The following is a 72,089-nucleotide window of genomic DNA, read 5'->3' as shown; positions in this document are numbered from 1 at the left end:
GCACTTCCAGATCTCCCATTTGCTTAACCAACGTTTTTCATGTTCCAAACATTACCAAAAATCTTATTTCTGTTGCTCAACTCACTAGAGACCTCGACTGTGTATTTGTTTTTGACAAATTTGGTTTTCTGATACAGGACAGGCAAACGGGGAGGCTGCTGCTTCAAGGGCCGAGTAAGGGTGGACTCTATCCGATCCAGCCACTTCCAAAATCAAACATCAAGCCAAGACATGTAGCTCATCTTTCTGCTCGTATTAATATAGATCTTTGGCATATGCGCCTAGGTCATCCTAATCCTAAAATAGTTAGAATGATTAATAAAATTAATTGGAATGACTTTGGTTGCACAAATAAGATTAGACTGAAGATGTCAACTAAAAAAATGAAAGAGATTAAAGAGCCTGCATATATAATAAACAAAACTAAAATTGTCCTCAGGCTATCGAAAGAACCGAGCAACTAATCCGCTAATGATCAATGATCAAGATTTTTAGCATACGCCACAATCTCCAAAACAACATCAACATTAAGTAAAAACCGCAAGCATTGAACCATTTAGCATAACTAAGCCACCTGTAAAGCTAAAATTTCCCAAGCTTGGCTTCATATGTTACATGCACTCTGTAAAAGTCTTGCAGGCTTGAAAGTTACCTCGTCATCAAAGTACAATGACTTAACTTTGGTGGTCTCAAATTTTACTGTCGGATTCTTTTAAGGAAAATGTAATACATCTATGTCGTAATCAGCATTAAATGCCTCTTCAACAGGTTAATCAAGGTGCGCCCAAATCACCGAAAAAATTGAAGAGAGTTACTAAAAAATGTAAAGCAATCCTATGTGATTTTATGGAGTAAAACTGAATTGCTGGCATGATACACTTATTTGGGCTAGCATCTATCAAATTCACAATCTTAACATGGGATGCACGAATGTGCATGTATTCTGACATTTCCAAACCTAGTCCTAACACACAGTAGCAAATTTACTGGTTAACCGTGAAACTTACAGTTAATTAATATCCAATGTGCATAAAGTAATTTTCTACTTCATTTTTTCTTACGCCTATCTTTTTTTTCGAAACACAACTATTCTTCTAGACTCCAGGTGTATTCAATATCATAATTCAAAGAAAAATCAACTAAATACAACCAACTGTAATTTGATATAGATCATAAGGATTATATGTATCTCGAATTTTACTCAATAAAAATTTAGACAGTGATGGTAATTACAATTCTTTCAAATGATCCCCTATAACCTACCAAAAAAAAATGAAAATTAAGTTAGCATACCGCTTATAGACTTACTGTAGTATACCCCAAAGTACGACAAAGAAAACCAAAGTTAAGCACCAAAAAAGATATTAAGAAAAAGCGAAACAAACATCATTAAATCAAACAATAATATACTTGGAAGTTCTATTTTCCCTAGATATAATTAGAGGAATTTGAAGACAACAATAACAAAAAAAAAATGCGTGAGAAAAAACTATGCCCTCCAACAGCATATTTTTCTATGCTATTTTTTGTTTCAGTAAACTCTAGCAATGGATTGGATATAAGACTATCATTTTCTGTTTGTTTCCAGATGCTTTCGAAAGGAAGAGTATGAGTATATTTACGCCAGAATTGATACAAAAGTTTACAACTTTAAACCGTGATAGAAATACAATAGAGTAGTTTCTTATAATCTTAATCCAATAAGGAGCGTGTTTGCTAATCGAACTTCACCGGTGTATCAATTTGATCGATTTTTTTCATCCAGAACATAAAAAACAAACTATTAAGTATGTAGCGATGTTACCGGTGACCCTTTTTATTGGGGTAATTTTGTTTTTGGTACTTACATTTTGTCCAGCTTTTGAGTTTGGTCTAACATTTGTCCAGCTTGGTGTTTGGTATTTGGAAAAGACGTTGACCTGCTTTGACTTAATTAAATCTTGACTTCCGTTTATAAATTATTAAAAGATTTATATAAACAAAACTAGTAGTGAAACACCAAGGTGACCAAACTTGAAGTACCAAAACTTCATTCAAATGTTGGGATCCATTAAAACTCCATATTAAACAAAATTGATACAAAAATCCCAAATTTTTAAATATTGACACAAAAATCCCAAACAAAATTTGGTTTCATCTTGTTTTTGCCTCTCTTTTTTTATCATGAAACCAAAGATTTTAATGATGAAACAGTAAGTTTATGACGAAACCAAATTTTGGTGGTACTGTTTCCAGTTAGTGGTGGTGTTGGTTGGTGGTGGTGCTTTTTATGGTGATGGTAGTGCTAGTATTTGGATTTGGTAGTGCAAGTTGTGCAAGGCTTGGACAGGCCGGCATAAAACCTATGTTCGACTCTTGGGAGATATTCTCTAGTCGACCAGGTACTTGCTACTGGAAAAGGTTTTGGATTTGGATTTGGTAGTGCTAGTATTTGTTGGTGGATGTGGTGTTGGTTGCTAGTAGTGGTAGTTGATGGTAGATATGGTGGTGGTGATTGGTTATCGCAGTGGTTGGTGATGATAGTGCTGGTATATATTGATGGTGGACATGGTGGTGGTGGTTGGTGATGGTAGTAGTGGTGGTTGGTGATGACAGTGGTGGATATTGATATAAAAACCCTAAATATTCATATTATTTAGGGCTTTTGTGTTACTTTTGTTTTGATGGGTTTTTTGTGGATGAACAATGACACATTTAGGCTTATAACTCACGGCCTGTAATATAAAATAAAATTAATGAATGGTTTTACAATTGTACCCTTGAGTACGTTTAGTATTTACATCACAAATTGCTAAACGAGTTTAGAAACACGTTATCCTTCTTATCTTTCATCTCCAAACCCATTTTCCATCCCAAAACCCATTATCGCACCCCGTCAGGGCCGTCACCATTACTTTCTGTTCTCTATCACCGTGACAATCATCACCATCAACTTTCTTCACCGAACTCAACACCTACAGGAGGACCTTCTACTAAAAAAAAATCATTCAAATTAAATTGTTGATGTATTTCTCTAAGTGGACATTTGTCAGGTGATTTCATCACCATCAAATTTTATCTTCGCTTCTGTATATACACCAAAAATGGGGGAAAATAGTAGTAATATTTACCTTGTTTGATTCACCTAAAATCACAAAATCAGAAGAGCCCTAATTTCAGGTATACATTTAATTATAATAATTTAAATCCCAAAATCATTGAATGTTTTAGGTATTGAGCCCTAATTTATAATAATTCAGAAGAGCCCTAATTTATAATAATAGTAGTAATATTTACCTTGTTTGAATTCGTATTGCATATAGGTATCTTAGAGAATTCATAGTCCTGTTGAGAAATCAAATTAAGTATAATTTGTGGTGGGTTGGAATTAATCCTACTAACCATGAACCTCACGTGGAGATACGTGTATATTAGTCTTACCATCAACTTCAAAGCAATCAATATTTCTTCTCTATCTGTTCTGATGTTGCTTTTTCAATCTCTGCTAAACAGCTACGGCGCAGATGGTAGAGGCCGAACAACTATCATTCAAACATCTAATTGATGTTGTAGTGTACTCAAACGAGTATGGATGCCGATTTACTATGAGTTAGAGAAAAGTGCATCCAAAATGGAGACGGGGGAAGAAGCTGAAGGTTGAGTTTGGTATATGATTCGTATGAGCTATGGAGGAGGAGGAAGAACAGTAGAAAATTAGGTTATATCACTGTCGCTGGATCCTGGATCTTTTGGTACAACCGTTGGATCCTAGATCCGTACAAGGGTATACTTGTAAAATCAGTATTTTTAAAGTATTTTTATTTTACTGAATTAATAAAAATTTGGTCATGAACAGTAACGCTGGTCAACGTCTTTTTTAAGTACCAAACGCCAAGCTGGACAAATGTTAGACCAAATTCAAAAACTGGACAAAACCTAGTACCAAAAACAAAATATTCCTTTTTATTATCCGCATGTTTTGTGTTTTTACCAGTTATCGTTTTTTAGTATCTGCTTTGTGTTTCCCTATCGTGTTTCCAACCCTATCTAGCCGATCATGCTTTCTCCCTAAATGCATAACTTGTTTAAAATGCTCGATCTAACCAGCAAAGCTTAACCTCCTAAATTCTGCAGTAACCAAACTAAAGATGAAATTAAAGAATTATATAACCAAAAATTATAAATTGACGTGCAATGGAGTACTATTAAAATAAAATTCAAACTCTTACCTGCTTATTGCCGGTCTTGCCAGTCTTCATAGAAATCAACTCGGGCTGAAAATTCCCATAACTCATATCAGCTATATTTATTTTTAGTAAGATGAGAGCTGGTCTGCACAACTCATATCAACTACTTCTGGACAACCACGGCGGTTGATTTAATGTTTGGATGTTATCAATAAAAAGGTTTTTAATACTGCACACTGCAAGTCTTATGGTGGAATCCAAACTATTTCACGTGTGGAAAAACCATGGAATGTCAAGTCTAGTGGCTTCCAAGTTGGGGTCTTCCACAGAAACTCCAAGCAAGGTTCCACGGTTTCGTGGAAGGGTTCGTGGAATCCATCTGAACGTCAATAAGATTAGCGTTACACGCAATTAAGAATGGAGCTAAAAAAATGCAATTAAGAATTGCGTTTTTTTTTATCCGTAGATTTATAATGAGTTGCTGGAAATCTAATGGCTGAAAAAAAAAACTCCATTCTTAATTGCGTTTTTTTAGCTTCATTAAGAATTGCGTTTTTTTTTATCCGTAGATCTAAAATGAGTTGTTGAAATCTAACGGCTAAAAAGAAAAAGCTTCATTCTTAATTGCGTTTTTTTAACTCCATTCTTAATTGCGTTTTTTTAGCTCCATTAAGAATAGCGTTTCTACTATTCCACCATTACACTTGCGCTTCCATCCACAGTTCCAAGTGTTGAGGTGGCGTGGAAGATGGAAGATGGATAGATTCCACCATAAGACTTGCTCTTAAACATCAAACCCTTAATCAGTACTGTGAATTTTAGAAATCATACATGAAGCAAAGCAGAAAAGAAGAAACCTATTATAGGGGCTCCAAGCTTTTGGTTTTGAGGGCTCCTATAGATTCAAATGCTCCAAATATGGATAAGGCGATATTTAACCTATAATAGAAAAATATATTAAAACATGAATTACACTCTGTTTACACCATGTATTTAACTGGCCGTTTGTAACACCGTTAGCCAAAACATGGGTATACAATACTTATGTGTGAATTTACACCTACATTTACACCAACTACTTAACTGGACGTTACTCACGTCCGTTAGGTATATAATACATCCGTTTCTGATCACTAATACTAACTGGATCGGTCCTAATAGCGTCCGTTTGGTGGTCATCACCGATACTTAGGGTCTGTTTGGGAGCTTGGAAACGAGATAACATATCCCTGAAAAGTTTATCTTAATTTAATTTATGATAACCTTGTTAATGGTTAGTTTTAATGGTGGTTGTCTAAAATTCTATCATATCTTGGGCTAGGTTAACTTGTATTTGTTTGACTACATAAATAGGTTAATATAAATAATTATTTCTTAGCAGAATACTTATTTTAAAGGAAAATAACTGTCTAACCCAGGTGAGGATACATGTATCCCAGGTGTTTGGAAGAATACCTTAACCTCACTTTTTTAGCTTCGTAAAATCAAGGAAGGTTTAGTAATCCTTATCCAGGATTGGAATTGCAGTGAGACAAACATATTTTAACAGTTTTTTACTAGATAACCCAACCTAGGACGGATATCCAGGATACCAAACACGACATTAAGTTTTCTTCTCCATCCCCACTTTCAACTCCTCCTCTTATGTTTCCATCTTCAACACCACGAACCATGGCTAAGTACCAAGATTCAAATCTATTGACTGGTGATGGTGCTAAGATATGGTATTTCTTCTTTTTTATTATCGTTTTTTCTCTCAAGTTGAATATAGAGTTGTTGCAAAGGGATTTGAGACAGGTATGTTAGGGTTTGAGATTTGAGATTTATTGATCTATTACCAAAAAAATAATCAATTTGTTTGGTTTCGAATTGTGGTCCCTATTTGCGATCTTCCGTTCAATCTATTCATATGAAGTTCTAATTTATATCAGTTAGGATTTTTGAAATTTCGATTATGAAATAAAATTTCCAATAGTTTTTATTCAGCAGTTTGATTATGGAGAATTGAATGGAAACCCTAATTTTATATTCGCCATCAGAAACTGCACAGCAGGTGCAGAACAAAAACTCCAATTTCGGCTCAGAAAAGCTAGACTTGGTCAACTTTTTCTCTGTAAGTTCAATATTTTTCCTCTGATTTATTATGTTCCTGTGTAAGTATTAAGCTGGATAAGATTGTTTCCCCCTCTTATTTTCCCCCATTTTTTGTTGTTGTAGTTAGGAATAAATTGGAGATTTATGTGATGATTTTTATGATATTGTTTGATGTGGGTTCTGTGATTTTGGTAAAAACCCAATAGTCAGTTTAAGGTTTGGAAGTGTTTTGTGGGGTTTCACTTAGTTGTTGTGGTGGTGTAGGTATTGTTACCAAGGCTTAAATATATAATTTTACTGGAACTGGTCATGCATGGATGACTGTGATGCTTCAATGTATGTGGTTTCAATTCGCACATTGCTTCAATAGTTAGGCTTGTGTAAATGGCTTAATCTAATAAATTGTGCTTGGTAATGGCATAAAGAAATTGGTGCATGCCCAGGCTAGGTAATGCTCTAACAGTCTAACGACTCTAACCTGACTATCCAAAAATTAGTTGGTGTAAAACTTCTGATTCTCCCTTTGATCTTGCTTCTGCCTTACTCATGATGTTGTCTCTACTTGAGAAATGAATCACAGTGACCAAAACAACAGTGGCTTTTGTGTCATTGAAAACCAATATATACTGACCCAATATCATAACATGAAGGATTGGGTTTTTTTTCTCACCGTTCTCCTTAAATATGAGTTGCATGAGACCGAAGATGCTATAAACAAAGGTTCATTGCACCAAGGACACACATTTAGCATTTAAAATGATCAATTGTTGTGCAATCAACATAGATAATTACTCATGTTGAGATGGTGTCAAGATACATAGTCAGAGTAGGGTGTGGGTGGGTGGATACACTAGATTGAATTGGGTTCTCAATTTAGGGTTGCTGTGTATTTACTTTTTGGATGTTTGTTCTTCAAATCTTTATGTTCCCACCCTTGGTGGCTTAAAGCGTCCACAATGGACGACTAAACCCAAATATTTGGTCCAAATACATGACGTAGTGGAAGAGAGTAAAGATCAAAAACCAGACTAAACCCAAATTCCAGACTATATTTGGTCTGGGACCAAGACCAAAACCAAATTTGGTCGAGCGGAGATTAAAAATCCGTGGGGCGTTGGTATAATAACCGTTTGGAGTGGGGCGTAAGTATAAAGTGCGCCTGATGGTTTCAAAATGGGGGCGGACATTATATGTGAGCCTGATGGTGGGGATCACATTATATGTGATCCTGATGGTGGGAATCACATTATATGTGATCCTGAATAAAATGGGGCGGACATTATATGTGAGCCTGATGGTGGGGCGGATATTATATGTGTGTCTGGATCAGGCGGGGGTATAATGTACGCTCGACTAAATTTTACTCGTACACCGTAGCTTACCAATACGGACTATACCCAAAATTTGGTCCTTTTTTGGTATTTGATCTTTGGTTTTGATCGTACCACTACAGTTGCTCTTAGCATTGCAGAAGTATGAGTACCTTAGATAGGATCGTGCAGGGTTGTTTGAATAGGAAATCTATTATTTAAATTTTGAATTAGGACTCAGGTCTATTATTTATTTTTTATTCAGCAACCAGATTTACACAATTCAAGTTCAATTCTCCAGTAGTTGACTCAACCAACTTTACTGTGACAATGGATCTGGTGTTTGTTAAAGACCTGAACCTGTGTAGCAAAAGTCGCAAGACGGGTGCGAGGCGGCTGAGTGGGGCTTGGGGCCTGGAAGGACTATTCGGGGACTAGCCGGATATATATAAATATACACAAAATATATATATTATTTATGTCTAGCAGTTAGATTCATGTAAAAAACCCTATTTTATAAGGGTGTAGCTGTCTTTCACAACATATTTATCCTTTTCTAAAATTGAACCCTAGAAACATAAGGATTCTCTTCTCTTAAACATAAAGGGTGTAGTTGTCTTTTCACAACATACCTCTGTCAATTCAACGGACGGCATTAGAAATCAAACCGAAATCATCTATATTATACTCCCTCTGTCCCTGTATAAAAGGCGGAGAAGTGTAAATCTCGTCAAATAAGAAAAAATTTAGTTTTCCTAAATTTTCCTAATACTACCTGATTTGCCCATATTTATTGTTATGGTAATTAATGAATATCTCTTCAAATAAGAAAACTGTGTGTTCATTGGAAGGTTACACATATTAAATATTCTCTAATATTCTGTTACTTAAAAGAGCCTATATACTCCGTGAAGAAAAAAAAAAAAACTCGAACCATTCTCTTCGTCTTCCACCTCCTCCCCTAGTTTTTTGTTCAATCCCATTGATGATCAACAATTCTTCTGTTCTCTCTTCATAAACCAAAATTTTACCCATAAACCAAGATATATTGGAGGCAAAACGTTGGAGCCAAAATTTTAAACCAAAATTTTGAAATTTCAAGTTTCCAAATGTTAATCACAACCAACAGGAGCTCAAAATCAATCAAATTTTTCTGAGTAAATTTCAAAATTTGAAATTTTCAGAATTGCTTAATTGGTTTGAAATTTCTTTTTTGGAGCCAAAATTATCTCCAAATTTAAAGCTAAAGATATGTACTGTTTCTTTAAATATGGTGTTAGAAATCTTTTGTTACCAAATAAAAAAAGACTAATCATACAAATGCTTTTTAATGAAACTATTCACGATAAGTTACCAAGAGGTGTGTTATTAAAGGTTGCTAATCATTTTTTTTTGTAGGGAAAAGATCCGTTGAAAGACTTTGGCGTGCTGCAAAAAACAGTATTCAAAATGGAAGTCCTGCTAATGTTTCCTCAAGAATGCCCAAAAAGATTGGTCGCAAAAAAATACAGATTGATCTGGAGATGATGAGCTTGATTCCTTTCCGTCGGAGAACAAATATAAGATCAACAACAAAGGCTTTGGGGATGTCAAAGACCACTGTTTGGAGAAGAATCAAAGATGGAAGTATTAAAGCACACTCAAATGCTATTAAACCAGGCTTCTCACTCAAAACAAGAATAGCAAGACTTAAGCATTGTCTTGAGATGCTAGATGAGAGTGTATCCCCAGCAGTATTTTCTGGTATGTACGACCGTATTCACATTGATGAAAAGTGGTTCTATATGTCTAAGACGACTCAAAAGTATTATCTTCATCCAATGGAAGCGTCGCCGGTACGTAGATGTACCAGTAAGAATTTTATTCCAAAAGTTATGTTTTTGTCGGCATTAGCTCGTCCCCGATATGATGAATACGTAAATACTCCATTCGACGGGAAAATTGGAATGTGGGTGTTCGTTTTTATGGAGGCCGCAAAGAGGAAAAGCAAAAATCGAGTTGCAGGTACTCTTGAGATGAAACCGATTAAGTCAATCACACAAAAGGTTACTCGCGAGTTTTTGATCAACAAACTACTCCCTGCTATCATACAAAAATGGCCACATGACGGTCGTACAATCTTCATTTAACAAGATAATGCAAGGCCACACATTGCTATTGGTGATGAACAATTTTGTGAAGTTGTTCGACAATTTGGATTGGATGCGCGCATATGTTTTCAACCTCCAAATAGTCCAGATTTAAATGTCAATGATCTTGGATATTTTAGATCTATAGATGAACATCAACACTCCGAGGCTCCAAATACCGTGCCTGAATTGGTTGCGGGCGTGGAAAATTCTTTTCGAGAGTATCCAAGTTACCTGATAAACAACGTATTTCTAACGTTACAAACGTGCATGAATGAAATATTAAAGAAGAAAGGAGATAATGATTATTATATCCCACATATGAAGAAAGATCATTTGATTAGAATTGGTGAATTGCCAACTTGCATTCAGTGTGACAGTGAAGTCATAACCGCAACAAAAGAAGCGCTTGAGGCTCTACAACATCAACTATATCAACAAGAAAATAAAACACCACATGAATGATCTTCACATTTGTCTTTATAGTATTGGATTATTTAGATTTTTTTTCATTTTAGTTCGTCAGTATTGGCGTTTTTAGATTAGTTTTCATTTCAGTTTATCAGTATTGGAGTCTTTAGGTTAGTTTTCTTTTTAGTTTTCAGTATTGGAGTGTATGGATTAGTTTTCTTTTCAGTTTGTCAGTATTGGAGTTTTTAGATTTGGTTAACTTTCGTTTCTACTGTATGTTAGTTTTCGTTTTTTTATTCCTTTCTTGTGAAGGATTTAGTTTTCTGCAAGTCCTAAAATATCAATAGACATATATACACAACCAATGCAAACAATAATGGTTTAAAGACTATAGATCAAAAAGAAAAAAGATAGCACGCGAAAATGTTTTATGCCAGCCCATGTTACTGTAACTTTTTGAAGGTAATATTGCCTACAAATCCAACATATAGTTGCAGTTGTGCATGATACAGAGCATAAGTTCTTCCCTAAGAACCTGCTACATTTCTAAAAACAATATTAACCTAGTTGGTGTTTTTTTTTTTGGCTGCTGGTATGCCTACTTATGTTTTACACGGCCGTACAGCTATAGCCTATCTATCTAAACACAGTGAATTATCAACCATGGACCACATTTTGGATCCATACAATTGACCTTGTACAAATCGATAAGGATGAGATCATTTTTCATTTTATCATCACTGTTTACAAAAGATGGAAGAACAAATAAGCACACATAAAACATGAAAAAATATGTAATATATAATCTCATCTGGCATACAACACATATACCAGTACACAAGAATATGTAATCAAAAAGAAAAAATAAAGAATTTGTTAAGACAATTTTTTTTCATTGATAGAGATGATTAAACTTACAGTAGATAAGTTTTCCAAAGAAAACCTTTTTAATTGACTCCATCGAACAAAAACTAATGAAACCAAAATAAACTAGCCATGAAACCCTAGATAAATCTTAACATAGAGCATACCCGGTGATGGTTTTTAATCAAAAAACTTTGGTAAATATATCTTCACCATATCATAAATGACCGATTGACGTTCCATCATCTCAGTTTTGTTACGTTCCATCATCTCAGCAAACTCACGATCCATCATCTCAGCAAACTCACGTTCTATCTTCTCAAGTTCCATCATCTCAGAAAACTCACTATCCATTATCTCAGCAAACTCACGATCCATCATCTCAGCAATCTCACGATCTATCATCTCATCAATCTCACTATCCATCTTCTCAATTTTCTCACTCATTGTGTTTGAAGAGAAGTTAAGAAATTCCACATAATAAAAAGAAAAAAGAAAGATGAAGAGATTCATGGAAGAAACCATATTGATGGGAATGTTTTGTATCAGTAATGCTCCTAGGGAATCACTGTTAGCATTGAATGGGAATGTTTTGATTATTCTAGGGAATCACCGTTAGAAATAACTAGCTTTGCTGATACTCGTAAGCATAAATAAGGGTAAACAGGGAAGAATTCACATCGGGAGTAGATTTCTGCATATATATAGGTACTACATATTTACATTTCTCCGCCTTTTATACAGGGACGGAGGGAGTATAAGGAAGAAGGTTGTCTGTCTATGGATCAATTAAGGCCATTGATTTCGGTCATCCTACGGTCTCGATTGACTGTTGGGTATTTGATTTTGTGTCAAAGATGACCACTGATTGTTAGCATCTTATTATTTTCGACGTTAGAGATGAGGTGCGTCCCGGCAAAAGCAGATCCTAAACTAACTACTTAACCTATGAACGGTTTATAGGTCAGGGGTACTTAGAATTGTTGGCCACCACCGAAGTCCTCTTAATTATATTGCGCTCGATCAATGCCATTGGCATTCACCTTCTGAATACACCGTCAACGGCAAGAGGTGACCATCAATTATATTAATCCCTATTTCTTAATATATCCAAACATGACTAGCCACGGCTTAATCCTTTGTTGCGTTTGCTGTAGAACTACATATGATTCATCGAAATCTAGAACAAAACAAGACTGCCGTCATAGGTGTGCTCTATAAAATTTGAGGACCTGATTCGTTCCTTACAAAAGTATTTATTCTTTGATAATTAGCTCAAGTTATCGAGCAGAAGCTGCGGAACTAATGCATTTTGCATATCGATTCATTTCCTTAGAAAAGGTAGTTAGGCTGTTTCTGCTCGGAACTAATACGTTATGCATATCGATTCATTTCCTTAGAAAAGGTAGTTAGGCTGTTTCTGAAAACAAATCCAACCCAATCTATAATGATCATTCAAGAACCCTTATCAGCTCCCAGCAGCAAGAACTTCTCAAACAAATTCTCCAAGAATCGTTTGGGGCGTGATAAAATTTGGATTAGATAGACAATTGGGCTTAATAAAATTTGGAAAATGCGTTCTTATTTAGGAAATGTAAAGAAATTTTGGCATAAGAATTGGAATAGGTCCAGCTTATGTAGCTAAGAAAATTGGTGCCAGATAATTGTTACAATTTATTCTTCATTTATTTGTATTTTGGTTTTCTAAACAGGGCAACAATCTGTGAACGTGTCTGGTCAATCTACTAAACAGGAAAACCACCGATCACCTACTACGAAAATTGTCGGCATTCACAAAGATATAGTCACCTTCACAAAGGTAAAAATTGTCGGCACTCACAAAGATATGGTCACCTTCACAAAGGTATAGTTTTTCCATATTCCAATCTTTGATGGCTATATAGGTAAGCGTTGTGTGATTTTAAGAAACCATTGATTGTTTACTTAAGATTTTTGCTTTGCTTATTAGAGGGAATTGATTTATTAAAGGGAATTAATTTAGGTACTAGAATTGAACTATAAAAGCCCATTTTATTTTTGTTTCAATCTGTTAATCAACGTAGTTTAGTCCTCAAGTTTTGTTTTCACTTCTTATGGAAGGTTCCCAACTTCCTAATACTTTTTACCGTACGTTCTTCTTAAGTTGTGCCGCATAAATTACTTTGTTTTAATGCTATAAAGTAGATTTTATTTATGCCTGGAAAAAAAAATTGGATAAAAAGGAGTTCTGATCTCTTTCACACAGGGTCGTAGAAACTTTTGAAATGCCCCTGCTTTCAAGACTCTCGATATGCATTAGGCAAGACCAAATAATTCATCCAAGGTTGCATATTGTCTAGCCACGTATCTGCAAAGACAATTCCGGGGAGTCCTCCTACGTTAAGAATCCTGCGGACGTAACTAAAACATATACCATGATTTTCCATGTATAAATTGGTTTTAGTTTAAGATGTATTACGAAACAATGTCCTATGTTTCAGCTAAGAAAATTCTAAAAAAAAGTTGAGCCCGGCCTACAGCCGGGGTGATACCTAATTATTTATAATAATGCCCATAGTATTTGAATATCTATTCTCAACTTCAGAGTTCGGAGCACATGAAAGTCCGAAAAAAAAGTTGGCATCCCTAGTCCCTACTGGTTGTCTCCCTCTTTGATTTGCATTTGACAAAAAAAGGAGCAAGTGTATAACTGTTATACTCACCTACACAATTTTTTAGAGAAGTTTCCGGTAAGCCATATTGACACCTCACGCGACTGTTCACGGGACGGTAGTCCATTTTATACGTATTTGACCCAACATCCCCTGGTCCACCATACCGTCTCCCAACCTTCTCATGTCGTGTGTTTTTAGGTAATGTCAAAAAGAGCAGAGAGGATGGCGAGTTTCAAAAAAAAATCCCTTTCCGATTTGCACTCTCAACAGTGGCATTTTCGCTCCTCTTTAAAATATTCATCCACCACAACAGGCTTTTGTAATGTATTGTTGGCATTTGAAAATATGACTGATCACGAGAATGTTCGGGAGATAAGTATTGGTTAATAGTGATAAGATTCACTTGGTTAAGTTAATCTAAACTTAACCTTGCAGTGACACGTCAACATGCAGGTGGCATGTTCATATTCATTTGTAAAGCCTATATATAGGCGTGATGTACATACAGAGAAGAAATTAAGTTTAAGAAATGAAAATGGAACTCAGTTCCATGTTCTCCCTTTTTACAACTTTTCATCTTCTTGAATTATTTCTTTTGGAGCATCACAGTAATAATGTTTGGCTTATACACTTTCGTATAAAGAACTGGTTGCATCTTTACTGATTGGCTTTAATGCGGGTTGATAAAACACAACACGTTATCAGCACGAGTAGTTCGATGCCGCCAATTGATAAACCAGTGTTCGACGATGTTTATGCCAAGCTGTCGGGGATGATACCCACAAAGCCATATAATCAACTTCATAATTTATATTTGTGTTTTGAGTTGAATTTATGTTTTTGATTATATATGTGGATAGTAGTACTGACTCTGTTGCTTCTATTGATCAGGGTAGTAACACTATTAATGGAGGCAAGTTGTTCTACAAGTATTGCAAACTTGTACGAATGTTTTTGGATAAGTGCGGGAAGGTGAGAACCGCGACTCCGTAAACTTTAATAATTTTCCGCTATATTATTTTTGTTATGGTACTTGCGGTTTTTAATACCGGCGAAGCGAGAAATTGTTGTATCCCTAGAGGATAACATAAATTTAATTTCTCTTGCTCTAAATAATCTCCAGAGATTTTGAAACAATTCCACCAGAAGCTGGAATTTCGTCTAGCATAGTATGGATGCAAAAGGCACGGTCCGCTAGCCGTTCGGTCCCAGAAGTGACCCGTTATAAAAGTGCTAGTCGTTCCTATTTGCGGTCCCTGAAGTGACCAAGTAGGAAACTTTTCCATAAAAGAGTGTATCCATTTGTACGCTTGTAAATTAATATTTCGTTGGCTATGAAGGTGACAAAATTGGAGATTTGTTGATATTGTATTAGTGTCATATTTGTTTGGATGTTTATCCTTTGTTTTAAGTTTTGTTTATTTTCTTTGCTTATTTTTGTCAGTAATGGATTCCAGAAGCAATCCATGAGATGTTTTCGACTCCATAAGCAGTCCAACATATATTTTGTGCCTTCCTATAATAATCCAAAATTTATGGGTTCCAGCAGTAATCCATAAAGTAGACTCCAGAAGTGGTCTACCGAAATAGTTGGATTCCAGAAATTAACCACGAATTCTTGGGTTCCCGAAGTAGCCCATGGTTACGTAATGATATTCTTAATGACTTATTAATGTATGTCTCTCGTCCAACTGTGACATCGGATATGGATTCCTGAAGTAATTTATCCATTTTAAATAGACGATAGAGATATTTGTCTCTAAACAAGGGAACAACAAACACAAATTTTTCGAACCATTTCTGTAATCTTGTAGAGGTTTTGGGAAATGTGAAATGACATTTCGGGTTCGAATAATATGATAGACGGCTCCGGAAGAGCGTGTATCATTTTGGTGGTATAACAGTCATCTTTATTAACGCCTTATAGTATTCCGGATTCCTGAAGAATCTGTTGAGTTTTTGAGAATATTTGGCGTTACCACCTTGAAACGACAAACGAGCATTTTTATGGAGTATTTTGTTACTTCATTTGTTTTTGTGCCAGAAGCACATCGTAAATAAACGTAAGGCTTTCTTTTATGGGGTGTGCCATAGGAGAATTCGAACAGTCGAATTCCACGTTGTCATTAGCCAGAAGTTTAATGACCCTTGAATTATTAATGCTTGGGCATGTGTGATTTGGACACCCAAGTTCTACCAAAATGAGTAGAACGATACGAAATGCTCATAGACATCCTCTATAGAACCAAAAGCTAAGGATGTAAATTGTGTTGTTTGTTCCCTGAGACATTTGGGTATTTAAGTGGCATTAACAGAAGTATTATGGTAATTCGTTGAATCACCAACAATCCTGTATAGGATTTATGGTGGCATTTGTAGGACTTATTCACCCTACACTATGGACAAGTTTCAATACTTTGTGGTATTGAAAGACACATCTGTTGGATGGTATCTTTTTATATTAACACGTAATGTTAGATTTTGCCAAACTGTTTGTCCAAACCTTGTGGTTGCATATCCATTTTTGGACTTTCCAGTTAAGTCCATTTATTTTGGTGGTAAATTTATAGGTTTTTGATGCTTTGCCTTCAGTTGGTATTATATCGAGCATATAGTTAGCACATGTGCGCACTCGACATGGTCTAGTTGAGTTCTTTGCTTAAGCATCTTTAGTTTATTGCTCGACCAACTATTTACCATCAATTATGTCTTGCGAAGCAACCTTACAATTTACGTGTTTGGTCCATAGCGTCACCTAGCTATATATGTTGGTTTCGATTCATAAGACATTTAAAACCATGTGTTGGTAATGTATTATTGAAGATGAGACTGTATTCCCGCCGTTAGGGGGAGGAAGTAAGTCGCTAAAAAGGAACGGCGTGAAATGTCTCATCTCTTGTCGAGCCTGCAGCTGTTTTTTTGGATACTTATTGTGTGGTTTAATTAACACCCAAAAACTATCATGAGCAAAATTGCCTTTGAAAATAGAAAATTATGGAACCAGAATTTTCCAGAAATGAGATAGTAATGTTTCCGCCATGATCAGGAAGACTAAGATGCCACCAGAAGTTGGCATGACAACCCGCCACCAGAAGTTGGCGTGACCAAGGTTGATAACCTTCAAGGTTCTTCCACATTAATCAGGGGGAGAAAAGTCACCACAAGAGGATGGTGCGAATTATGTTGATAACCTAAAAAGGTTCTCCCGCCTCAATGAGGGGGAGAAAGACTGTCGTTTGAAGGTGGCACGTATTATGTCAAAAAAAATAATTTAAAGGCTTTCTTTTGAAGCCATGGATATGACATGCATCACCTAAGGGTTGCAGTAAGAGATGTCGACAATCAAATAGGTTATCTGATTAAGCCTTATCCTGATCAAAGATAGTTCGGCTGGCACAAAAATTGGCGTGAAACATCTCATTTGTTTTTCTCACACCAAGATTTTGGATGTAATTGAGGTGTTGGAGATTACTCGTGATTAAAATAAATAACTGCAGTAGCTCTGGGAAAATATTGTTTGTCACTTGCTTGAGAATGCAGACACGAGAAGTTGTCACAGCATGTTAAATCATGCATCTCGCAATGAACGAGTCGTGTGTTAAAACACGCTTGAGGCCTGAATAACTGCCTCATATATGCCTCTTAAAGAAGAGCCCAATCACTTTTCCAATATGTAGTGCTCTTGAAGAGAGACTACAGATAGTACACGTGGAGACTATCAGAATATGATCCACATTATCTAAGCTTATACCTCATTAAAATGAGGATATCATAATGCCCCTGAAGTGGCGCTGGTACCGGTCTATGAAACTTTCATGAATGTGCATGCACTAGAGAATGTGTTAGATTGTATATAATTGTCGATTACTGTTTACAATAGTGATTGTGTACCCCTCTGCAGAGGAACATCGACATTGTGATTGGTAGGCACATGACTTGTTCCCTTCAAACTAAGGTAGAGGATGGAATCTCTCGAAAAGGCGCAATATTCGGATCCGACTCACACCGTAAAATCATTAGGCCTGAATATTACAGGTTGGTGTTTGAGATAAAGCGCAGAGAGAGTAATATAATCGCTCAAGGAGCGATTTAAGGATTTCCTGCTGAATCCCATGATTGGTTCTAAGGTATTCTCCTAATATTGATGCACTTTAGCGTGGTAGTCTCTGGAAGACTCTAATTGCATCTAGCTATGACTTATGATTGGTGATTGTATTTGAATCCCTGAAGGATTCTAGTTTTAACTCTGGCAGCCTCTTGACCTTGTGAATTGTGTCAGGCTTGAAATTTTAGTCATAATCACCATTTTGAAGAGGAGAAATTTATGAACAATTCTTTGTGTTCTTGGTATAAGGTTAAAATCCGGATGAAATGATGATATCATTTTTGTGTTCTGAAAGAACCCTTAGTAGCGCTAAAATCCACGCTTGAACTAGATTTTTGATATCTCGCTGAAATCGAAATATTTGCTCGACCTGAAGTTCGAGGACATGCTAGCATAATAAAACTTGCCTGTATATACCAGAGTATCTAGTTTTGATGCTCGTAATACTTATCGTGCTTCTAAATTAGCACAATTACTGGGAAGTGATCGATCTATCTGATACGTACGTTAAATTTATGGTCCAGAAGTACCATACATGGATATAATGCATGCATTATCTTGTGTTTTCTAACTATTGTTTTGCAGGTTACACTTTTAGAGGCTTAAATTGATTCTACGGTATTTATGAGTTTACAAAAGGCTTTTCATTGTTATGCCTGGAGTTAAAGCGGAAAACTGAATTTGGTGTGCAATGGGCGGAGGATTTAAATGCAAGGTGTACAATGGCGATTGTGCACCCGGCACAAGACCAGCAGTCAATCCTCCATAAACTGCAAATGGTAAAGCGGTTTTCTGAAGACTATATAATGTTTGCACCACCAGCCGCTTTAAGAAGTCATGCTTCAGGGGGAGTAAACTCGTAGAATCTTTGGTTGGACTAAAATGCGTTGTACTCTTTTTCCTTCGCCAAGGTTTTGTCTCGTTGGGTTTTCCTTGTCAAGGTTTTAACGAGGCAGCATATGCGTGTTCAGCACCATTATCAGGCGACGTCCGTTGTACTCTTTTCCTCTGGTCTGATTTTTCCCACGTGGTTTTCCAGGCGAGGTTTTTAACGAGGCAACATTAGCATCGACGTCAGCATTATTATGAACTTTCGGCAATCATGTTTTGTCCCAAGTGGTGTTCCTGGTGCGGGCACTCAGGCTTTGTCCCAAGTGGTTTTCCTGGTGCCGGTGTTCAGGTTTTGTCCTAAATGGTTTTCCTGACACAACTTTGACAGAGGAAGCATTTCATGACGACCATCATCACTCTAAATCTACCAGTTTTACCAGCAAAGCTTGACAAGTACACATTTTATCAAGAATGATCATCCAAGGGGAAGTGTTGTGTGAACGTGCCTTGTGGGCGGCCCACCATTTTTTTTCGTCTTAAGAAGAATCCGGAGAACTTTACTATTGCAACTGTGGTCATCCAAGGGGGGTGTAATGTATTGTTGGCATTTGAAAATATGGCTGACCACGAGAATGTTCGGGAGATAAGTATTAGTTAATAGTGATAAGATTCACTTGGTTAAGTTAATCTAAACTTAACCTTGCAGTGACACGTCAACATGCAGGTGGCATGTTCATATTCATTTGTAAAGCCTATATATGGGCGTGATGTACATACAGAGAAGAAATTAAGTTTAAGAAATGAAAATGGAACTCAGTTCCATGTTCTCCCTTTTTACAACTTTTCATCTTCTTGAATTATTTCTTTTGGAGCATCACAGTAATAATGTTTGGCTTATACATTTTCGTATAAAGAACTGGTTGCATCTTTACTGATTGGCTTTAATGCGAGTTGATAAAACACAACAGCTTTAAGTTTTTCTTTTCTTTTTCATTTACTTGTCCATAGACCTGCCGATGACGATGGTAAACAAAGAGGAGTATCACACGAAAAAGCTTGTGATCCGCTTACACACCCTTGCAATCCGTTTAATCCCTCGAACACCTAATGTGGGTATTCATGTCCAAAACTTACTTTCATCCCCACTTTGTAGATAACTCACCACAATTTTTACACACAACACCTGTGCAGCTATGTGAACAGCTGAACCAACAACATAAAAGATTATCTTTTTTAATCTATGGGATAGCAGTGGGACAACACTACAACCAACTATCACAAAAAACCATGCGGGTTAGTGGCTTCAGTGCATTGACCTCACCCCGCTCATCTATCTTACTTTCAATTAAGTGTGCAATGGGAGATGAAGGCGGATTCATAGAGATAGAGCCACATTGACAATTTAAAATTTTAAATACACATTTTCATTTTTTTTATTCGAGACTATACATTGACGTAATTTAAGTCTTACATCGTTATGCCGACTGCAAAGAGCATCGGCAGCTGGTGAAGCTCAAAACAACATGAGATCGTGATCGTGGGTGATTATCTAGTTATTTCTTCCGTTTAAAACAGCTGGGCATTTCACTTTCCATCTTGTCATCTTAGAAGATGAGGTCGTGGGTGAGTAACTGCACCACGACCTTAACTTAAAAATGCACTACGACCTCTTACTGGTCTAGTCATCTTAGAATCGCTCAACAAAGCTCCCCTTCGGGACAGTAAAATTGAATTGAATTAAGAAGATCAACGTTTAGTAAGTCGGATCGAACTTGCAAAAATCATTCCATGATATCATATACAGTGGCGGAACTAGACATTGGATATAGGGATGGCTGGAGCTTTTTTCAGGACTTGCTTAAGAATAAAACTCATAGACCAATTGTGGCCCAACTTAAAAAAGGCTTTGAAAAAAATGACTTTTTCTCTTGTTAGGGCTGGCTTAAGCTAGCCCTAGTCACAAGGTAGTTCCGCCCCTGATCATATATCATCAATCATAGTTGAGTTACATAGATGGTACCAAAAGTGCAGCACTTATGAGCTTCATTAGCTGCCGATGCTCTTTGGCACAACTGATCATTCGACGAGCATTGGGCGCCGGCTAAGTTTCTTTTTTTGGTTCCTAGATGAGTGGTAGTGGAGGAAACACCAATCTTCTTAGCAAAATTAAAATAGTATAATGAGGAAACACCAATCTTCTTAGCAAAATTAAAATAGTATAATGAGGAAACCATGTTGGCCTTTCTTTCCGCATGGACGCAACTAGAGGTGTAAATTGGGCCGGGCTAGCACGTTTACGGCACAACACAACACGTTTATATTTGAGCACAGCACGTGACCGGCACAGCACGGGCACAACACGTTTGTTTAATGTGCTGTGATGTGCCCGACAAATAGGCACATCAGCACGGTACAGCACGCGGCACAGCACAACACGGTTAAAAGCACAGCACAACACGGTTAAAAACACAGCACAGCACGACACAACACGGGTAAAAACACAACACGTGTAAAGCACGCGAAAAGCACGTGAAGCACGGCCTACTAGCCAAACCCCTTATTATTTAACGGTCCATTACCTATAAGTCTATAATCAAACCACGTGCATAGCTAGAAGTACTAACACGTTATCATGCCGTTACCTAGACATGACCTATGTTTGACTAGTATTATAAGCGAAAAGAAAATTTTGAGTTCTCATTTCTCTTTCTCGCAAACCCTTGGGAAGAAAAAAAACCAGACAACCGTCGCAGCCGCTGGTAAATCTTCTAACAAAACCCCTAATGTCTTTATCTTTACTCTCTGATAGCACTCTTTCTCTCTATTTTCATTCCGTCTAATCAATCTGTTTATATTTTCTTGACAAGATTTGGTTTCAGTGGGATTTTTTCAGCAATTTGAAGCTCAAGGTACGTTTTGTTTTTCTTAAGTTAGTTTTTTTGAGTTCTGGTTTGACTATGAACTGGACATGATTGACTTTGACAATTGTAAGGTGTTCACCAAGTTTTTAGGTGTATTTTATACAACTACTAAGAAGTTATCTGGAGTTTACTATTCCACCACTTGCATTGCTTTGAATCAATTGTATAACATTGCAGTATCATTTAAACAATGTAGGGATAATAGGCTTTATGGCAGAGTTATTAAGTTGATGGAAGAAAAATATCTGAAATATTGGGAGGCTATTCCACCTCTATTTATCCTGGCGTCTGTTATGGATCCAAGGAAGAAAATTATTGGAACAGTTATACTCATAGAAGGAATTGCTAGTGCCTTTGATAGAGAACCTCTTGATAGTTTTGCATATGTGCATCAAATGCTTTTGAAACTGTTTAATCATTATTCCAGTACTCATGGTAGTAATGTGCAAACTATTGTGGCCCAATCTCAATCCGATTTTGGTGAACTAGATCCATCAGAAAGATTGTTATCAACTTGTTCTACCACTGTTTCAAGTGGCACATCTAATACCAATTCAATTTCTGAACTTGTTAGGTATTTAGAGTTGGATGTCACTGTTTTCCTTGGAAGTAAGGAATTGGGGAGTAATTTTGATATTTTGCAATTTTGGAATACTCATGGAAATAGTTTTCCAATTTTGCAGATTATGGCTCGTGATTTACTGACTCCGCCTGCATCAACAGTGGCTTCGGAGTCTTGTTTTAGTTTGAGTGGGAGAATTTTGAGCAAAAAAAGGAGCCGACTTTCCCCTGATATTTTGGATGCTCTAGTGTGCTCAAAGGATTGGAATGATGCTCGGAAGAGAAGACAGGAGTTTAATGATGAATATGAGGAAGTCTTCTCAAGGTTCGATGGTTAAATTGTCACTGGAAGGTATGTAAAGATAGTATCCTCTTTTTTTGTTTTAGTTCTTGCAACTGTTACCCCTTTTTAAGATACACTAGCTTAAAGCAACAAACACTTTGTAGAGTACTGGAATTGGGCAAATGTGAACAATTCTTTCCATCAACATTATAAATCATTGTTCACTTTATTTTGTGATTAAATTCATTCTAAATGTTCCTTCACAGGTGATTCCACTTTTTTGACATGGATCTCGCAGAGCCATGAAAGCTTACAAATACTTTTTGTGCTGCTGATTAGCTATGCTTGGAATGTGCAGTTATGTAAAGCTATATTTTGGATGCAGTTAGTTTGTAAAGCTATATTTTGGATGTACATTTATCAGATGTTTTCTCTTACCCCACAACTACAAGGTTTTGTTCAGTCTGGTGAAATGGCATATTTTGGATGTATAGAGTTTGTTCTCTGCTGAATATTTGCTCTGTTTTTTTTTTCTTTTTTTTTCCTATTTAGTTAATGGGGTATACCCCATTTCCTTTTTAACTTGTAATCTGGACTGGTGGTTCACCAATCAGACTTGTGGGTTGCCTATGTTTTTTATCTTAATATATATAATATTTTTGGTATATTACGTATAGCACGTGTGCCGACACAGCACAGCACGGCACATCACGTGAATAAATGGGCTGTGCCCGTGGGCTGTGTTGTGCCGAGCTTTTGACTAATAAAGCACAGCCCAGCACAACACGTTTAAATTGTTGGCACAGCCCAGCACAGCACGTAGCACGCCAAGCACGTGACTTTGTGGGCTGGGTTGTGCCGGGATGGCACGTTTTACACCTCTAGACGCAACAAAGACATAATTCAAATTTATTTAGGATCTAGCATACGTTTTCAACTGTTTAGCTTTATTTTATTTTTGTTATTAGTTTTTATTCGATCAAAAAAAGTTTTGCTTTTCCCTTTTATATACTCCATCTGTTTTTTAAAAAATAGGTTTGTTTGGTTTTCACAAAAATTAAGAAAACTAATCATTGGAGTCATTTTTCCATGTTTTTTACTAATCTATCATTTGGTCCTCACTCATTTCTTAATAGAAAAAAAAGGAGAGAGAAGTGGTCCCCTTTTTATATTATGAGGGAGTACTTACACTCTCAAATGCTCTTCCAAAGATTGTGCACAATGTAGGTTAGCTAAAGCCCGGTGACTAGCAAGAGACATCATAATGACTAGCATTCAGACTTGCATTTTAAATAGTTCAGAGATACTGTTTGGGTAAAAAGAAAATTACTCTCTTCGTCCCCATTATATAGGCGGAGAAGTGAGTTTCTCTTAGAATAAGAATTTTTTTTGATTTCCTACATTTCCATCGTCTTTTCTGTTTTATCCTTTGTACAATTTCCAACACTAGAAATATTAACTTAATTGTAATAATAACTACCTATAATAAATAAAAGCAATATATGGAAAAATCCATCTTGGAATTTAAAGTCTACCTATCTAATGAGACTACAGATTTTTACAACTCCGTCTTTATAATAGGGACGGAGGGAGTATTTCTTGAGTTTAGCTTTTTTGGTACTCTAGGCAAGCTAAGATAAGAAATTAGAATTTTGAAGCTACAAATCTAGATCTTAATGTAGTCTCTTTAGCACTTACATTGAAATTCCATTAGCAGAACAAAGTGCAAGTTTAAACACTCCAATGCTGATTGGGTACTTAGCTAGATTCCACGACAGAGATGAGAAGTTCCTGGATAAAATCCTAAGGTTATGTTAATTAGGACAAGAGTGGTATTTTACTGAAACTAGTATCTCAGAATTCAGATCCTTCTATTTTCTGAATTTATAACTTGCAATGGCAGGAAAATTGTGTTGTTTACAAGCCTTGAGCAAGACTTATGCTTCCATGTTTGTTTCTTTGTTTGATCAAATAGTTATCTTTGGGATTCATTTGATTTTTCAATTTGCAGTATTTAATATTAGGTTTGTCCTAAAAGATTTGCAGATTCTAACAAATGGCAATGCAAAATATGTCCAGGAGGATGGTGATCTTGAAATTTTGGTATTGTTGTCTTAACTCAATCTGATGCCAACGCAAAATATGCCCACGTCACTGTTAATGAATTTTGGTTACGAGATCCTACTTAAGGAAGAGGGTAAGTAATTAATAGTGACGAGCTGGCGAGAATCCAATTCTAATGTGTTCAGAAAGAAAGAAACCGTTTCTGTTTCAGTCAACCATCTTTTTTAGTCCTTGTCCCTTGGCATACCTTTTTCTCCAATTATGTCCATCCCTCTTCCACCAAGAATTTGCTACTTTGGTCGATCTCTGATGTCGCGGAACTGCTATTTTTCCGATTAGATATAGATCATTCAAACCCACTTAATGGACCCAACCACTTATTCCCTTGCGCAAGTCATTGTTTTGGTGTCAGGCCAACTTTCGTCTGTCATTTGTGGCCACTTCTTCACTGTTCATCTTAACGCACCTGGCACATCTTCCCGTTAAATACTCATCTACCAAAACAGACTTTAAGTTTCTTTTTCCTTTTTCATTTACTTGTCCATGGAGAGAGGACTTGTTGAATCTGTGGACCTACTGATGGCGATGGTGACATTCACCAAAAGAAAAACAAAAAACACGGGTAAACACACTAGAGAGGTTGGTTGGTTAGTGTATTAAAATTTTCAAAACATTTAACATCTTTTTTGCAAGGCTGAATCGAGGGCCCTGAAAAAAATAATTGGGGACCCCTAACTACAGGACAAAATAAATCATGAAATAGTAATTAGGAGTTATACCTTATTCCCAACTCTTTTAAATGGCTAAACTACCCCAAATCATTAATGGTAATTAAATTAATTAATTGTTAATTAGTTTAATTAGATTAAAATCAGATTTAGGGATAAAATTTTGATAAAAGAAAATTTGTGTTTTTGTGTTGTGGAGAAGAAGAAGTTGAGTTTTTAGGGATTCCAGTAGAGGAATCATATTGCTCAAAATGAAGGAACCAATCCTCAAAATGAAGAACCCGAAGCTCAAAATAATCAGGTAAACTTCTTATATTCTTCAAATTGTACGAATGATGCCCCAAGTGGTCGATTCATGTACACTATGCAACTACTCAGAGTGAGGGTCGTTAAGTCGAGAGGGTAATAAACGAACGACTCTAAGGAGTCGTCAATTACTTGACACAACCTTTGACGACTCAAACCTGCAACTTTTGCAGGTTATGAAAAATCGTCAACCAAGTGTGATATAATTGACGACTCCAGCTAGTTAGGTCATATAGAGTCGTTAACTTAATATGTTTAGAACCCAACGACTCTAAAACTTTTTACTCTCTGAAGATATTACTCTTAGGGTCGTTAATTAGGCATTTTTATATACTGACGACCCTAGCGAGCCATTTCATAAATCAAGGGTCGGCAAGCAAAATTTATAAAACCAAACGACCCTTCAACATCGTTAACGACTTCAAAAATTTGACACGACCTTTCAACATAGTTAATGACTACAACCATTTGACATGATGACCCTTCCTATTTTTTGAACAGGGAACAAATTTTGTATCATATAGTCGTTAGTTTCATAAAGGGGTTGTCAAACAAAGAATCGTTAATGCTTTAGAAATATATTGACGATCCTGTCACTATTTGGGACAGAGAGGTGGTTCTGCATAAGACAGAGTCGTTCGTATTTAAAAAGGGTCGTCGAGAAGAATCGTTAACGATTTAGAAATCCCTAGACGACACTATTTTAGGGCAGAAAACCAGGTTTAGGGTCGTTATCTACTACACCCTAATGGTTAACGATTTTTCATCAATTCAACATGCATATCAAAAATCGTTAAGCAATAAAAAACCGTGGTTAACGACCCTGGAACTGTAACAGCAATTTTACACTTGAAAACCTAATTTTTCAATCAACAAATCAAATTAAAACGCAAACCCAACTTAGATTAAGGGGTTTTAGTTCACTTACGACGATGAATCGGTGAGAATTTTTTTTTCTCAGAAGTCGTTAATGAAATGGGAAACAATGGGAGAGAGGGAGCGGAGGAGAAGAAGAATGAGAGGAGAAGAAGTTATTAGAGAAGGGTAAAATAGTTATTTCACCATCATTTTAGAAGCCCCATATATCTTTTGGTGTGGGTATAAACTGTGTCGTGTATCCCAATTAATTTCCATGACGCCCAATTCAGCGTTGCTTTTTCGCCTTTACTTTTGTCCAATGTATAGCATTTTCCATAGCAGAAGTTGTAGGAGCTCCATTGGCCCCACCCAAGAACTGATCAATATTTTCATGGCATGATGGTAAGTACGCTTGTCACTGACTATACTATTTTTCCTCCCCGCAGTATTTTCTACTGCTATAGCCAGCTGCTCCTCTGCGTGTGCTACTGGTGTAGCCTACGTTCTGCTTCATATGCTATTATTATAGCCTTCGCACCACTGCTGTAGATAGTCTACAGATCAAAGCATGATAATCATCTATGTCGAAAAATTATTTCCTAGCCGATTTTCACGGTTTTCTTCACGTATGTAAAACACTATAAATAAATGACTAGTAATATCCTTGACACGAGATTACTCTTTTTGGTTTCTCTTTCATTTTCTGGTTTTCTTTTTCATTTTATTTTATTGTTTTCATCCCACCATGTATTGTTAGAAAAAACGCTTTAAAAATACCAATTTTTCCATGGACTATGTTTTGATCCCTAGACCTATTGCCCATTAATTGTTTTTTCATTTGAATAGATAAAACAATAGTTCCACATTGACTAAAATCTAAAGAGTTTTAGACTTAAATACCATAGAATTGGCTATAAGGGCATGGCCCTTGGGTCATTAGACTTTTATGCTTGGAGGGAAAGCCTAAACTAGGGCAAGGTTGCCTTTCCCGTACGCGTGGTGCTTCGCACAGAAGCACGCACGCCGCCGCCGTCCGTCGGGTCGGGCTCGGGCTCGGGTGTGGGTTCATTAGATCCTATCTTTTTGCTGAAATTTTTGGTACGTGTTTTCCACACAAGTAGAAGAATCTTTTCTTTGTATGTACGTGTTTTGTCCTGACTTCTTTGTCTGAACGTGCTTGTCTTGGCTTCTTTGTCTGTACGTGTTTTTTCCTGGCTCCCTTGTCTGTACGTATTTGGCTTGGCAGCAACACACTGCTCCATGCCTGACAAAACAACTTTTCTTGCACTATCTTTAACCCAACATTACCAGTATTTCTGTCATAAGCATGGGTTTTCTTTCTTGTTTGTAACTACACAAACACTATATAAGAGAGTAGTTGTAAGCTCAGAAAATACACCACAGAGAAACATCTCTTCTACTCTCCCTCTGTTTTTCTGTAAACATCTCTTCTACTGTTTTAAGTTCTGCCAAGCTCTAAGGGTACCCTCATTGTATGCTACATTGAGGGGTACTAACTGTAGTTGTATCCTGGAGGTGACTCGCCAACTGCTGTAGCATCTCAGAGGAGTGGCAGGCGATATTGCCTTTAGGACAGCGTAGTTTACGTGCCTCTACATTTTCTGTGCAGCAACATCATTTTGAGCTAAGTATCTTCTTCTCAGTTACATTATTAGTAATTTACCCAACATTCTAAAGGCAATATCCTCTTTACTATATTTTGTAACAACATGGGAAAGAGTACTGTAGACAAACCCCTAAAGTTTAGTGGCAAAGACTTTAAACGATGGCAGTCCAAAATGTTATTCTTCTTAAAAGACCAAAGGCTAGATGAAGTTGCCTTAGAAAGACCCTCAAGAAGGATTCATGACCGTGGTTATGAAGATAGACTGGATAGATGGACTAGGAAGAATTACATGTGCAAAAACCATATTCTTAACTGTCTGGATGACTCCTTGTACGACTTTTATAATGTAAAAGAGAATTTTACTGCTTTTGATTTATGGGAATCCCTAGAAAAAAAATATCTTGCTGAGGCTGCTGGAAGCAAGAAGTTCTTGGTGGCTAGGTTCCTGGAATATAAGATGACTGATGAAAAGCCTGTTGTAGAACAATTCGTCGAACTCCAGCTACTCATCAACGAAATTCTTGTTGAAGGCATGCATATTGATGAATCTCTACAAGTATCTGCAGTGATTGAAAAGCTACCACCCTCATGGAACGAGTACAAGAGGAGGCTGCGACACAAGAATCGTGAAATCACCATGGTGGAACTGGGGAAAAAGATCCAGGTGGAGGAACTTCTGTGCTGCAAGGACAAGAGACTGATGCTGAGCAAAGACATGTCAAACAAAGCTCATGTCCTGGACGATAATGCTGCGTCAAAGAAAAGGCACGGATAATCCAGCAAAAATGGTAAACGTAACAAACAACGTAACTCCAAAGGTAACCATCTTAAGCCAAAGGGTGGTGTCTCCAAAAACACCATCAAAGGAGACTGCAATAACTGTGGGAAAACTGGTCATATGGCCAAAGATTGTAGGGCACCTAAAAAGACCAAAAATGATCCTAAACAGAAAAATAAGGCAAACGTAGTAGATGATTCTGGATATTTTACTGGCATGGTGTCTGAAGTCAACCTTGTCTCTAATGTGACCAATGTGAGAGACTGGTGGCTTGATTCTGGAGCCACTAGGCATGTCTGTAAGTTCAGAAATGCTTTCTCCTCCTATAACAAAGTAGGAGACGATGAGAAATTGTTTATGGGAAACTCTTCTACCTCTAAAGTGGTAGGAAAAGGCAAGGTTGAATTGAAGCTCACTTCAGGAAAAACTCTCGCATTGAATGACGTGTATCACGTCCCGGACATATGCAAGAATCTTATCTCAGAAACCATCTTACTTGGGAAAGGTTTTAAATTTGTAGCTGAGTCTAACAAAGTTGTAATCTCTAAAGGTGGTGACTTCGTAGGAAAAGGATATGTCACTGAAAACATGATTAAGCTTAGTGTACTTTCTTTGAACTTGAATGACAATGCATCTTCTTCTGCATATGTTTGTGACTCCTCACATGTTTGGCATGATAGACTAGGACATGTTAATTTCAAATTTATTGAAAGACTTGCTAAATTAGGCTGCATTCCTAAAATAAACTTTGACAGAGGTCATAAATGTGAAATTTGTGTTGAATATAAATATGCAATAAAACCCTTTAACAAAAAGGTTGAACGTAGTACAACTCCCCTAGAACTAATCCACTCAGATTTGGGAGATTTGAAATCAACACCAACTAGAGGTGGGAAAAAATGGTACATCACTTTTATAGATGATCACTCAAGATACTGTCAGGTTTATCTTCTTAGAAGTAAAGATGAAGCCTTAGACGCTTTCAAATTATATAAACTTGAAGTAGAAAACCAAAGAGGTGTTACTATTAAAACTCTTAGGTCGGACCGAGGCGGTGAGTATGTGATACCTATAGGAGAATTCTGCAAACTTAATGGCATCATTCATGAAACTACTGCACCTTCTTCACCTGAGTCGAATGGAGTAGCTGAAAGGAAAAACCGAACACTCATAGATATGGTGAACGCTATGTTAGCTAGTTCAGGGCTACCTTCGAACCTGTGGGGGGAAGCAATTCTCTCTGCTTGCTATATCTTGAACCGAGTTCCATTTAAGAAATCCGACAAAACTCCATATGAGTTATGGAAAGGAAGACAACCGTCCTATGCATACTTTAAAGTGTGGGGGTGTTTGGCCAAGGTGGCCACTCCTCGTTCCAAGAAAACCAAAATAGGACCTAAAACTGTAGATTGTGTTTTCCTAGGATATCCTGAGCACACTAGTGCTTATAGGTTCATGGTAATTGGTGAGAACACCATAATGGAATCCAGAGATGCAGTGTTTTTCGAACACATTTTCCCTTTAGGGTCTGGACCTCATAAAAGGGTCCGCGATGATCTCTCAGATGTTCCTTCGACTAGTCAACCCCCGTCTCTAGATGCTGAAACCGAACCTAGAAGAAGTAAGAGGGTCAGAACCGAGAAAGGTTTCGGTCCAGATTTTGTGACTCTTACGGTAGAGTCTGAACCCCAAACCTATAAGGAAGCTATGACTTCTCCGGAAGCTCCCTTCTGGGAAGAAGCTTCAAATAATGAGTGGGATTCCATTCAACAAAATGAAACTTGGGAGCTTGTAGACTTACCTCCTGGTAGTAAAACCATAGGTTGCAAGTGGGTCTTCAAAAGGAAACTTAGAACAGATGGAACTATAGAAAAACACAAAGCTAGGTTGGTAGCTAAGGGGTACAGACAACAGGAAGGATTAGATTTCTTTGATACCTATTCACCGGTCACTAGAATCACTTCTATCCGGATGCTGATTGCTATTGCTTCTATTTATGATTTGCATATACATCAGATGGATGTTAAAACTGCTTTTTTATATGGTGAATTGAATGAAGAAATTTATATGGACCAACCTGAAGGTTTTGTTGTGAAAGGTTTGAAGATAAAGTATGCAAACTGAAAAAATCTTTGTATGGTTTAAAACAAGCACCTAAACAGTGGCATGAAAAATTTAATCATGTAATGATATCTAATGGCTTCAAGGTTAATGAATCTGATAAATGTGTTTACATTAAATCTGTGGATGATTCTCATGTTATTGTGTGCCTATATGTTGATGATATGCTCATATTAGGTAGTAACCTTGATAGTATTAATACCACTAAAAGCATGCTTAACGAAAACTTTGACATGAAAGACTTAGGCCCTGCTGATGTAATCTTAGGGATGAAAATCAGAAAGATGTCTGATGGATATAGTCTTAGTCAATCTCATTATGTTGAAACTGTGCTTAAGAGATTTAATCATGAAAATGCTAAACCTGCAACTACTCCTTATGATCCCAATTGCAAATTGAAAAAGAACAAGGGTGAGGGTATTTATCAACTTGAGTATTCTCGTGTTATTGGCAGTCTTATGTATTTAATGAACTGTACAAGACCTGATATTGCCTATACTGTGAGTAGATTAAGCAGGTACACTTGCAACCCTGGGCAGGATCACTGGAATGCTCTCTACAGAGTTCTACGGTACCTGAGAGGAACTTCAAACTATTGCTTAAGTTTTGGGAAGTATCCTGCTGTGCTAGAAGGGTATTGTGATGCTAACTGGATATCAGACTCAGATGAGTGCAAATCCACTAGTGGGTACATCTTCACACTTGGTGGTGCGTCTGTGTCATGGAAGTCTACCAAACAGACATGTATAGCCCGATCCACCATGGAGTCTGAGTTTATAGCCTTGGAGAAAGCTGGAGAGGAAGCTGAATGGATACGAGGTTTCCTGGGTGGAATTCCACTCTGGCCCAAGCCTGTGTCTTCGATCGCAATCCACTGTGACAGTCAAGCTGCTATTGGATGCGCAAAGAATAGTGTATACAACGGAAAGTCTTACATCTTCGAAGAAGACACAAGACAGTGAAAACACTCTCTACTGGCATCATCTCTATAGACTTTGTAAGGTCTAAAGAGAATATTGCAGATCCTTTGACGAAAGGGTTATCTAGAGAGGTAGTTAGATCCACATCGAAGGGGATGGGACTCAAGCTCATAGAATAAATCGCCATGAAGGACACTCAACCTTGTGAATGGAGCTCCAAGATCAAGGTTCAATGAGATAACTAATTTTTGGTGATGTCGAGAGAGCACTATCTTTGTCCCTCCCTATGGTGTAACCGTATGATAGTGCTGCCTGCATGTTTTAGGATGATCTGTCAAGATCTTAATGAGTTCCATGGCTTTGCTTAAAGCGGAGTGTGGCAGGACACTCTTAATGGACTCACCTATGTGGATGTTGGAAGTGGGGCCGCTTCCTATGAGAATTTGAGCTTTTTCTCTAGAGACATTCATTAAGTCCGGGATTTAGCCCACGGCCAAAACGGGCACAACGGCAAGAGCTTGGCAGCTTTCTTTGAGACATCAAAGTGTGGTTGTTATTTCTGAATTGCACTCACTGTTGACGGTTCAAGACATTGTGTTCACCGTAACAACAAGCAGTTCCGGTAACCTCTCACTAAGTTAAGGTTCAATCTCTGGGACACCTTAGCCTAATATTGATGTATTATGTTTTCTCGTATTTCGTCGATATGTTTTATCATTCATGTGGGGGATTGTTAGAAAAAACGCTTTAAAAATACCAATTTTTCCATGGACTATGTTTTGATCCCTAGACCTATTGCCCATTAATTGTTTTTTCATTTGAATAGATAAAACCCCACATTGACTAAAATCTAAAGAGTTTTAGACTTAAATACCATAGAATTGGCTATAAGGGCATGGCCCTTGGGTCATTAGACTTTTGTGCTTGGAGGGAAGGCCTAGACTAGGGCAAGGTTGCCTTTCCCGTACGCGCGGTGCTTCGCACAGAAGCACGCACGCCGCCGCCGTCCGTCGGTCGGGTCGGGCTCGGGCGGGTGTGGGTGTCATTAGATCCTATCTTTTTGCTGAAATTTTTGGTACGTGTTTTCCACACAAGTAGAAGAATCTTTTCTTTGTCTGCACGTGTTTTGTCCTGACTTCTTTGTCTGAACGTGCTTGTCTTGGCTTCTTTGTGTACGTGTTTTGTCCTGGCTCCCTTGTCTGTACGTATTTGGCTTGGCAGCAACACACTGCTCCATGCCTGACAAAACAACTTTTCTTGCACTATCTTTAACCCAACATACCAGTTTTCTGTCATACGCATGGGTTTTCTTTCTTGTTTGTAACTACACAAACACTATATAAGAGAGTAGTTGTAAGCTCAGAAAACACACCACAGAGAAACATCTCTTCTACTCTCCCCTGTTTTTCTGTAAACATCTCTTCTACTGTTTTAAGTTCTGCCAAGCTCTAAGGGTACCCTCATTGTATGCTACATTGAGGGGTACTAACTGTAGTTGTATCCTGGAGGTGACTCGCCAACTGCTGTAGCATCTCAGAGGAGTGGCAGGCGATATTGCCTTTAGGACAGCGTAGTTTACGTGCCTCTACATTTTCTGTGCAGCAACATCAGCAACATTTTTTGAGCTAAGTATCTTCTTCTCAGTTACATTATTAGTAATTTCCCAACAATCTAAAGGCAATATCCTCTTTACTATATTTTGTAACAACATGGGAAAGAGTACTGTAGACAAACCCCCAAAGTTTAGTGGCAAAGACTTTAAACGATGGCAGTCCAAAATGTTATTCTTCTTAAAAGACCAAAGGCTAGATGAAGTTGCCTTAGAAAGACCCTCAAGAAGGCTTCATGACCGTGGTTATGAAGATAGACTGGATAGGTGGACTAGGAAAATTACATGTGCAAAAACCATATTCTTAACTGTCTGGATGACTCCTTGTACGACTTTTATAATGCAAAAGAGAATTTTACTGCTTTTGATTTATGGGAAGCCCTAGAAGAAAAATATCTTGCTGGCTCTGGAAGCAAGAAGTTCTTGGTGGCTAGGTTCCTGGAATATAAGATGACTGATGAAAAGCCTGTTGTAGAACAATTCGTCGAACTCCAGCTACTCATCAACGAAATTCTTGCTGAAGGCATGCATATTGATGAATCTCTACAAGTATCTGCAGTGATTGAAAAGCTACCACCCTCATGGAACGAGTACAAGAGGAGGCTGCGACACAAGAATCGTGAAATCACCATGGTGGAGCTGGGGAAAAAGATCCAGGTGGAGGAACTTCTGTGCTGCAAGGACAAGAGCCTGATGCTGAGCAAAGACATGTCAAACAAAGCTCATGTCCTGGACGATAATGCTGCGTCAAAGAAAAGGCACGGAGAATCCAGCAAAAATGGTAAACGTAACAAACAACGTAACTCCAAAGGTAACCATCTTAAGCCAAAGGGTGGTGTCTCCAAAAACACCATCAAAGGCGACTGCTATAACTGTGGGAAAACTGGTCATATGGCCAAGACTGTAGGGCACCTAAAAAGACCAAAAATGATCCTAAACAGAAAAATAAGGCAAACGTAGTAGATGATTCTGGATATTTTACTGGCATGGTGTCTGAAGTCAACCTTGTCTCTAATGTGACCAATGTGAGAGACTGGTGGCTTGATTCTGGAGCCACTAGGCATGTCTGTAAGTTCAGAAATGCTTTCTCCTCCTATAACAAAGTAGGAGACGATGAGAAATTGTTTATGGGAAACTCTTCTACCTCTAAAGTGGTAGGAAAAGGCAAGGTTGAATTGAAGCTCACTTCAGGAAAAACTCTCGCATTGAATGACGTGTATCACGTCCCGGACATATGCAAGAATCTTATCTCAGAAACCATCTTACTTGGGAAAGGTTTTAAATTTGTAGCTGAGTCTAACAAAGTTGTAATCTCTAAAGGTGGTGACTTCGTAGGAAAAGGATATGTCACTGAAACATGATTAAGCTTAGTGTACTTTCTTTGAACTTGAATGACAATGCATCTTCTTCTGCTTATGTTTGTGACTCCTCACATGTTTGGCATATAGACTAGGACATGTTAATTTCAAATCTATTGAAAGACTTGCTAAATTAGGCTGCATTCCTAAAATAAACTTTGACAGAGGTCATAAATGTGAAATTTGTGTTGAATCTAAATATGCTAGAAAACCCTTTAAAAAAGGTTGAACGTAGTACAACTCCCCTAGAACTAATCCACTCGATTTGGGAGATTTGAAATCAACACCAACTAGAGGTGGGAAAAAATGGTACATCACTTTTATAGATGATCACTCAAGATACTGTCAGGTTTATCTTCTTAGAAGTAAAGATGAAGCCTTAGACGCTTTCAAATTATATAAACTTGAAGTAGAAAACCAAAGAGGTGTTACTATTAAAACTCTTAGGTCGGACCGAGGAGGTGAGTATGTGATACCTATAGGAGAATTCTGCAAACTTAATGGCATCATTCATGAAACTACTGCACCTTCTTCACCTGAGTCGAATGGAGTAGCTGAAAGGAAAAACCAAACACTCATAGATACGGTGAACGCTATGTTAGCTAGTTCAGGGCTACCTTCGAACCTGTGGGGGGAAGCAATTCTCTCTGCTTGCTATATCTTGAACCGAGTTCCATTTAAGAAATCCGACAAAACTCCATATGAGTTATGGAAAGGAAGACAACCGTCCTATGCATACTTTAAAGTGTGGGGGTGTTTGGCCAAGGTGGCCACTCCTCGTTCCAAGAAAACCAAAATAGGACCTAAAACTGTAGATTGTGTTTTCCTAGGATATCCTGAGCACACTAGTGCTTATAGGTTCATGGTAATTGGTGAGAACACCATAATGGAATCCAGAGATGCAGTGTTTTTCGAACACATTTTTCCTTTAGGGTCTGGACCTCATAAAAGGGTCCGCGATGATCTCTCAGATGTTCCTTCGACTAGTCAACCCCCGTCTTTAGATGTTGAAACCGAACCTAGAAGAAGTAAGAGGGTCAGAACCGAGAAAGGTTTCGGTCCAGATTTTGTGACTCTTACGGTAGAGTCTGAACCCCAAACCTATAAGGAATCTATGACTTCTCCGGAAGCTCCCTTCTAGGAAGAAGCTTCAAATAATGAGTGGGATTCCATTTAACAAAATGAAACTTGGGAGCTTGTAGACTTACCTCCTGGTAGTAAAACCATAGGTTGCAAGTGGGTCTTCAAAAGGAAACTTAGAACAGATGGAACTATAGAAAAACACAAAGCTAGGTTGGTAGCTAAGGGGTACAGACAACATGAAGGATTAGATTTCTTTGATACATATTCACCGGTCACTAGAATCACTTCTATCCGGATGCTGATTGCTATTGCTTCTATTTATGATTTGCATATACATCAGATGGATGTTAAAACTGCTTTTTTATATGGTGAATTGAATGAAGAAATTTATATGGACCAACATGAAGGTTTTGTTGTGAAAGGTTATGAAGATAAAGTATGCAAACTGAAAAAATCTCTGTATGGTTTAAAACAAGCACCTAAACAGTGGCATGAAAAATATAATCATGTAATGATATCTAATGGCTTCAAGGTTAATGAATCTGATAAATGTGTTTACATTAAATCTGTGGATGATTCTCATGTTATTGTGTGCCTATATGTTGATGATATGCTCATATTAGGTAGTAACCTTGATAGTATTAATACCACTAAAAGCATGCTTAACGAAAACTTTGACATGAAAGACTTAGGCCCTGCTGATGTAATCTTAGGGATGAAAATCAGAAAGATGTCTGGTGGATATAGTCTTAGTCAATCTCATTATGTTGAAACTGTTATTAAGAGATTTAATCATGAAAATGCTAAACCTGCAACTACTCCTTATGATCCCAATTGTAAATTGAAAAAGAACAAGGGTGAGGGTATTTATCAACTTGAGTATTCTCGTGTTATTGGCAGTCTTATGTATTTAATGAACTGTACAAGACCTGATATTGCCTACACTGTGAGTAGATTAAGCAGGTACACTTGCAACCCTGGGAAGGATCACTGGAATGCTCTCTACAGAGTTCTAAGGTACCTGAATGGATACGAGGTTTCCTGGGTGGAATTCCACTCTGACCCAAGCCTGTGTCTTCGATCGCAATCCACTGTGACAGTCAAGCTGCTATTGGATGCGCAAAGAATAGTGTATACAACGGAAAGTCTATACATCTTCAAAGAAGACACAAGACAGTGAAACAACTACTATCTACTGGCATCATCTCTATAGACTTTGTAAGGTCTAAAGAGAATATTGCAGATCCTTTGACGAAAGGGTTATCTAGAGAGGTAGTTAGATCCACATCGAAGGGGATGGGACTCAAGCTCATAGAATAAATCGCCATGAAGGACACTCAACCTTGTGAATGGAGCTCCAAGATCCAGTTTCAATGAGATAACTAATTTTTGGTGATGTCGAGAGAGAGCACTATCTTTGTCCCTCCCTATGGTGTAACCGTATGATAGTGCTGCCTGCATGTTTTAGGATGATCTGTCAAGATCTTAATGAGTTCCATGGATTTGCTTAAAGCAGAGTGTGGCAGGACACTCTTAATGGACTCACCTATGTGGATGTTGGAAGTGGGGCCGCTTCCTATGAGAATTTGAGCTTTTTCTCTAGAGACATTCATTAAGTCCGGGATTTAGCCCACGGCCAAAACGGGCACAACGGCAAGAGCTTGGCATCTTTCTTTGAGACATCAAAGTGTGGTTGTTATTTCTGAATTGCACTCACTGTTGACGGTTCAAGACATTGTGTTCACCATAACAACAAGCAGTTCCGGTAACCTCTCACTAAGTTAAGGTTCAATCTCTGGGACACCTTAGCCTAATCTTGATGTATTATGTTTTCTCGTATTTCGTCGATATGTTTTATCATTCATGTGGGGGATTGTTAGAAAAAACGCTTTAAAAATACCAATTTTTCCATGGACTATGTTTTGATCCCTAGACCTATTGCCCATTAATTGTTTTTTCATTTGAATAGTCCCACATTGACTAAAATCTAAAGAGTTTTAGACTTAAATACCATAGAATTGGCTATAAGGGCATGGCCCTTGGGTCATTAGACTTTTGTGCTTGGAGGGAAGGCCTAGACTAGGGCAAGGTTGCCTTTACCGTACGCGCGGTGCTTCGCACAGAAGCACGCACGCCGCCGCCGTCCATCGGGTCGGGCTCGGGCTCGCGTGTGGGTTCATTAGATCCTATCTTTTTGCTGAAATTTTTGGTACGTGTTTTCCACACAAGTAGAAGAATCTTTTCTTTGTCTGTACGTGTTTTGTCCTGACTTCTTTGTCTGAACGTGCTTTGTCTTGGCTTCTTTGTCTGTACGTGTTTTGTCCTGGCTCCCTTGTCTGTACGTATTTGGCTTGGCAGCAACACACTGCTCCATGCCTGACAAAACAACTTTTCTTGCACTATCTTTAACCCAACATTACCAGTATTTATGTCATAAGCATGGGTTTTCTTTCTTGTTTGTAACTACACAAACACTATATAAGAGAGTAGTTGTAAGCTCAGAAAATACACCACAGAGAAACATCTCTTCTACTCTCCCTCTGTTTTTCTGTAAACATCTCTTCTACTGTTTTAAGTTCTGCCAAGCTCTAAGGGTACCCTCATTGTATGCCACATTGAGGGGTACTAACTGTAGTTGTATCCTGGAGGTGACTCGCCAACTGTTGTAGCATCTCAGAGGAGTGGCAGGCGATATTGCCTTTAGGACAGCGTAGTTTACGTGCCTCTACATTTTCTGTGCAGCAACATCAGCAACATTATTTTGAGCTAAGTATCTTCTTCTCAGTTACATTATTAGTAATTTACCCAACATGTATTACTTCACCTGTCTTTTGGCTTTACAGCAGAAGATTAACAGATTTTGCTAGCAGAGAAAAGGGATTAATAATAAGGCCTTACCAGGTGATACAATAAAGAGGCAACACAGTCTTTAGGATTTAGATTCACCTAGGGGTAGAAAATAAGCTAGCAAAAGAAGCAAGATCTTCTTTTTTACATCAGTCGTGGTTGCTAAAAATGCCTAATTTTTTAATTAATTTCTCATTTTTTTGCTTGTTGAAAATTTAAACTGTAATGCTTGTATTTCTTTTCCTTCTGAAGCTGTAGGAACTCCGTAGAAATATTTTGCAGGACAGTAAGTACTACCAATCTTGCCTAGATGAAAGAAAACAATGGTCCGAGTTATTCGTGGTTTTCTTTCTTCTCTTTTGGTAATACATACTGTATTTGCCAAAAATAATAAAAAAATACTTGATATCACAAAATGGTACTGATACTATTTGGAACTCCGACCTCACGACTTATCACCAAGACTCATAATCAATAAAAAGAACAACCCATCACAACCAACCATGATGCTTCCTAGACTAGCTTCTCATGTTGTGATATATATATATATATATATATATATATATATATATATATATATATATATATATATTGTTTTGATCAGATGGTTTATCATTGTTTACTGTTTAGCCATCATATTTCTAGTGCCACCATTTTCATTTTTTTTTTTATTTTTGTGAACTACGTAATGTATTGCAATAAGAAGAAGAAATTAAAAAAAAAAAAAAAAAAACATGGACAGAGCAACTACTAAACAGAGACTGATGCCTACCCTTAACTAATTTTTAAGCACCCTAGCTAATAAGAGGCTCGAGTAACTGGTCTGTGTTTGGGTGCCCATCTGTTAAAGTAAGAATTAAACTAATACTATTACGATTGTGTAGTTAATCCCTTTTACGATACTCAGGACACCCTAAAGAAAAAGTTAAAAATTTGAAGGTCGATTTGAACTGGTCTTGGCACAAAACAAACTTTATGTTGCGATCTCTCTATAGAGTCTTCTGCTTCGGAAGGTGGTTGTAAAGCGTTCTGCAGGAGGTCTCGCTAGAACATAAAAGTTGATGGCCAATGATAAAGCAGCTGCGGGAGGTCTCGCTAGATAGGATGAATGGTGTAAACAGAGTGTCACATAAAGAAGGTTCGCAATCCGCTTGCACACCTTTGCAAACCGCTTGCACCCTCGAACACCTAATGCGGGTATTCATGTTTAGTACCTTCTTTTCCCTACTTCCCTAACTGAACACCAGAACTAGGTGCACTGTGGATTCTTTTCCCTACTTCCCTGTGAGTAGCACAGTGGATTCTCATCCGTCTCTCCATAGGAGAGACCTAAGGTTTGGAAAACGGGTCACGCTTCAGGTCACAGACACTAGGCGTGACCGTTATAATGTGTTTTGACAAGTGTAAGTACATTTTGGGCAAAAAACGTGTTATATAGTAAAAAAATACGTTTTTTTGGATGTTTTCTAAAAATAACGGGCGTTGTAACGGTTAACTAGAAAATATAAAAAAAATATGATCTGAAATTCCTATGTAACGGTTATAACGTGCGTGAAAACGTTTTGACGAGTCTAAAAAACGTTGTTACTATGTTTTTTTCTTTTTTAATACTCCCTCCGTCCCTAAATAGATGACCTACTAATTTTTAAATTTTTTCCCACTAATAGATGACCTATATCATTAAGAAATGAGATATTTCTAATACTACCATTTTGATCGATTATTGTTAGTATAAGAAATATGTATAATTCGATAGTCGTGTTTATATTCCTTATATATGTGTCTTAAAATGCTTTTCACTATACAATTTACGAAAGTTTGATAAAATTCGTGACGGTCAATTATAGCCACTAAAATTTCGTCGTCGGAAATTATGCAATACATGCATAACTAATGTGAAGAAAGAAACAATCATCAATCCACGAGAGTGCATAACCTAGCTAGGTAGACTTGTCCCTTTATTAGATTGCAGAATTTCCATCAAATGCCAAGAAGTCGGCAGGGTTTTAATAAGTCTATAGGGTACTAGTTTCTAAAAAGTCAATCATTGAATGCTTAAAAAACTCTGAAAAGTAGGCATTGTATGGTGAGTTAGGGTAGAGTCAATCAACCTATTATTAGAAACGATGGGTTTGGGATCAAATCGAAATGCTTCTATCGTGGGTGTAATAAAGAAACGATGGAAAAGTCAGTTGAGTTCTCCTCTTCATGCTGCAGCGTATTTTCTCAATCCTTATTACACATCTTTAACCCAGCAACTAATCTCATCAATAATGAAATTTTTGAGCCCCAAATTTGTCTTACTGAAGTTATATCAAAAATGGTTAGTGGCTTGCAAGAACAAGCAAAATGCATAGTAGAGGTACAAAATTACTAATACTATCTCCAAATATGTTTAATTAAGTAATTTGAATTTATAGTAACAATTGTACTTTTCTTTGTAGGCGGGAAGAATGCGATTGATGCAAGGTCAATTTGCATCACCATCAGCACGTATTGCAGCTCAACATGGTGATCCTGTAAGTTGGTGATTATCTCATGGTGCTGAGTATTCATCCCTCCATAAGATTGCAGTAAAGATATTAAGTCAAACAAATACATCATCTGAATCAGAGAGGAATTGGAGTGTGTTTGAAAGAATCCACACCAAACTACGCAATCGTTTACTTTCATCGAGAATAAATGATCTGGTGTATGTCCAGTACAATTTGAAGTTGGAACAACAAAGAATTAAAGGTAAAGCAAGGCGACATAACATTGATGTTCACGACGTTCATAGTCTACTAAGGGATGACAATATGCTTGACTGGATAGCGGGGAAAGACGAAACACCGGTTTTACCTCAAGAAGAACAATGGTTTAATATGCTGGAAGAGGAAACCGTTAATAATCCAGAGCATGTCCCTCTACCATACAACTGACATGATCCTGAAGTTCAAATCCATACGAAAGGTTACCAGTGAGTAACTTTGTTTATGAATTTGGTAATCTTTCATTTGGAGACAATACACAAGGTTATGAGAATGCGAATCCAACATATGATTCTCGTTACACTTTCGATCGCTCTGACCATGGTGTTCTACATATGAACGAAGTATATAATTCTAATGTTGATAACAACAATGACGTAGGTAACAATGATGATGAAAATGAAGGAGGTTATGATGACGATAATGATGATGATACATATGCAAACGAAGATAGCCAATACCCTCACGATGATGACTATGATGTGGAATGGAACCGCCGAGAAAATGAAGAATACATGAATAAATCAAAAAAAGGTGGTGGTCGACCGTAGTTGGTTCGCGTAGATTTTTAAATGATGAACACTAGTTTAACAATCCTATGTTTTTTTAAAATTTGAAGTTTTTAATCTTGTAGTTACTTTCCTTGTATCATTTAAAAAAATTTAATTCGAAGTTTTAAGCTTTCAATCCAGAGAAAGAAAAACACTTTAAAAAAATGGTAACAAAGTTATTTACACGATTGCAACGTGCGTGATAACGAGAAAACAGTTCCAAAAACACACGTTAAAATGTTATTTAGAAGAAAAACACATTCAAACTAATTTTAGAAAAACAGTCATAACGTATGAAAACTGAAAAACGGTGCTAAAAAATTGTCGTTATTTCCTATTTATCGACATTATAAAGGCACGGAGTTCGGGGACCCTCACGGCCACGGTATATGGGTGTGACCGTTTAAACGGGTATTTTTTAAACTTTGGAGGAGACCTGGGATCGATTCCCAGTGTACGCACTAACGTACTAGCTGCAATAGCAGCAGGGGTTAAAGGGGATGGGGCAGTGGAGCCCGCGTCAAAAAATGAAGGTGCACTGCCTTAGAGCAACTGCAGTGGACGACTAAACCCAAATTTGGTATCGAGTGGGCTGGCGTAGTGGGACGGACCATCGATCAAAATTTGATCAAAGAGTAAAACTCGGACCAAATTTGGTCGGCGATTAAGACCAAATCCAAATATAGTCGGGCGTTTATATAATGTCCGCCTACCCGACGGGCGTTGGTATAATGTCCGCCTGTAGCCGCGCGTTCGTAAAGTTAACGCCTGATGCAGGGCGTTGGTATAATGTCCGCCTGGATGGGGCGTTGGTATAATGTCCGCCTGAATGGGGCGTTGGTATAATGTCCGCCTGGATGGGGCGTTGGTATAATGTCCGCCTGGATGGGGCGTACGTAAAGTTAACGCCGGACACCCAGGCGTTGATATAGTCATGATCCCACCTTCACAAAGTTTTGAAAACTTTGGTTGGGGTGTTGTCTTTATCAACGCCCCATTTTTTTTTATTTTTTATTTTTGAACCCGGGCGAACGTATAATTTCCGTCCCACACACCAGGCGTTGCTATAGTTCACGCCCCATACAAGCGTTATCTTTATCAACGCCCCATACCATGCGTTATCTTTATCAACGCCCCATGCCAGGCGTAATCTTTATCTACGCTGGACGATGAAGCGGACTTTATATCAACGCGCGACCAAATTTACTCGTCACCCGCTACGCCACAGGACGGACTAAACCCAAATTTGATCTTTTTTTTTAGTCTTTGGTCTTTAGTTATGCTCGCACCCCTGTGGACGCTCTTAACACTCAAACAAAAATGATTTCCTCCCTAATTTATTTTCTTTAAGAAACCTAGCCTAATCCCATTTCCCTTTCTCCCTTATCTTCTCCTTCCCCTTTATTTCTCTGTCAATTTCTTCTCCATCTGTCTGCCCACTTGCTTCCCTCGACGTCTCTATCCATAAACCATCTTATCTTCGAACATCTGCTCTTACTAATTATTTACCCTATTGCCTACTGATTTTAGGGTCAATTTGTCGGCAATAAAGAAAAGGGGTGGTTTGAAGCTCTCTGAAATCCCATTGTTAATGGCAACGCATAGCTGGAATACAATTTGGTGTTTCTGTAGCAAGAAGATAAGATTGCAGAGAGACAATTATGGTGACCAGAGTGTTATTAATTGTTAAATTAAAGTCAACGTTTGGGGAAATTGTTCCTAAATGGAGATGAGATTGTAAAGTAAAATCCATGCCCGGAGTAGCCGGTGCAGCAAGTTGTAGTATTAATATCTAGGTTTAATTTCAGTTTTTTCCATGTTTTAGGTTTAGATAAGTTATACTTTAACCTTCCATCTTAGATGCATCACCGAATTTCGCATTCCCGTTAGTTGTTATGATGTCGCTCAAATTTTGCATCTTAGTTGTATTGCTATGTGTAGGAGTTGATCTTGTTTTTCTTTTAATGTACTTTAGTTATTTTTAAAATTGTTGGTCTTTTCATTGGTGTAGTTTACCTCACAGCTGCTTGCTTTTAAATTTAGGAGTGCTAACGTCCAATATTAAGTTTCATTTTTGTACAAATGTTAATTTATGTTCGCACCTTTTTTAGTCTTTGCTTCAATCAACTCAACTGGTGCTTAAACATTGAGGGTACTACATTGGCTTACTGTCAGATCTGGCACTTACTCTGTTATGCCATCTCTCCAAGTTTGTTGGTCGTCTCCCAGCGTTGTGCCGGAGGTAAGTTTCTGGCAAATACTCAGGTTTCCTGTGTCCGCCTCTGCCTGCTAAAGAAAGAGTAGATAACAGTGAAAGTGTTCCCATTAGTACGGTGTTATGGAGTTTTCAATCAAGCTCTCAAGCGGTTTGCAAAACCATTTAAAGCAATTTGATGATAAGAACTTTGTGAAGATATATTGAACCTGAGATTAGCTAACACTGCACCTGGTACTAATGGATCTCAATTTTTTATTTGTACTGAAAAGACTCCTTAATTAGAAACATATTGTTGAAGTATGAATGTTGTTCGAGGTATTAAAAGTTTTAGAGCATGATGGCAGGGTAATACTCGATATTTCTTGTTTTCCTGAGAAGCCACTTGAATCCATAAGATTTAAGGACTCTTTAATATGGCAGGTTTCTGATTATATTTCATCTTTATCATTCTCACCAACTTGATTAATATGGGTGAGAAGTTAACATAGGAAACCCAAACAAATAAATGCACGTTTCTTCCCTAAATAACATTTTTTTTTTCGTGAAACGTAATCATCCCGTCAAAACACGTTATAACGGTCAAGCCCAGTGGCCGTGACCTGAGTCGTGACCTGTTTTTCAAACCTTAACTTAATCTGATGCTATATTTTTTTTCTCTCCCATGTATCATATATGGGTTCTTGTGTTTAAGCTTTTCTAGAATGAGGTACATTCAATGTAGTTAATGTCGGATATCGATTTATATCGGCCAGGAAGGATACACTGGTACGAATTTATATCGTGGATATTATCGTTCAAATATCGGTATAATATCAGTTCCAAATTTAGAGACTATAATTTTATAGCTACCATCAATTTTATCAAAAACACAAGAGTAATTTCAATAACTTTAAAGTTCACTGCCTAAAATGAAAAATAAACAAGTTCAAACTAGAAATAGGAGAGTAACTTCAACAACTTTAAAATTTACTGCCTAAAATAGTAATTAAACAAGTTCAACTTCAAACTAGAAAGAGGAGAGCAACTTCAACAACTTTAAAGTTTACTACCTAAAATGGTAGTTAAACAAGGATATTACAATCTTATTCAAAATCATACGAGTCATTATAGATATCATCATCTTCAGTAACTCCATCAGCTCCATCAAGTAGTCCATAATTAGTGTCTAACATCAATTGATCAGTATCATATCCATCATACTCAGAGTCCGTTGGGTAAGTAGACTTACTTCGAGAGCTACATGCACCTCTACTACCAATTGGCCGACTTTCTTCACCAAGAATATCTTGCAAATCATCCGGAGTTACATTATCACCTTCTACAACCAAGTCTTCCAAGTTCCGTGGATCCAACCATTCATCATTTTCATCACGCTCATCAAGAAAAATAGGATCATGAGTTGTCTCATCATCGTTATATTCTGAAATTTCTTTATAACGACGCTGCAATTTCTTGTTATATTGGATAAAGACACTATTATTCAATCTCTGTTGTTTTATGCGATTTCGCTTCTTAAAGTGCAATTGAAATACGAAAAAATAAATAAGTAAACTAATTGTTTCATGCACTGTTGTTTGTTGTGATAAGAAGACAACAATATACATTGACCTAGCGAATGTGAAAACAGAACAAGTAACTGTGGAAACAATCTAGTGTTAGTTACTGAAATTCATGACTTTGCAAAGAACATAATGCAACTGTGAAAACAGAACAAGTAAGACTCACATGTTGAAATGTGCTCCAGTTTCGCTCACATGGGGAAGCAGAAGAAGTAAGACGAATACCCTGATTGCAAACTTTTGCAGGTTTGGAACATCGATTCCTCCATACGTAATCCACCAATCATCTGTCATAAACACGGACAAAGTAGTTAATCAATACAAACCTATCTAACACAAACATGATAAAACTTTAAACTTACAGAACAGGAAAACTTACGAGGTTGATCTTTGTCTCTTCCTTTTTTGCATACAGGAGTTCCCAGGATCCCATAAGAATCATTATATCGTCTCAATTCAGTTGTTGCTAGCTCAAGTTCATCTTCATTGGTTATAAGCCTTTTCATAGCTTCATGAAGTCCCCTTTTGATTTCTATGTACTTTGGATCATTATCCTTCAAATGAGCTGGAATCTTATAGAATATGGAAGGATTTAAATAATAAGCGGCACAATGCAGTGGATGATTAAAGTTATTCTTCCATCTTTTATCAAAAACAGCCTTAACTATATCCCAAGTACCATTATCTTCACTGAGATTCTTCTCAAGTTGATCCCTTGCTATTCTCATTGACTCATAAAAAGAAGGCATTGTAGGTTTGCGTTCGATATCCACTAACCTTACTACCTTAACTAAAGTCTTTATCACCCTACAAGAGTAATCAACATCTTCCCAAAATTTACTATTTGTAACAAGCTTAAGTGCATTTACTCCAATAGTTTCTCTTGCAAACCTAGTTTTTACCCACCTATCATTCACAAACACCATTTGCAGAAGAGTTTTATACTTTTGAATACTCTATAGTGTGTAGTATTGAGTGGCAAATCTGGTTTTTGTAGACCTATGTAAGTCTGCTTTAGTCAACTCCCTCATTAAGCTCAATACTTGAAAATGAGCATAAATATATGTGACCAGTCTCTTACCTAGAATGACGGCTGTCTTGATTCGTGGAAGCTTGGCACCAAGTTCTTCTAGCATCAACTGAACACAATGAGCACCACAAGGAGTCCAAAACATATGTGGGTATTCCAGCTGTAAATCCTTCCCTGCCTTTTTGAAGTTTGAACCATTATCCGTAATGAACTGAACTATATTTTCTGCACCAACATCAGCAATTACCTCCTTTACAAGCTTGCGAATGAAATCATCATCATTGGTTCTATTTGAGGCATCCACAGACTTCATAAAACTGAACCTTTAGAACAATTCACCAAAAAGTTAATAAGATGTCGTTTTTTCCCATCCGTCCAACCATCTGACATGATAGAACATCCAAACCTTTTCCAATGTTCCCTAAATTTATCAACAAACTTCTTCATTTCTTCTAATTGTTCCTTGAAAGATTGGTACGAATATGATGGTAAGATGGGGGAGGCATAGCTTTCCCATAATCACCAATTGCAAAGATCATTTGTTGGAAACTTGGGCAACGAACGGTATTAAATGATATTGAATTCTTAGTCATCCAAGATGATATGCATTTCCATGCCATGTTCAGTAACTTCTCTTTCGCCGCACAGTTTCTTTCAGCAGTGGCTTTCTGAGTTTCTTGTGGTCTGTCCTCATATATAAATCAATAGGGCCTCTTGTATTACTTTGGCTTATTCTCTTTCTCTTCATCTGATTCTGAACAAGTAGTTGACTAGCACTACCACTGCCCACATTGCCATCAGTTTCAACCACTACACCAAACCAAGGTTTTTGCAACATTCGGGTTTTCGGGTTTGCAACGGATATATGCGTTGCATATGTTAATACGTTGATAATATACAAAAATACGTTGCCCTATATCAGAAGTAGGAGAAAAAATAAAAAAACTAGGACACGCTTGCCTTTGATAATATAGTTGAGGGCCTGAATGTCTTTGGAGATCCTATTATTATCTATTTTCCTTATATTTTCTTTTTCATTTTTCTTATTTTCCTCTTATCTCTATCCTCGAGTTCTCCTCCCATTTTCTTTTGGAAAATTTCTTGTTTGGTCCTAGGCCCATATAGTTATTTATAGTAGGGTCCAACAGGATCTTTTTTTATCCGCAGGTCCAAAATTAATTAAAACATGGAAATGTCCATAATACCCATTACTACCAAACGTGTGTGTCTACACTGCTTACAAATTTAAGTACATATCTGGTACACTGCTTACAAATCTGAGTACATATCTGCTACACTACGTACAAATCTAAGTATGTATCTGCCTCACTGCTTACATATAGAGTATGTATCCGTTGGACATATTGAACTTGTAAATGTGACCAGAATATAATAATATTAAAACACAGCAACAGAACTAGCATCCATTTCAGTATTTCGCATACGTACTCATGGATCAAACCAAAATAAAGTGGCAAAACTATGAATAAAACAGAATTAAAAGAAGTTTTTATCAGTACAACATATACGTACCGCGGATTCATAAACTAAAAACTCAATTACATGTCAAGAAGTGATGAATCCATGAATATAACCGAATCAAAGCACATACTTCAGTATTTCACATACGAACTCATGGATCAAACCAAAAAAAGTGGCAAAACTCTGAATAAAACAGAATCAGAAGAAGTTTCAACCAGTACAACATATATGTACTCCTGGATCAAACCAAAAAAATAAGAGAAAACCTATAGATTCATAGTAAACAAAAAAAGAAAACAGTACGCCAAATATGTATTGATGGCTTAATACACAAAAGAAAATTGAAAATCAAACCAAAAACCATAAAAATATCAGATCTACTAATGAAATAAACATAAAACATGATTTTTTATTTAGATCTGAACTTGTTTCATTAAAATCCACCAATATATCATATACGTACCGATGATTAATACACAAAAGCAACTCAAAAGCATATAAAAAAAAAACCAAAATGGAACTAAAATCAGCTGCATGTGAAAACAAAGTAATGAATCTATAAAAAACTGAATTGAAACACTTTTTTTTCCAGTATTCCATATATATACTTCTAGATCGAAGAAGAATAATATCCAAAACTACAAAAATAACAAAATTAAAGCATAATTTTTCAGTACACCATATATGTACTGCTGATTCATAATCTAAAATTTAGCTGCATGTGAAAAACAAGTAGCGAATCTATGAAAAAATAGAATCGAAACACTTTAATTTGAGTATAACATCATGAAATCGAACTACCAAAACTGGAAAAAGAAAGTGAAAACATCATGAAATCAATCAGATCTTCATGATTCAGTTGAGAATTAATCAAAAACAAAGAAGAACTGGAGAAAAGATTACATAACAGATAAAACTCCATCCTTTAACTAGACAAGTAGCACTACACTGACATTTGATAGAGAGCAAGACTATGGTGCAAGACAAAATTATGGTGGGTTATACCATACACCACCACACTTGTACAGATTCAGATTTAGTCATAAGTGGATCAAAGATAAAAAATCAAATGATTGACGTTTATGTGCAGCTAATAAAAAAAGAAGATTACAAAATATTGGAAGACAGGATTACGATGCCAGGCCATTATCTCAAAAACACAAGAGTAAGTCGAGTACCATGCTTTACCCCCAACGACTTCAGGCTTAAGATCTCTTACTTATTCACAGAGTTACAAAGATAATACACGGCTCCCAGTGCATTATTCACAGTATTTCCGACAGCGTTAGATAAACATTCTAGAACCAGAGGAATTCCATTTTGCTCGAAGCGCCAACGCCAAACTCAAAAGTTTCCCGTTTGGCTCAGACACGCACAACATATGACTTGAGCCAGATAAACTTGGGCCCTAGAGAATGTGGAAGAAGGTTATATTAAACTGAAACGGAATTCCAAGGTCAGATTTAAAGGATAGTTTGACATTGTAATGTTACTATGATAGTGATAGTATCGGCAATAGAAACTTATCGTGTTTGTTTTGCTAAATAGCCTTAGCTTGCACATAAGGTTAGTTCCATTCAAAAGCAGAAAGCAAAACAAATAGATACATCAACAACTTATATATCCGCATTAGAAACCTGAATAACTATAGTAGGGCCTTGCAATAATGTATATCTAATCTTTATCACAGTAACACAAAAAATAAAAAAACAAACATAATATCAACTCAAAAATCTCAAAAAAAAAAATTGCTACTTCAACTTCGATTAACTAACCAGTATCAAAATCTAAAATATGCATTCGCTTAAAACAAAAGTCAAGAGTTAATAGTGTTGTTTCTCAGATCCCTTATGACAGATTAATAGCAAATTCTATTAGTTCTGTTAGTTCCAAACATGAGGTAGTGAACCTGACTGAACCAAAGGCACAAGCTTCGGACATGGAGTAAGACATGATACCATTGTGCCACAGATCTATTACTATTTAGTCATTGAAACATTACATGAATCTCTACTCCATGCTAGCAAACATTGCATTGAACATGAGCCTACTAAATGCACATTTAAAGTACAACTTAAAACATTTAAGCTATAGTTATAGTCACAACACAGAGAAATTCACCTAAAGGTGTGTGAAACTGGAACCTATAACGACCAATATTGCATCAACTGGGAAAGAAAACTCAGTTAGTTACAAGCACAGGAAAACAAAGATATGACGTACAACCTATCCGTATGAAGATCCATAATATGTGAAAGTAATGGTTGTTAAATTCTGAAGGTTACTACTGTAACCTCCCTGTAATCACAAGAGAACAATGGGTTATTCAAGCCTTAGTGTGCCTTTGAGATTATTAACTGAATAAAACCAAATGTTCAGCTGCATTTGTGGGAGCTAGAGACAGTACCTGTTAATCAACTGCAACTATAGACAAGGTAAGCTCACCCCTGCAATAAGGCAATCCTTTATTGGAACTAGTGATGACCAAACTGGAACCTACAATGAAAACATAGATTGGTAAGAAAACTTAGTCAATCACAAGCACACTAAAAACAAAGATATGACATACAACTATAGACAAGGTAAGGTCACCCCTGCAATGAGGCAATCCTTCGTTGAACATAGTGACAGACACTGCTATAGTTCCAACAGTAAAATTAAAAAATTAATAAGATATACGTACTCATTAATACTGAATCGAGAAATTTTTTCAGTTTTCAAGAAGACAATATTTGAGATTAGACTCAATTTCTGAACAAATCAGCAGTGGATTGAGAAGGAAAATCAACAACTCTTACGAAGAAGTGCGCGATGTGTGCAAGAGATACTTTCCAGCTAGTAAGATCTGAAGAGAGTTCTCATGTCACCCACCTGTGCCAAAAAACAAATTTGATTCACCAAATTAAAACATCTAGGCTCTGATGATATTGATGAACATTGGCATTGAAAAAAACTTTTAGTTTCCTATATGTAGCCATGTAAAATTACCTCCGAGCTGTGGGTATGATGAGTTTTTCGATTGATGCTTTCTACTAAGTACCAATAGAAAACCCCCAAATCTCAAAGTACCAATAATCTCAACCAATCAATCACGAATCTGACACGACCACATTGACATGTGCATCAGTAGACACTCCGTATGCACAATTTGCAATCGGTATCTCTTTGTGATTTTAATATTGACCTAAATAAGGTTCAAACTCACAATACACCAACACCACCCTAAACTTTATGAAAACCCTAATCCAGAAAAACAAATAAATGAAGTTTCATCAATTCACATAGCTATGAATACAGCCACAGGAGTTGAAATGAAGACCTATCATATCTATATTCTATATTATAACGGACAGTGGTGATTTTCCATATGGACGGTTACCTGCATTTGGGACACATAAAGGACGGTCTAGATTTAAGTTTTTCAATCTACATTTTTATCATATAAAGAAGGGTTGAGATTGAGCTCCAGATTTAAGATTATCAATTTATATTTTTAGCATCCAAATAGTGATCTAGATTGTGCCACATATTTAATAAGTTTTTGAATTTCCTCTCCACCCTCTTAATGTCATTTATTTGGGAGTTACTTTTCCCATTTAATGTGAAACCATTTTTTTTTTCAAAATTAAATTCCCTTTTAACTTAATCCTTTCATAATCAAAATCTATATTTTTAGCATATGGAAGAATGGTGGTGCCTCGTGCCTAAATTTTTTGGTCATATATGCAATTTGATTTCGTTTTGTTTTTATTCATTAATGTCGTATTTTGTGATAAGGATTTTGTTTCTTCGTTTGAAGTTAAATGATATTCAAATATGATTGTTCTCTATTCATTTTTACTTTTATATTAGGTTTTCTAATACCCATATCATTTAGTCTTTTATTTTTTTTATGTTGTCCAATTTAACTTTGACTTCTTCAGCCAAAATCAAGAAGATTTTCATGGAGTGAAAATAATTAACGAAGAAAGCCCCGGTTCCATTGTTATTGCCCTTAGAATTTTTAAATATTTTTTTAACTGTATTGCTACTTCTGCTGGAGAGTTTCAACTTCTTATTTGGACTATGTCATGTACATGTTGGTATCAAATGGATTGAGGATTCATGATTAATATTCTTTTTCTTTATATTATATGAACCTTGAAATTACATCTCTTCATACGGTGCAGGCATATCTTAGAGATTTTATTTTTTTGCTTTCTTTTTTAGGGAAATGTCAGACAAACATACATTTCCTAGAAATAACTATTTTGGTTTTTGGTATATTGTTTATGGTGTGGATCTAGGGCTGTCAATGGGTACCCATTACCCGGATCCGGAACTGGACCCGGTATATTAGGGTCCGGTTCCGGGTCCTAAAGTTGGACCCATTAGCTACTTAGGACCCGACGGGTAATTACCCGATTGGACCCGAATTTAAACGGGTCCAAACGGGTAATACCCATTGGGTACCCGCGGGTATCGGGTACCCGTTTATTCATTCTTTTATTCATGTTTTTAGCAAAATTATAAGTATTTTTTCTAGTTTTAGCTTTGATATTTTACTCATTAAAATTTTTTCTCTTACATTTAATCTTTATTTAGTACATTCATAAGAAATAATAATAATTTTTTATAAAAATTACTTAAATCCAAGCTAAAAAGAGAAATATATTAAGTTTTTGAGAATTTTAAATAGTTTTCTTTAGACCCAATGGGTATCCGGAACCGACGGGTACCCGGGTATTTAAACGGGTCCGGTTCTGGGTTCACAAGTTTAGGAACCGGACCCGACCTTTATAAGTAGGGTCCGGATCCGGATCTAGTGATACCCGGGAGGACCCGGACCCGTTGACACCCCTATGTGGACCATTAGAAGCCTTCGCATTAGATTTATATATCATTATTGTCTAGGAATCTGACAATAAGCAAAAGTTTTTCTAACACGAAATCTGAATGTAAGCCGTTTTTAAGATCCATACTTTCCCACCCCTAGATTCAAAAACTCCAAGAGGATGTGATTGGTTTGAATTATATTCGATGAAAAAAATGCATTAGAATATCAAGAACCGTTGATTGACCAGCTTATGCCTACTGATACCCGTATGAGGATTTGATGGGCACATCCTTCGTGTAGGATTTTAAAATAGAATGATCACAGAACACCCTCTCATGTGTTACTTCACAATCTTTGGTTGAAATCTGATGGTATCAATCAGATTTTAACGTATCGCTTGCAAAATTTATGGTTAATGAAAGTTTATTGAAAAATTGTCATACACCAAGAACATAAAAGAGGACCAAAAAATACCATGGAAATACATTACCTCCCTCATAGGTTGACCGCCGATGGATAGGAATTTAAGAAGGCTACCATAATTGGAACACGTTTTAGGTTTAACAGCCGTTCAGTACCAATAGAATCTAACATACTTCCCTAATTTTCTTTGAATGTTACACTAATAAAACCAAATGGAAAAATTGATAGAACTATTCAAGCAATGACAAAGGGAGTCTAAAATCGAATGACGGGAAAAGATGAGCAACCACAAGATTTCTTTACTGGGAGACACAGATGTAGTTGAGTTTTCTGAGTTAAGGTATACGAATTGGCACTCTAACCGAATTAATAATAATATTGTTGGAGATTCTCTTTAATTATAAGTAGGAATACTAAAAAAATTCAGTAAATCGAAGTAATTGAACTGCATTCACAGGCATCATCGAATGATTGCAATGGATAGAAAAACGGTAAATGATAATTTGGCGGTATAGAAATAGGACCATCACATTTTACAACTTCATAAACATAAAAACAACGGTGGAAAAATGTTTCATTGCCAATTTCATTGTTGATAGATCGATCATCAGGTCCATCACACTAACAACTAATGATATAAAGTAATATACATGATACAAATTCATAATATTGTGAAATCGTCACAATAATGATGTCTTATTCCACATTGAACTCCTAAGGAGTATGATTCACAATAATATAACTAATTGAACAAGTGAAGCAAACATTCTGAATCAAAGCCTGTGTCGTTACGACACGGGTCATATCCTAGTACTATAATAAAGAAAAGGGGTCTTTTCAACCGCGGCACAGAAATAATCCAAAATACCCCTCCGTGTTTTTGTGTTTCTTCGTACCTTTTCGTTAATTTCGTTCAATTGAGGGGAAAATACATGGTATCCATATTTATTTCTTCTTTCTAAAACAAAGTCGAACTGAACTTAGAGTTCTCCCGTTCTCTACGATTCCTTTCTTAATCGAAATCTTCCCCACGCGATTCACCACTGACACCATGATCAACACCAGCAGAAATAGCAGCACCGCTACACCTATGTCCGTTAATGATTTTCATCTCCACACGAAATAGAGAAGAACTGAAATCCAGGATAGGGTTTAGTTATTTTGGGGATTTAGTCGAGATACCATTTCCGTTCTTTCTTCGAACCCCAATGTACTGCACACAATTTTCTATCAGAAAAAGTTGAACTCGATTTCAAGTTTCCCAGCACGAAATTTCAATTTTTCGCATTTTCTCCCATTCTTTCATCAATTGAGTTCACACAATTTCTATCAAAAGAAATTTTGGTTTCAATTTTGTCATCCTAACATATTTGGTTCCTCTGGAACAAATTTGCAAGATAAATGGATATTCATTCCTCTAAAGAGTTGGTAAGAGAATGCTACATATATTTTGATTTTCTCATCACAGTTTATGAGCTTTAGTTGTTCGTGAAAATGTCAAACAGATTATAATTCAGTTTGATGGGTTTTATTTCCTTCGACATTCCAGACTAACTTAGCAGGGAAGCAACTTAGTTTTATATAGTTTTAAAGACACATAACCTTGATTAAGATGTTTGAGATAAGAATTGTATTGGACATTTGTTGGTCATCTTTGATAGAGTTGTGTTTGTATGTCTTTATGTTTTGTAGCAGGGATCTGTGTCCTTATTATAGAAGCTGATCAAGGTCCTTTTCGTTGGGGATCATAATAGCAAAGCTGAATCTGAACTGTCTATGGGGGAGCAATATACTCAACAATCAGGTATATAGAGTATTTATCTTACAAAATTCCCTAACCTGAAGTAAGTTGTCCCTTTGTTACACTCAATGGAATATACACAGGCCGAAGGGGTTCAGGTGAGGGTTACACTTACAGGACATTCCTATTGAATTTCGCAATGTCAGCTTGGGAATTTTAGAAACAACGTTGTAGATGGAGGCTTAGGTTAACCATACACCTATTTGTGTTTGTCAGGAATGCAAGTCGGACGCCCAATTAGGAACCATTGTTGTTGAATGGCCATAAAAATGTGATTAGGATCCCTGCCTAAATTGATCAGTCTTAGTACATATTATTTGCCTTTTAATACTGGGGATGATAGGTATATAAAGGTATTTTATTTCCATGACAATTTCAGAAGTTTAGTGATTAGTTTCCATATTATTTGTTGGCCTTTTTATTTTGTTTTTGTTGAATTTGAGGATATGAACTATTGAGCGTTTTTGTTGAGATGAACTAGAGTATTTTTGCAGATATCCACATTTGAGCACATATTTAATGCAGATATTGGTGGCTCAGAGGGTGATTCTCGTATTTTTGTCTCATGTGTAATTTTGATTTTTGGTTGTTTAGATTGAGTAGTTCGATTTTGTCCACTAAGATTGCCTTGGTGATCGATGTATGAATTGGTTTCCTTTCTTTTCGATGGGCGAGTTTCCTCTTTTACCTCCTCAAACTTTGTTTCATGTTGACGGTTATGTGAACGTTTTAAGGTTTTACTTTTTACGTGCAGATTGAACATTAAAATCATCAACCTAATGTTAACAAATATATGTGGGATATTGTCATGCAGTCAACTTTTTCATTTGTTCGCAAATCTTGCTCTATTCTTATGATCCTTTATCATCCAGTAACTGTGGGGTTTAGTCTTGATCCTTTGCCAGATCACAATAATTCTGACCTTTAGGAGCACATCCGAAGAATGTTGTGATTAGAAACTCTTTGGGGTCTTGATGGTGAGACGAGCTCGAGCTTCTTGAAACTATATGGTGTTGTTTGTTTAGTATTTTGTCCAATATAAATACCTTCGATAACTACTTTTATACATATCAATTGATTTGATGCTAACCAAACAATAATCTAAAATATGTATGTGGTCATCTTTATGTCATATGTACCTAAAAAAAATTCGCAATTCTTTTTTTCTTCTTTCTGCAGTTCGGAATTATTATAGCATTAGTTTTGCACATCAGGCGCATCGCGCATGCGATTATACTATTAATTCTAACGAAAAGAAGAACTCACCTTTAACGGAGCTGATAAGTCCGGAAGAACACACCCTGAAACCGTGAAGAAGTAATCGTTGTTTGTGTAGTCAAAATCGTTCATTCCTAAGGTAATCAGGCACAAAATGAATCCTCCAAATTAATCAATCAAATTCTAATCTACTCATCTCAAAACTTCCATCGATTAGCAGAAGAGTTCACTGGGCGAAGAACGAAACGGGAATGAAGAAATAGGAGAAAACTTCTATTTTTTTATTTATCGGAAGGGTAGTGCATTAAAATAGTATTATTCGGTTGTAATCTCCATTGCGCTATTGTAAAGTGGAGCCCATCGGCACGGGCACATAGGTCCAGCTCGCGCTAATTTAGTGTAAACAGAGTTGTCCATGTTGTCCTCGTTGCCAAGCCCGGTGTATACCAAGGTGTAAAGAGAATTGTCCATGTTGTCCTCGCTATCAACCCGGTGTATATCAAGGTGTAAAGAGAATTGTCCCGAGTATATGTGGTGGATAACAAAGTGTAAAGCAAATTGTCTTGGACAACACGAAAACGAGGACAACAAAAAAATAGGCATGTACTTTGGGACGCGGATTTCATTTTCAAATTTGTCAAGGACGAAAAAGACCGAAGTCCTTTAGTTAGGAATTTTAATAAATCCACCCCTTATTTTGTCAATTGCAATATTTTGGTCCCCCAACAGGGTATTGCCCCCTTTCGAAATATAACTTTACATTCATGTAAGGATTAATGTACTTGATTTTATTTATTCGTACTAAATCCAGGTACTATATCTTGTAAAATATTGGCGTTGCTAACTTACTAATATTTCAATTCGGGTCTGCATAAAATTTTAGTGTATCTTAATAGTCTTTAGATTTTCCTACGAATTTATTTTAGCTTTCAAGTCTATTGTTGTACTAAGCATCCAAATATTATTACTACTTCTTCACGTATGTTTTTTTAATTTCGATGATTTACTAAATCAATTATTGAACTAAAGAAAACCTGGTTATAAGATTACTACGGATTGCAGTCTTTTTATGCAATATATCAGCACGTTCTTAGGTCTAATCTAGTAAGTCTTATATTACCTATCTGATTTAAATGCAAAAGAATGTGTTTCTAATTTTATTTAATTTACAAAATCTGACCGTAATTAATTACTAATAATTTTGCGTAGCTACTTGATCCTAATTATTACTTTTATCGTTATACACTTACTAATACAATTTTAATTAGATAAAGTTCAATATAATACTATTTGATAAGTGTTATATTACTTTTGTTATGATTATTAGTGATCTTATTATCATTTATTATTATTAACACTAATGGTCGAACTATTATCTTAATTACTTTTATAATTTAACTTCATTTCTAAATTATTATTTTTAATGGTTCTAATTACGAGAAAATCTACTCTATTATTTTCTAAGTAAAATTTGGAATCTATCAGTTCACTAATAGAAGCAAGTCTTCCTAATATGAATGGTAATCCATGCTTGTAGTTGGCCTGTCCAGGTTAGCAAGATCCGACGATGGTTTCCTATGAACAAAGACAACACAAAAACACCAGAATTTCAAACCTCACTATTCTCCAGTGCTAGATTATCTAAGTGTTAAAAAAAACCGAGACTAACTTATTTGTATCTCTATTGAAATTTCTAAACTATAATGTATCTGGTTTCAACATACAATTTTTATTTCATAAATATATACACGCAAAAACAAGAAGCAAGCAATCAACATGCTGAACAAATCAATCAATCAATTCAAAAATAATTTAGTTCTTGATTATTTTTAATGATTAAGATTTATCTCACAGACCCAACCCAGTTCTAAACTAATCTAACAATCTATATGGCACTGGCTATTATCTGTTGTTTCTCATATAAGATCTAATGGTGAGCTCTGATACCAACATTGTAGCACCTCCTAAGCTAGCAGCTGACTAATCCAAGAGATTAACTATAAAATGAGGCACTAACGATCTAAAACATCTATTTAAAACACTAAGAAACAAGTTCTAAACAATATTAACCCGAATCTAAACCCTCTCAGAAATAAATACAAGAACTCCTCTCAAGTGATACATATTCAGTAGTGAGTTGGTTTATAAAGAAGAATATAAACACAAAATAAACATAGAGGAAGATAACCAACTCCTCGAAGCTTTCATCGCCACGTACACATCTTGATCTGTCTCTGAAAATGGAAGTGGGAATTGAGTGAGCACATCATCCCGAAGGGTGCCCAGTAGAAATAACAACTAACTTTCGAGTAATCACTAGAATGACTTAAAGAAAATGCAGGTTTCGCTAAAAAAACGATAAAACGCGGAAAAACAGATAAAGCATATTAAAATAATAAGTTGTACTGAAATATAAAGTTCTACCAACCAATAAACCGGCACTAAATAATAGGTAAGCGACGTCTTCCTTCGGAGTAGCAAGGCATGACTGTTGCGGATTCTTCAATGATCATTAAATCCCCCCTGAAGTTTTTCGGCCTCGAAGTCGTAAACGATTTGTACCTTACCAGTACCTCATTCTACGCACACTCTACATATCAAGTCATTCTCTATAAACACCAAAACATAATATTATATAGCTTTTGAAAGTAATTTAAAAGAACAGTAAACATACATGCATACAGAATAGTCCCCTCTATGAAAAAGTATTCCATAGGCTGCTTTTACGCCTCCTATGGTAATATTGGACACCTCAGTTTCCACTTAAGGATACCCTCCGGGCCTATTTAATATTGGATGCTTTTACGCCCCTACACAAGTGCTTAAAAACTAGGTATAAAGTGCGGTGAAGGAACTCATTCTATACACCAATCAAAAGGAAACCCTCTTCCTTTCATGCAAACAGAAAGTAAAGATTGTAATCACTTTCCAGTCAATGAAAAAAACACATTTTGAAGATAAGTAATTACTCCCAAAACACAGATATTAGTTGTTTCTAAAGATCCAAGCCCATCCCAAAATATAAAAGAAAACTAGTTTGTATTGCACACAAATAATACATGCATACACATATCCTATAGTAACAAAAATATGCATGAATTTCACAATATAAGTAGATTTATAAAACAATAATGAATACAAGAGAGTTTGTTATCAATTACCACCTCTTTTGATGACAAGCCTCGCCTACCTTGAGATCCATGATCCACTGGTTCACTCCTTAGATCGATCGTTGTTAATAAAGACTAACTGTTAATCACACAAGCACTTTAAAGATTAGCCAAGAGGCTCATACAAGGCTCTTAACACATTTTCATACAATTCCCTAGTTATAAGGTAAGTGAACTATCTAATGGTTCTACACCTTTTTATTATCTATCTTTAGCATATCTAAAGTTTACTAATTCAATTAGATTGGTTCTACAGTCAATTCAACAGGTCTTATGAATATCTACAACATTGTAGAAGGAACCAAAGTCTAATTCAGACCACAAGTGGTCCAATTCATCAAAATAGGAAAACTATATTTAAGCCCAAATCCACTACACAAGCCCGTTAAACTAAGGCCAGGTCCATCTGAGTCAACTAACGGTCAAGCACAAACAAAGGTCATCTAATAGTCAACGTAAGTCCAGGTCAAATGGTCAACTCTAGTCAAATGAGTTAACTCGGTCAAGATCCACTGAGTCAAGTCTGGTTAATTAGTCAAGTCAGGGTTAGACTGATTCATCTCAGTCAGATGGTCTGAGTCAGATAAGTCATCTAGACTGACTAGGATGACTAATAGGCCAAATGCCTAAGCCAAACTTCTAATGCACAAACAAGATGCAATCACAAAACATGCCAAGACCAAAAGATGCATTTCTAACTGCAATAAGCCTTTCACTTGAAATAACAATTCTATCATCTCATTACTTCTACAACAGTTCATTCATTTCTTGATTCATTTCCTTAAATTTCAACCACAGTCCTAACTGCACCAACACTAGCAAGTCTTTATTCTCAACTGAAGATACAAATCTAACTTTTAATCCAATTCTTAATCAATCTCCAACAGCCCGTGGCATCATCAATGCTAAACCTTAACTATTTTATCTTCAACAACAATTTCATCACTAGGCTTCCTCCTTGTATCTTTACAACATCCCAATTATATTTCCAAACATATCTTCATTATCTTCATAATCAGTTTAACTAAACTCAGCTTCACATATGCCACTAACACCTGCATCATCCATATCATTGTAACTTCAATTCAAACATAAAAACACCTTCATTTCTGTCATTCAATTCTCAACACAACCACATTCCTATCATAATTCAACACCGACACCGACTGTCTTAGTCCATTATTGACTCTGTTCTAACCATAACATCTCCACTTGCAGTACCAGTTCAACATCCATTACATAACATTACCACCAGCACCATTTCCTTGCTCTCACCACAACCAACACAACTTCATTCCAAAATAAACATCAACTTCTACATCCAAGACATATCATCCCCAACTTTATTTCAATACCCAAACCTGTTCTACAACAAAAATTCCATTTCATTCATCATAACTTCAACCCACTCTTCAGCTGCACCTAACTAACTATATGTACCTCCACCATTTCAACATCAACTACTATGCCCTGTCCTGCAATCTCAATAAACTAACAAACCACCATCTCTAGATACAACACATCCTAAATAACACAACCAGCACCACCAGTTTAATAACATACTACTAACAAAATCCATTGTTCTTCTTGTACAATTACCATCAGCTCTAACTTCACCAACACCATCTCGAAATCACTAACAATAATCTCAATTAGATAAACCCAAGCCCCAATCTTCTCTGTAAAACCCTAATCAGAGATTATATTTCCTAATAACTAAAATTTTAAACCTGATACAATACTTTCTACCCTGATTAACAACAAACCTATGAAATATAGTACCGAACCAAATTCAATTTCACAAAGAAATCAATCAACATAGAAACCCCAAATTAAATCTTCAAATTAAGGAAACCCTAATTTACTTGATCATGTAATTCTTCTTCATAAGAACAGCTTCGCATCAACAAATTAACACGAACCCTTTTTGTTCTTGATCACCAGGCACTCAAATCCATTTTTAATTAGAAAATTCTTCCATATCTTGAACTTAAAGCGAAACCCTAACTTCGATTCGACATCAACGTCACTTTCTTATTCTCATGGAACTCAAGCAACCTCAACTTCTTTGATTCATCGTGTTACCTAACTTTCCATGAATTATTCATATTAAACTAAGCTCAATCAGTCGAATTGAAACCAACAGAAAGAGAAGGAGATGAAGAACAGAGAAGAAGAAAAGAAGAAGAAAGAGAATGGAAAAGAGAAAATAAGAATTTCTCTTCGACACGTCTTGAAGATAAGGATGACCAAAAATGCTAAAGGCACCTGAGAAACGAATAAGGTCAGCCAGGCGGTTTGAAACGAAAAGAAATTTTTACCCTTCACTCAAACTAAATGATATCTTCTTGTCCACTACGCATAACTTTTCGAGACATATTCAATGGTACTAATTCATATCCAGATCATTTTTAGCTTAATTTCTATTAATTAAGGTTCATTTCTAATTAATCGAGTCATTAGCGGTTAATTCGTCTCTTGACCGGTCTAACAGCGTTGACGATCTTGAGGGTCGTCACATTCTTCCCACCTTATTCGTTTTCGTCCTCGAAAATCAAATCATCCTTCTGAACGTTCAAAACTCCCCACCTTATAGAGAATTACTATCTCTTAACTAAATGCAAGTACTGCTCATACTTACAAACGCACGAAAAGAAAGAAAAAAAACTCATTTTAAATGATTTCAAACCAACAAGAAATGAAACACAAGTCTATTTGGTTTTCTATAACTAAATTCTATAATTTTTAGCGCTAGGTTCAATAAACTAACTTTTCTATTTCATAAAGTATTTCCTCTAACTCACTATACTGAGTTTATTTCTATCAGATAAGTACGTCTAAGTTCTCCGCGCTAATAATTATAGTCTAATATTTAATAATTTATTAATATTATATAGTTCCATATTATTTATATATATATTTACCCATATAACTAATCTAAATTTGATTTCACGAAAAACTAAATTATCTGATATTTTAACTTTGCTGTTATACGATATATAAATTTTCTAAATATTATCTACCTTAAGTTTTCTATTAACATAACTATTGAAATACAATTATCGGCAGTGTCACTTCCATATATTTATTATTGTCGTTATTGGTTTGTTGGTAGTCCTATTGGTACACTAAATCTTAACTTTCGAAATATAACTTTACATTCACGTAAGGTTTAATATACTTGATTTTATTTCTACTTATTAAAAAGCATACTATATCTTGTAAAATATTGGCGTTGGTAACTTACTAATATTTCAATTCGGGTCTGCATAAAATTTTAGTGTATCCTAATAGTCTTTAGATTTTCCTATTAATGTAAAGTATCTTATTTAAATATAAATTTATTTTAACTTTCGAGCCTATTGTCGTACTAAGCATCCAAATATTATTACTACTTCCTCACGTATGTTTGTTTAATTTTGATGATTTACTAAATCAATTATTGATCTAAAGAAAACTTGGTTATAAGATTACTACGAATTTTAGTCTTTTTATGCAATACATCAGCACGTTCTTAGGTTTAATCTAGTAAGTCTTATATTACCTATGTATTTCTAATTTTATTTAATTTACAAAATCTGACCGTACTTAATTACTAATAATTTTGGGTAGCTACTGGATCCTAATTATTACTTTTATCGTTACACACTTACTAATATAATTTTAATTAGATAAAGTTCAATACAATACTATTTGATAATGGTTATATTACTTTTGTTATGATTATTAGTGATCTTATTATCATTTATTATTATTAACACTAATGGTCGAACTATTATCTTAATTACTTTTACAATTTAACTTTATTTCTAATTTAATAGATTAATGGTTCTAATTACGAGAAAAGCTACTCTATTATTTTCTAAGTAAAATTTGGGATCTATCAGTTCACTAATAGAAGCAAGTCTTCCTAATATGAATTATAATCCATGCTTGTAGTTGGCATGTCCAGGTTAGCAAGACCTGACGATGGTTTCCTACGAACAAAGACAACACAAACACACTAGAATTTCAAACCTCACTATTCTCCAGTGCTAGATTATCTAAGTGTTAAAAAAAACTGAGACTAACTTATCTCTATCTCTGTTGAAATTTCTAAACTATAATGTATCTGGTTTCAACCTACAATTTTTATTTCATAAATATATACACTCAAAAACAAGAAGCAAGCAATCAAAATGCTCAACAAATCAATCAATCAATTCAATTCAAAAATATTTTAGTTCTTGATTATTTTTTAATGATTAAGATTTATCTCACAGACCCAACCCAGTTCTAAACTAATCTAACAATCTATATGGCACAGGCTATTATCTATTGTTTCCCATAAAATATCTAACGGTGAGCTCTGATACCAACATTGTAGCGCCCCCTAAGCTAGCAGCTGACTAATCCAAGAGATTAACTATAAAATGAGGCACTAACGATCTAAAACATCTATTTAAAACACTAAGAAACAAGTTCTAAACAAAGATTAACCGAATTTAACCCTCTCAGAAATAAATACAAGAACTCCTCTCAAGTGATACATATTCAGTAGTGAGTTGGTTTACAAAGAAGAATATAAACAAAAAATAAATATAGCGGAAGCTAACCAACTAAGAAAATAAAATCCTCGAAGCTTTCATCGCCACGTACGCATCCTGATATGTCTCTGAAACTGGAAGTGGGAATTGAGTGAGCACATCATCCCGAAGGGTGCCAATTAGAAATAACAACTAACTTTCGAGTAATCACTAGAATGATTTAAAGAGAATGCAGGTTTTGCTAAAAAACCGATAAAAAAACAGATAAAGCATATTAAAATAATAAGTTTTACTGAAATATAAAGTTCTACCAACTAATAAACCGGCACATATTCACAACATAAATAATAGTTGAGCGACGTCTTCCTTCGGAGTAGCAAGGCATGACTGTTGCGGATTCTTCAATGATCATTAAAGCCCCCTGAGGTTTTCCGTCCTCGAAGTCGTAAACGATATGTACCTTACCAGCACCTCATTCTACGCACACTCGACATATCAAGTCATTCTCTCTGAACACCAAAACATAATATAATAGCTTTTGAAAGTAATTTAAAAGAACAGTAAACATACATGTATACAGAATAGTCCCCTCTATGAAAAAGTATTCCATACGCTGCTTTTACGCCTCCTATGGTAATATTGGACACCTCAGTACCCACTTAAGGATACCCTCCGGGCCTATTTAATATTGGATGCTTTTACGCCCCTACACAAGTGCTTAAAAACTAGGTATAAAGTGCGGTGAAGGAACTCATTCTATACACCAATCAAAAGGAAACCCTCTTCCTTTCATGCTAACAGAAAGTAAAGATTGTAATCACTTTCCAGTCAATGAAAAAAACACATTTTGAAGATAAGTAATTACTCCCAAAACACAGATATTAGTTGTTTCTAAAGATCCAAGCCCATCCCAAAATGTAAAAGAAAACTAGTTTCTATTACACACAAATAATACATGCATATACATATCCTATAGTAACAAAAATATGCATCACTTTCACAATATAAATAGATTTATAAAACAATAATGAATACAAGAGAGTTCGTTATCAATTCCCACCTCTTTTGATGACAAGCCTCGCCTACCTTGAGATCCATGATCCACTGGTTCATTCTTTAGATCGATCGTTGTTAATAACGACTAACTGTTAATCACACAAGCACTCTAAAGATTATACAAGAGGCTCATACAAGGCTCTTAAGACATGTTCATACAATAGTTATAAGCTAAGTGAACTATCTAATGGTTCTAAGCCCATTTATGGTTCCACACCTTTTTATTATCTATCTTTAGCATATCTAAAGTTTACTAATTCAATTAGATTGGTTCTACAATCAATTCAATAGGTCTTATGAATATCTACAACTTTATATAAGGAACCAAAGTCTAATTCAGACCACAAGTGGTCCAATTCATCAAAATAGGAAAACAAGATTTAAGCCCAAGTCCACTACACAAGCCCGTTAAACAAAGGCCAGGTCCATCTGAGTCAACTAACGGTCACTGACAAACAAAGGTCATCTAACAATCAACGTAAGTCCAGGTCAAGTCTTGGTCAAATGGTTAACTCTAGTCAAATGAATTAACTCGGCCAAGATCCACTGAGTCAAATCTGGTTAATGAGTCAACTCAGGGTTAGACTGATTCATCTCAGTCAGATGGTCTGAGTCAGATAAGTCACCTAGACTGACTAGGATGACTAATAGGCCAAATGCCTAAGCCAAACTTCTAATGCACAAACAAGATGCAATCACAAAACATGCCAAGACCAAAAGATGCATTTCTAACTGCAATAAGCCTTTCACTTGAAATAACAATTCTATCATCTCATTACTTCTACAATAGTTCATTCATTTCTTGATTCATTTCCTTAAATTTCAACCACAGTCCTAACTGCATCAACACTAGCAAGTCTTTATTCTCAACTGAAGATACAAATCTAAATTTTAATCCAATTCTTAATCAATCTCCAACATCCTGTGGCATCATCAATGCTAAACCTTAACTATTTCATCTTCAATAACAATTTCATCATTACGCTTACTCCCTGTATCTTTACAACATCCCAATTATATTTCCAAACATATCTTCATTCTCTTAATAACCAGTTCAATTAAACTCAGCTTCACATATGCCATTAACACCTGCATCATCCATAACATTGTAACTTCAATTCAAACATAAAGACACCTTCATTCCTGCCATTCAATTCTCAACACAACCACATGCCTATCATAATTCAACACCAACACCGACTGTCTTAGTCCATTATTGACTCTGTTCTAATAATAACATCTCCACTTGCAGTACCAGTTCAACATCCATTACATAACATTACCACCAGCACCATTTCCTTGCTCTCACCATAACCAACACAGCTTCATTCCAAAATACATATCAACTTCTACATCCAAGACATATCATCCCCAACTGTATTTCAATACCCAAACCTGTTCTACAACAAAAATTCAATTTCATTCATCATAACTTCAACCCAATCTTCAGTTGCACCTAACAAACTATATGCACCTCCACCAGTTCAACGTCAACTACTCTGCCATGTCCTGCAATCTCGCATTTCTAGATACAACACCTCATAAATAACACAACCAGCACCACCAGTTTAATAACATACTACCGAAAAAATCCATTGTTCTTCTTATACAATTACCATCAGCTCTAACTTTACTAAAACCATCTCGAAATCACAAATAATAATCTCAATTAGATAAACCCAAACCCTAATCTTTTCTGTAAAACCCTAATCAGATATTATATTTCCTAATAACTGAAATTAAACCTGATACAATACTTTCTACCCTGATTAACAACAAACCCATGAAATATATTACCAAACCAAATTCAATTTCACAAAGAAATCAATCAACAAAGAAACCCCAAATTAAATCTTCAAATTAAGGAAACCCTAATTTACCTGATCTTGTGATTCTTCTTCTTCGCATCAAACAAATTAACACCAATCCTTTTTTTTTCTTCATCACCAGGCACTCAAATCCATTTTTAATTCAACAATTCTTCCATTTCTTGAACTTAAACCGAAACCCTAACTTTGATTCGACATCAACGTCACTTTTTTCTTCTCCTGGAACTCAAACAACCTCAACTTCTTCGATTCATCTTGCTACCTAACTTTCCATGAATTATTCATACTATACTAAGCTCAATCAGTCGAACTGAAACCAACAGAAAGAGAAGGAGATGAAGAACATAGAAGAAGAAAGAGAACGGAAAAGAGAAAATAAGAATTTCTCTTCGACACGTCTTGAAGATAAGGACGACCAAAAATGCTAAAGGCCTGAGAAACGGATAAGGGCAGCCAGGCGGTTTGAATAAAAAAGATAATTTTACCCTTCACTCAAATTAACTGATATCTTCTTCGTCTGGTATTCGATTGACACATTCGGGATGTCTACTACGCATAACTTTTCGATACCTATTTAATGGTACTAATTTCATTTCTACATAGTTGTTAGCTTAATTTCTATTACTTAAGGTTCATTTCTAATTAATCGAGTCATTAGCTGTTAATTCGTCTCTTGGCCGGTCTAACAGCGTTGACGAGCTTGAGGGTCGTTACATTCTCCCCACCTTATTCATTTTCGCCCTCGAAAATCAAATCATTTTTCTGAACGTTCAAAACTCCCCACCTTATAGAGAATTACTATCTCTCAACTAAATGCAAGTATTGCTCATACTTACAAACACGTGAAAAGAAAAAAAAACAACTCATTTTAAATAAGTTCAAACCAATAAGAAATGAAACACAAGTCTATTTGGTTTTCTATAACTAAAATCTATAATTTGTAGCTCTGGGTTCAATAAACTAACTTCTCTATTTCATAAAGTATTTCCTCTAACTCACTATTCTGAGTTTATTTCTATCAGATAAGTACGTCTAAGTTCTCCGCGCTAATAATTATAGTCTAATATTTAACAATTTATTAATTTGATGTAGTTCCATATTTGTTATATATATATTTATCCATATAACTAATCTAAATTTGGTTCCACGAAAAACTAAATTATCTGATATTTTAACTTTGCTGTTATACGATATATAAATTTTCCAAATATTATCTACCTTAAGTTTTCTATTAACATAACTATTAAAATACAATTATCGGCAGTGTCACTATTTTCCATATATTTATTATTGTCGTTATTGGTTTGTTGGTAGTCCTATTGGTACACTAAATCTTAACTTTCGAAATATAACTTTATATTCACGTAAGGATTAATGTACTTGATTTTATTTATTCTTATTAAATCCGCATACTATATCTTGTAAAACATTGGCGTTGGTAACTTACTAATATTTCAATTCGGGTCTCCGTAAAATTTTAGTGTATCCTAATAGTCTTTAGATTTTCCTATTAATGTAAAGTATCTTATTAATATACGAATTTATTTTAACTTTCAAGTCTGTTGTTATACTAATCATCCAAATATTATTACTACTTCCTCATATATGTTTGTTTAATTTCGATGATTTACTAAATTAATTATTGAACTAAAAAAAATCTGGTTATAAGATTACTACGAATTTTAGTCTTTTTATGCAATATATCAGCACGTTCTTAGGTCTAATCTAGTAAGTCTTATATTACTTATCTGATTTAAATGCAAAAAATTGTATTTCTAAGTTTATTTAATTTACAAAATCTGACCGTAGTTAATTACTAATAATTTTGCGTTGTTACTTGATCCTAATTATTAATTTTATCGTAATACACTTATTAATAAAATTTTAATTAGATAAAGTTCAGTATAATACTATTTGATAAGTGTAATATTACTTTTGTTATGATTATTAGTGATCTTATTATCATTTATTATTATTACAACTAATGGTCGAACTATTATCTTAATTACTTTGACAATTTAACTTCATTTCTAATTTAATAGATTAATGGTTCTAATTACGAGAACAACTACTCTGTTATTTTCTAAGTAAAATTTGGAATCTATCAGTTCACTAATAGAAGCAAGTCTTCTTAATATGAATGGAAATCCATGCTTGTAGTTGACCTGTCTAGGTTAGCAAGACCCGACGATGGTTTCCTACGAACAAAGACAACACAAACACACCAGAATTTCAAACCTCACTATTCTCCAGTGCTAGATTATCTAAGTGTTAAAAAAAACTGAGACTAACTTATATCTATCTCTATTGAAATTTCTAAACTATAATGTATCTGGTTTCAACCTACAATTTTTATTTCATAAATATATACACGCAAAAACAAGAAGCAGGCAATCAACATGCTGAACAAATCAATCAATCAATTCAGTTCAAAAAATATTTTAGTTCTTGATTATTTTTAATGATTAAGATTTATCTCACAGACCCAACCCAGTTCTAAAGTAATCTAACAATCTATATGGCGCTAGATATTATCTATTGTTTCCCATAAAAGATCTAATGGTGAGCTCTGATACCAACATTGTAGCGCTCCCTAAGCTAGTAGCTTACTAATCCAAGAGATTAACTATAAAATGAGACACTAAAGATCTAAAACATCTATTTAAAACACTAAGAAACAAGTTCTTATTAACCCGAATCTAAACCCACTCGGAAATAAATACAAGAACTCCTCTCAAGTGATACATATTCAGTAGTGAGTTGGTTTACAAAGAAGAATATCAACACAAAATAAACATAGCGGAATCTAACCAACTAAGAAAACCAATTCCTCGAAGCTTTCATCTCCACGTACGCATCTTGATCTGTCTCTGAAACTGGAAGTGGGAATTGAGTGAGCACATCATCCTGAAGGGTGCTAGTGGAAATAACAACTAACTTTCGAGTAATCACTAGAATGATTTAAAGACAATGCAGGTTTTGTTAAAAAACGATAAAACGCGGAAAAACAGATAAAACATATTAAAATAATAAGTTGTACTGAAATACAAAGTTCTACCAACTAATAAACCGACACATATTCACAACATAAATAATAGTTGAGCGACGTCTTCCTTCGGAGTAGCAAGGCATGACTGTTGCGGATTCTTCAATGATCATTAAAGCCCCCCTGAGGTTTTCCGGCCTCGAAATCGTAAGCGATATGTACCTTACCAGTACCTCATTCTACGCATACTCTACATATCAAGTCATTCTCTCTAAATACCAAAACATAATATAATAGCATTTGAAAGTATTTTAAAAGAACAGTAAACATACATGCATACATAATAGTCCCATCTATGAAAAAGTATTCCATAGGCTGCTTTTACGCCTCCTATGGTAATATTGGACACCTCAGTACCCACTTAAGGATACCCTCCGGGCCTATTTAATATTGGATGCTTTTACGCCCCTACACAAGTGCTTAAAAACTAGGTATAAAGTGCGGTGAAGGAACTCATTCTATACACCAATCAAAAGGAAACCCTTTTCCTTTCATGCTAACAGAAAGTAAAGATTGTAATCACTTTCCAGTCAATGAAAAAAAACACATTTTGAAGATAAGTAATTACTCCCCAAACACAGATATTAGTTGTTTCTAAAGATCCAAGCCCATCCCAAAATATAAAAGAAAACTAGTTTGTATTACACACAAATAATACATGCACACACATATCCTATAGTAACAAAGATATGCATGAATTTCACAATATAAATAGATTTATAAAACAATAATGAATACAAGAGAGTTCGTTATCAATTCCCACCTCTTTTGATGACAAGCCTCGCCTACCTTGAGATCCATGATCCACTGGTTCATTCTTTAGATCGATCGTTGTTAATAACGACTAACTGTTAATCACACAAGCACTCTAAAGATTAGCCAAGAGGCTCATACAAGGCTCTTAAGACATGTTCATACAATTCTCTAGTTATAAGCTAAGTGAACTATCTAATGGTTCTAAGCCCATTTATGGTTCCACACCTTTTTATTATCTATCTTTAGCATATCAAAAGTTTACTAATTTAATTAGATTGGTTCTACAGTCAATACAATAGGTTTTATGAATATCTACAACTTTATAGAAGGAACCAAAGTCTAATTCAGACCACAAGTGGTCCAATTCATCAAAATAGGAAAACAAGATTTAAGCCCAAGTCCACTACACAAGCCCGTTAAACTAAGTCCAGGTCCGTCTGAGTCAACTAACGGTGACTGACAATCATAGGTCATCTAACAGTCAACGTAAGTCTAGGTCAAGTCTTTGGCAAATGGTTAACTCTAGTCAAATGAGTTAACTCGGTCAAGATCCACTGAGTCAAATCTGGTTAATGAGTCAACTCAGGGTTAGACTGATTCATCTCGGTCAGATGGTCCGAGTCAGATAAGTCACTTAGACTGACTAGGATGACTAATAGGCCAAATGCCTAAGCCAAACTTCTAATGCACAAACAAGATGCAATCACAAAACATGCCGACACCAAAAGATGCATTTCTAACTGCAATAAGCCTTTCACTTAAAATAACAATTCCATCATCTCATTACTTCTACAACAGTTCATTCATTTCTTGATTCATTTCCTTAAATTTCAACCACAGTCCTAACTACATCAACACTAGCAAGTCTTTATTCTCAACTGAAGATACAAATCTAACTTTTAATCCAATTCTTAATCAATCTCCAACAGCCTGCGGCACCATCAATGCTAAACCTTAACTATTTCATCTTCAATAACAATTTCATCACTAGGCCTCCTCCCTGTATATTTACAACATCCCAATTATATTTCCAAACATATCTTCATTCTCTTAATAACTAGTTCAATTAAACTCAGCTTCACATATGCCATTAACACCTCATCATCCATATCCTTGTAACTTCAATTCAAACATAAAAACACCTTCATTCCTGCCATTCAATTCTCAACACAACCACATTCCTATCATAATTCAAAACCAACACTGACTGTCTTAGTCCATTATTGACTC

The 72,089-nt window shown here is 36.0% G+C and overlaps 2 protein-coding genes and 3 long non-coding RNA genes across 6 annotated transcripts; 2 read left to right on the top strand and 3 right to left on the bottom strand.

Moving 5' to 3' along the window:
- Positions 1-5,756: 5,756 nt before the first annotated feature.
- Positions 5,757-10,149, top strand: LOC113319535. The gene is made up of 3 exons (XM_026567786.1): positions 5,757-5,963; positions 6,153-6,279; positions 8,969-10,149. The coding sequence occupies exons 1-3, from the start codon at positions 5,811-5,813 to the stop codon at positions 9,697-9,699; spliced, it is 1,011 nt and encodes a 336-aa protein (XP_026423571.1). The 5' UTR covers positions 5,757-5,810; the 3' UTR covers positions 9,700-10,149.
- A 35,080-nt stretch (positions 10,150-45,229) lies between these two features.
- On the bottom strand, positions 45,230-47,183 carry LOC113315298. The gene is made up of 6 exons (XM_026563593.1): positions 47,143-47,183; positions 46,706-47,059; positions 46,086-46,612; positions 45,873-45,993; positions 45,394-45,755; positions 45,230-45,312 (listed from the first exon to the last, which is right to left on the bottom strand). The coding sequence occupies exons 1-6, from the start codon at positions 47,181-47,183 to the stop codon at positions 45,230-45,232; spliced, it is 1,488 nt and encodes a 495-aa protein (XP_026419378.1).
- Positions 47,184-49,050: 1,867 nt separating this feature from the next.
- LOC113319032 lies at positions 49,051-57,209 on the bottom strand. 2 transcript variants are annotated; one of them, XR_003345028.1, is made up of 5 exons: positions 56,525-57,209; positions 51,207-51,315; positions 50,902-51,089; positions 50,626-50,714; positions 49,051-49,626 (listed from the first exon to the last, which is right to left on the bottom strand). It is a non-coding gene; the product is annotated as an uncharacterized LOC113319032 (long non-coding RNA). The 2 variants fall into 2 exon arrangements; XR_003345027.1 differs by lacking the exon at positions 56,525-57,209 and having other exon boundaries at positions 51,207-51,507.
- LOC113319034 lies at positions 54,349-56,005 on the top strand. The gene is made up of 2 exons (XR_003345029.1): positions 54,349-54,885; positions 55,150-56,005. It is a non-coding gene; the product is annotated as an uncharacterized LOC113319034 (long non-coding RNA).
- Positions 57,210-64,110: 6,901 nt separating the features above from the next.
- LOC113318847 lies at positions 64,111-67,439 on the bottom strand. Its single transcript, XR_003344915.1, has 2 exons — positions 67,109-67,439; positions 64,111-65,317 (listed from the first exon to the last, which is right to left on the bottom strand). It is a non-coding gene; the product is annotated as an uncharacterized LOC113318847 (long non-coding RNA).
- Positions 67,440-72,089: the final 4,650 nt, after the last annotated feature.

This window comes from Papaver somniferum, chromosome 10 (assembly GCF_003573695.1).
Source record: "Papaver somniferum cultivar HN1 chromosome 10, ASM357369v1, whole genome shotgun sequence".
NCBI classification, from domain to species: Eukaryota; Viridiplantae; Streptophyta; class Magnoliopsida; order Ranunculales; family Papaveraceae; genus Papaver; species Papaver somniferum.
Note: the sequence above shows the minus strand (reverse complement) of the source record. Positions and strands in the feature narration are given on the sequence as shown.

Coding starts and splice junctions, on each gene's coding strand:
- LOC113319535 (XM_026567786.1), top strand. CDS start 5,811: ATGTTTCCATCTTCAACACCACGAACCATGGCTAAGTACCAAGATTCA. Junction 5,964..6,152: donor TGCAAAGGGATTTGAGACAG/GTATGTTAGGGT, acceptor GTTTTTATTCAG/CAGTTTGATTATGGAGAATT. Junction 6,280..8,968: donor ACTTGGTCAACTTTTTCTCT/GTAAGTTCAATA, acceptor TTTTTTTTGTAG/GGAAAAGATCCGTTGAAAGA.
- LOC113315298 (XM_026563593.1), bottom strand. CDS start 47,183: ATGAAGAAGTTTGTTGATAAATTTAGGGAACATTGGAAAAG. Junction 47,060..47,142: donor TTTAGGGAACATTGGAAAAG/GTTTGGATGTTC, acceptor ATTGTTCTAAAG/GTTCAGTTTTATGAAGTCTG. Junction 45,994..46,085: donor AAGAGACAAAGATCAACCTC/GTAAGTTTTCCT, acceptor TGTTTATGACAG/ATGATTGGTGGATTACGTAT.